The sequence below is a fragment of the Mytilus californianus genome, unplaced genomic scaffold (genome assembly GCF_021869535.1).
Source record: "Mytilus californianus isolate M0D057914Y unplaced genomic scaffold, xbMytCali1.0.p SCAF_32, whole genome shotgun sequence".
In the NCBI taxonomy this organism is placed as follows: Eukaryota; Metazoa; Mollusca; class Bivalvia; order Mytilida; family Mytilidae; genus Mytilus; species Mytilus californianus.
The window spans coordinates 867932-940020 of NW_026262682.1; the positions used below are offsets into that span (position 1 = coordinate 867932).

The window sequence follows — 72089 nt, forward strand, 5'->3', positions numbered from 1 at the left end:
AGGCGTCCTTCAGCTGGCCATAAACAACATTATATACTAGTTCAGTGATAATGAACGCCATACTAAACTCCAAATTGTACACAAGAAACTAAAATAAAAATAATACAAGACTAACAAAGGCTAGAGGCTCCTGACTTTGGACAGGCGCAAAAATGTATATTTTGACATTTGCTATAATTAACGGTGTTTAAGATAATTTCTTTTCCAAAAGGAAAGCACTTATTTGTTTTATTTATAAAATTTCGTAATAAATTAAAAAATACGAAAAGTACTAAAATGTTTGTCAAAAGTATAGTATAGTACGATATGACAAGATTGATTGATTGTTGGTTGCTTAACGTCCAGTGGCAAATATTTCATGCATATTCAGGACGAGAACAAGTTCACAATAAATACAATAGGTAGGTTCTGTAATAGATTGAGGGATTAAGGTCGGAGAAATTTAGACTGCCACGGAAAATGAGGATATATTGGATAGGGACAGAAATTTAGCCTTGCAACGGGTCACCTACGGACCCCTCAAAGAGTTGTTGCAAGGGTTCTTAACGTGCAAAGAGCGTGGCACTCTCTTTACACGAGGCATCGGATTTAACGTCCCCATTCTGACCGGACGTGGCTGCAAATTTGTACATCCCGCACAGCCAAACGGACGCCCCACTTTAGCACGGGTTTTACTGCCGGTCGGAGGAAGACCAATGGTGACCATACTTCTATTCCCCAGTCACCCTTGGGGGATGATATGACAAGAGCTAGACGATCTCATCCAATAGATATTGGGAAAGACGCGCTGTATCACCAATTTAAAAATGTACAGTGACTGCTGACAAAAGAGGAATTGGCGAGAGCAAAGACATTTGACATTATTATCCGTCCAGGGATGACGCAAGGCAGGATGTTCCAATGATATATTTTGGTTCAAGGTATAGTAAACAGCTTGCCGAAACATTGAGGGAGCAACCACAACACTAGAAACTTCAGAAACGTTTACTTTCTGTAAGTTAATATTCCATTTTGTCAGAACTTAAACCATTTTTGTGGTTAATGATAATTTTGATTTTTTAATTAGAAAAAGGATTCAGTCATATTTGTAGTGATTTTTTTGTCCGATTTAATTTAACCGGACAAATATTTCAACGTTTTATATAGTGTACACAGAGATGAGAAGCATAGCCTTGAAATTAAAAGACGCATTTCAACAGCAATTTTGTTTCGATGTAAGACTTAAAAAAATTACAGAACGGAAGCTTTTTGACCTGTCGTTCAGTTGTGCAACTTTTAAATTCTGATTTTTTTCAAGGCAGATTAAGTGAAAGATAGGATCAGAGCACAACAATTGACTACTATATTGTCGTCTGATGTAATAACAATACTTAAATTTTGAACATTTGTACGGCATTAACTCAAATTTAAATATAAATGTTATAACAGATATACTACAAGCGTGTGACTATTATGCCTTCAATGATGTAAAATTTAAATGCATTACATATATTGATGACAACATTAGTCGGGAAACCGTGATTAACAATTTAGCTTTAAGTGAAGAATTTTCTTTGCCCAATATTTCATTAAAGTGTCCGAATTTCATCGACACTGAAGTTGAAAATTTACTTCTGAATTATTCAGAGGGATTTAATACTATACCGATGAAAATTGTACTTTAAATTATTACTTGTGACAATCTACAAATACCGTTACAGTTCCTGTTGAACTGCTTTATTATATACGAAGAAAATACAACACAGTCTCGAATAACCAAGAGATCCTTATTGATTGATTGATTGATTGTTGGTTGCTTAACGTCCAGTGGCAAATATTTCATGCATATTCAGGACGAGAACAAATTAACAATAAATACAATATGTAGGTTCTGTAATAGGGGCGTCCGGGATTAAGGTCGGAGAAATTTAGACTGCCACGAGAAATGAGGGTATATTGGATAGGGACAGAAATTTAGCCTTGCAACAGGTCACCTACGGACCCCTCAAAGAGTTGTTGCAAGGGTTCTCAACGTGTAAAGAGCGTGGCACTCTCTTTACACGAGGCATCGGATTTAACGTCCTCATTCTGACCGGACGTGGCTGCAAATTTGTACATCCCGCACAGCCAATCGGACGCCCCACTTTAGCAAGGGTTTTACTGCCGGTCGGAGGAAGACCAATGGTGACCATACTTCTATTCCCCAGTCACCCTTGGGGGTAAGAGATCCTGATAAAAACAAGGTAATCTTGACATACGTTACACAAATTTTGCGTTAGAGTTTATATCTGAGATACAACACGTGGAGAAATTTGTTTTGTCAGCGCTGTAAATTCGTCTGTAATAGTCAGAATCGAGGGTCCTAAAATATATGTCATCTTGACATAAAATTCATGGATGAGCACATGAGATTAAGTCCATATCTGAGATGAGGAATATAAATATTTTGTCAGTAGATGCAGCTTTAATAGTCACGAGTTTCAAAATCAAGTCTTGAAAATGAATTAGATGATATTCTATTATTTCATCAACTGCACTTAAAAGATATTCGATTTCATCAACTGCAATTAAGTTATATTCTATAGCATTATCATAACTAATTGGATCGGACCAGTTCTGGCAATTGAGGATTAAAGACATCTCAATATACAGATTGTTTATATAATACTTTGCACTTTTTTACACCAAAAACCTCCATATTTCCAGCCCAAAAATATTGTGCAGGCACCAATGAACTCTCTTGTTCTATATATTTATTAAGATTCTTTAACTCAGAGTTTATTAGTCAGTTATAATCTATGATCACATGCTATGTTATTAGTATTATAATCTTGACATTGTATATATTATTATGAGCACCTGCAAATTTATTTAAACAGTATTTCTTCTGAATTAATTATTAACATATTCTGCAGCTACCCTTGGGTTATCTTTGAATAGTTTACTAGATGTAAGATTCGTCTAATGAATTACTGAAGTTTCTATTAAACCCTGATAATTTTAAGTTGGATGTGATGTAATTGAACACTGCAGATACATTACGGTAAACGGACAGAAAGTAACAGGACATAAAGTCACAAATTTGATAGGACAAAAAGTCACAAGACAAAAAGTCACAAATAATTTGTTGACAATTGTTTGAATATATAAGAGAAAGATCTTGAAATATTTTCTTTTTATTACATATATTCATTTCTAAGTTTAGGAAATTGTTCATAAGCCTTGATAAATGAAAATTTATTAAATTTTAATCATGCAAAGGATATATTTCTTGGCACAATGAAGCCTTTTAAGTACCAAGCCACTTTGACATTTTGTTTTTATAACAATTATTTAATCATTATTGATATTTATTGAATAAATTTTAATTACTTCATATATAATAGTTCAAGAAAAAACAAAAATTTAATTTTTTAAATTAGTGTTTTCTTGTTTAAAGAAAAATAATCTCAAAACTGAATTGTGACTTTTTGTCCTGTGACTTTTTGTCTGTGACTTTCTGTCCTACATTCTACATTACACGTCCCACAGGAAATAATAAAATATTTATGCCGTTGTATGTCTTTAAAACAACACATTTAGGATAATTATATTTACTCGCTTAAACTTTCATTAGTTTAGAAGATAATAACACCACGAACACGAGATTAATATTATTCACGAAAGTTATGATATGCTTGTCCTCTTCTCGTAGATGGTATTTCTGTTTTCCTCTTTCCATAGTAATACTGTGTGTCGCACAATTAAACTGAGTACAGTTTCAATCGTTGTTGTAAATAATTTTGTCGTTGTATCTCAAGTTGTTAATAACTTATTATATATACCACGCTATGTACGAGTTAACATATTTAAACGACGAATCCGCAGGATGAGTTCGTGTAAATATGTTAATGAGTAAGGCGTGGTGTATATGCTTTATAACATCATTTAACGTGGCCTGGTGTTTTTTATCCAATAAAAAAACAGTGGGAGTGTCGTTCTAGCCAGCTGCTTAGGCGCGCACGAGAAAATCGATCCAGGCAATTTTTATACCCCACGCAACGAAGTTGCGGAGGGTATAATGTTTTTAACCCGTCCGTCCGTCAGTCCTATTTCTTGTCATCGCATCTCCTCTCAAACCACACAACAGAATTTCACGTAACCTTTTTAGATAATAAGGACATAATATGTAGATGTGCATATCGACAGGAAATCACGATTCAATATTTTTTCTAGGAGTTACGCACCTTTTAACTTATTTGCTTTAATGTACTACTGAAACAGTTTGCTATCCCAACTCCTCTGAAACCACACAACAGAATTTCACGAAACCTTTTTTGATAATAAGGACATAATATGTAGATGTGCATATCGACAGGAAATTACGATTCAATATTTTTTCTAGGAGTTACGCCCCTTTGAACTTATTTGCTTTAATGTACTTCTGCAACAGTTTGTCATCGCAACTCCTATGAAACCACACAACAGAATTGCATGAAACTTTGTAGATAATAAGGACATACTATGTCGATGTGCATATTGACAGGAAATTATGATTCAATTTTTTTTCTTATACAATTTTTTTTCTTACACTTATTTCATTTCTCCAATGACAATGTGGGGACGTGGGGTATGTGAGCGCACTCACTTAGGTTCTTTAATTCGAAAATCAGCCGGTTCATTCAGTGCTTACATGTCGTTTAGAATGGCCGTGAAATTTGAAGACGTAGAATTTATGGATATTGTCGGAACCGAGCAAGACCTCACTGATGCCGCCGAGGAGATTGCTTTATCTCAAATTGCTCTAGTAGTTGAAGAAGAAATCCACTTAACCCAAGCCGCTGCTGATACCGAAAACAATTTTTCAAATGTACAAATAATTCCTTGATGGCGGAAGCAAAGATCTAAAAAGCAGAGAGATACACTTAAAAAAGCGGGTGCGAGTGCTGCCTATCATCGTTTCGGTACAATGTTACAAAGTGGGGAAACATTGTTAAACTCATGTTTTAATTACATAAACTAAGCTTACACCTAGGACATTTATCCCTACCGTATTCGTGATTTGCTGATTGTTTACAATACCGGCCCGCCGTAATTGGCAAATATGAGGCGCCGTTTTACTATTTATTCACTATTTTCTGATATCAAAAATTATAATTTATGATATCAATAATTAATTTTTGATATCAAAAAATATTTTCTGATATCAGAAATTGAGAAATTTTTATATCAAGAAATCTATTTTTTGATAGAAAATAATATGAATTCTTGATATCAGAAAATCATTTACATTTTTTGATATCAAGAATTTTATTTATTATCAGAAAATCATTTATTGATATCAAGAAATGCATTTTCTGATATCAAATAATCGATTTTCTGATATCATAAAATGCTTACGATTTTCTGATATCAAATAATACATTTTCTGATATCAAATATTTATGGGATCAGAGCACAACAATTGACTGTACTATATTGTCGTCTGATGTAATAACAATACTTAAATTTTGAACATTTGTACGGCATTAACTCAAATTTAAATATAAATGTTATAACAGATATACTACAAGCGTGTCACTATTATGCCTTCAATGATATAAAATTTAAATGCATTACATATATTGATGACAACATTAGTCGGGAAACCTTGATTAACAATTTAGCTTTAAGTGAAGAATTTTCTTTGCCCAATATTTCTTCAAAATGTCCGAATTTCATCGACTCTGTGAAGTTGAAAATTTACATTCTGAATTATTCACATTTTTTGATATCAAGAATTCTATTTATTATCAGAAAATCATTTATTGATGTCAATAAATGCATTTTCTGATATCAAATAATCGATTTTCTCATATCAAATGATCGATTTTCTCATATCAAATAATGCTTACGACTTTTTGATATCAAATAATGCTTACGATTTTTTGATATCAAATAATACATTTTCTGATATCAAATATTTATTTTTTGATATCAGAAATTCGAATTCTTGATATCAGAAAATCATTTTTTATATCAGAAAATCGAATTATCATGTCACAAATAGATTTTAAAAAATAATGATTACCTAATCATATCCGCAGTAAATGTTTGTTATTCCCGCCATTTTCTAAATTAAAGTGATGCTTGATGCCAATAATGGAAAACAACAATGCCCAAGGAGACATATTAGAGAAAATCAGTCAGAGTATTATCGCCGGTCACCGCTGTTTTACAAATGATGATGTGGATTGTAACTCCATACATATTGATTTACGTCAAGCTCAGAGATCCCTGGGCGTTTAAGGTTTACCAGACGACAGCAAGAGGAATATAGATGCCACAGTCATGGCTTTCGTGGACCAAATTGAGATGAAAATACAAAGAGACCGTGTACCATCTCGCACTAAAGCTTACTCAGCTAGTCGCCACAGACATGCAGGTAAATTAACTGAATTATAGCTGATCGATTCCGGGCTTGAAAAGAGCAGGGTATTTTTTTCTCTCAGAATCAGAGGGCATTCTTTGCGCGATTTGCTACACGTGATCATGAAGGTTCATCAATACTGAGCATCAATACACTTTGACAAAAACGGCTGTGTAACAGTGTATCACTATGAAATTTCTCTATAAAGTGCAGAGTGGCAACTGTATATCTAAACTAAAAATATATATGTTTCTGTGTTCGATTTTGATTTTGGGCGTTAGAAATTTCAGAACATCACAAGGGTGATTTTCACCCACCCACCTACCCACTTGGTGGTTTGGAAAAGGGGAGGGGGGTGAGTTGGTCAAAGTTGTTCCTTACTTTGACCTGTAGATCAATTAGACAATCTTCTGATATGTCTGTTTCCACTGAGTGGCACGGTTTCTCTTCCACCACCATAATAATAGACTTCCCAAAGTCCTAGCACTCCCTTGTCTTGGGGATGGGAATTGTCTTTGTAATTATTTAAATTCTCATAAATACACATTAGTCAGTGACTCATCTCAATTAGCTGCAGAACTATAGCTCACAGGTCCTCATGTTATTTTATGACTATTTGCGGACCAAAGAGCTATGGTCCGCAATAGTTAAGAAATAACTTAAGGATCTATGAGCTACGGTTCATCTCAATCAGAGGTAATTTAGATGTGGGCCTAGGCCCCTTTTCTGGGAAATTATAGGTTGATTATATAGGGAATCACTGAAGCATGACCAGAGAAAGGCCCCCACATAAAAAGTTCTTGATCAGACACTTCATTTATCTCGATAGTGATAACACTGTACCCTCAATGCTCTCCAGTGTTTCCTCTGATAACGGAGGAATTTACCAGTACAAACAAACATACGTAAATTGTCAGTGTATCATATTTAAGGGGGGTAGGTAGGAGGGGTCCTGATCCCGAAATCCCGGGCTTAAAAAAACACGAAATCCCGAGGTCCTGAATTTAAATAAATTTAAATCCCGTTACCCGAAATTCAGAAAAAGAATTCCCCGATCCCGAAAGGGTCAATCCCTTAATCTGAGCTAAAAAACAGCTTAAATACACCCGATCATGGGGTCCCGGTAAAGGTCCTATCCCCCCTCATATTGATCACTGATTGAAATGGACAATAAAAATCAACTCAACTAAGGTGATTTAAATAGTGTAAATGAGTGGACTGTATAAAATAAAAGTAGGGTTTTTCGAGTTGTTGCCTACACAGTACTTCAGTAATTTCAAAATTAAAATATTAAAAATAAATTTGAGGGTTTTTCAATTCCTTTTGGTGAACCTCAAGGACAAGTTCTATGCATGAAGGACTACACTAAACTTTTAGTGCACCCTTAAATAACATCGATATATTTATATGCTCAGTTTTTATCAGAATAGACCATATTATTGTTTAAGAAATAATTGATGCAAGCTATACTTTATTGTAGTTTTAACATGGGTAGGCATTATAATCGTGATTATTTTTGCCCTAGCGATAGTGATAGTAATTTATCAAATTTTACTTCAATAAATAGTAAAACCACCATGAAAATTTCAATTGACCAGTATTTGCCAGTATTGACCACTTGAAGAGAATTGTCCGGGGCGGTAAATACCGATAAACACTTGGCAAGACTGACAAGCCCTCACGTCAATTATTTTGTTTTTATAGTCTGCCCCACCCCCCCCCCCCCATAAAAAAAAAATCTTACTGAGATTGATGAGAGGGAGAAACAAAAATAAATAGATTGATTTTAAACACTTTTCAGCTCACGTGGCCCAAAGGGCCAAGTGAACTTTTCTCATCACTTGGCGTCCGTCGTCCGTCATCGTTAACTTTTACAAAAATCTTTCCTCTGAAACTACTAGGCCAAATTTAACCAAACTTCGCCACAATCATCATTGGGGTATCTAGTTTTAAAAATGTGTCCGGTGACCAGGCCAACCAACCAAGATGGCCGCCATGGCTAAAAATAGAACATAAAATGTGTATTTTGGCTTATAACTCTGAAACCAAAGCATTTAGAGCAAATCTGACATGAGGTAAAATTGTTTATCAAGTCAAAATATATCTGCCCTGAAAATTTCAGATGAATCGGACAACCGGTTGTTGGGTTGCTGCCCCTGAATTGGTAATTTTAAGAAAATTTTGCCTTTTTCGGTTATTATCTTGAATATTATTATAGATAGAGATAAACTGTAAACAGCAATAATGGTCAGCAAAGTAAGATCTTCAAATAAGTCAACATGATCAAAATGGTCAGTTGACCCCTCAAGGAGTTATTGCCCTTTATAGTCTTAGCCACAATCATTATTAGGGTATCTAGTTTTAAAAATGTGTGCAGTGACCCAGCCAACCAACCAAGATGGCCGCCATGGCTAAAAATGGAACATAGGGGTAAAATGTAGATTTTGGCTTATAACTCTGAAACCAAAGCATTTAGAGCAAATCTTACAAGGGTAAAATTGTTTAACAAGTCGATATCTATCTGCCCTGAACTTTTCAGATGAATTGGACAACTGGTTGTTGGGTTGCTGTCCCCCAATTGGTAATTTTTAAGGAAATTTTGACGTTTTTGGTTATTATCTTGAATACTATTATAGATAGAGATAAACTGTAAACAGCAATAATGTTCAGCAAAGTAAGATCTACAAATAAGTCAAACATGACCAAAATTGTCAGTTGACCCCTTAAGGAGTTATTGCTCTTAATAGACAATTTTTAACAATTTTCATTAATTTGGTAAATTTTGGTAAGTTTTTAAAAAATATTTTTCTCTGTACCTAAAGGGCCAAGTTCATTACAGATAGAGAAAATTGTAAGTAGCAAGAATGTTGAGCAAAGTAAGATCTACAAACACATCACCATCACCGAAACACAATTTTGTCATGAATCCATCTGTTTCCTTTGTTTAATATGCACATAGACCAAGGTGAGCGACACAGGCTCCTAAGAGCCTCTAGATTACACATTTCCCTTCTGTTTCTCATGAAATTATCGTATCTTGAGCTCTCCCTTACACTAGTTACGTTTCTTTTACAATCCAGAAAAATCAGTTTTTCAAAATATTCTATATATATCCAACCTATATAGTAATGACGTCATTATTGGAATGCCACACTACGTAGATACAGGGATATCCTTTACTGTTTATTAAAATCATTCTCAGAAATCGTGTACTAATTTAAAATCGGTATTTGTTTAAGGTAAACATAATTATGTTTGCTGTAGATGATTCAAACATCAACATGATGCAATGCTTTAATTTCTATAGTAACTTAATGGGGATACATGAGATTGGGGAGAGAAACGGCACTTTTCATTCTTTCTGTATTAGTCTGTTTTGAGAATCTTCCTCCAATACAGGAGCACCTCAATTGATGAGTTATTATGCACTAAAATAAAAGTTAATGTATCTGGTCACTTAAAATGTGAAATTTAGTATATGATAAGTGGTCTTCCATTTAATCAAAATTTTGTGTACCTACATAATCATTATAATGGTAAAAAAAAATAAGAAATTAAAAATGTTTTATTTTGTAGTTTAAACCTATTTATTCATGAAATTTACAAATATACCAAAATGTAGGATCTGGAAACACTCTGAGTGGAAACAAACTGCACACAGCTTATATCAATCATATTGGTTTTTATAAGTTCAAGTATCCCTGTGATGACAGTTGTAACTGGAAATTTAAAACTGAATAGATTTTCAGTCCTCACTTTCAAAATTAAAATCTTAGAGTACTGTCACACAAAATGGAGAATGACCCTAGCCTGTAGTTCAGTGGTACACAATTAAAATTTCAAAACATATTGTAGTAGTTGTTAAATGATAGAATTCAGTTGATTTTTAAATAATTAACTTTCATCTTTAATCATATGTTTTGATTGAGAAGGTGCAGATCTCTGTTATTTGTCCAAATTGACTCCATGATGAATTCTTAACTAAGGAAATGAAATTACATTAAACAACAAATGATTCAAATATTGTCAACCTTTCTACATAGTCTAGCTGTTCTGTTGTTCATTCTTTGTATGTAGACTATCAAAAGATCCCCCCCCCCCCCACCGAAAAAAAATTATACAAACAATGGCTGTCTTTCCCCCTCAGAGCTCTTCAGCTCTCTGATTTTCTCTCCACATTTGTTGCTCATGTGCATGTGAAGCCCTTTCAATGTGGGCATATGATTCTCAAGTGAACAGTGAACAAATATAAATATATGTTTTAAAGATAATTTTGTGTTTTTGTAGATGGTACTGGAAGGCCGAAAGTAGTTATTCCTCTGAACCAATTGCAAATGCTTCACGATTTAAATTTCACAGCATCCCAAATTGCAGAGCAAATTCAGTGTTCGGTACAGTTGATTTATAAAAGTCTGTATGATGCAGGTCTCAAGCAAAGAACACGTTACAGCAATCTTGATGATACAGCTTTGGATGAAAAGATTCATGAGCTCCAAGATCAATATCCAAATGCTGGTTCAGTGGTTTGTCCTTAAGACAACATTCGGCAAATGTAAATTTGAAACCTTGGGTTCTGGCTTGAAAGCAATCGTATCTCAAAAACTATGTGAATTAAGTTTTTTATCCTTCATTGAACTTTTGATGTCGTCCCTTACAAACACTACCAGGGGATAATCCATTATGATTTCTTATTGAGTTATATGTTTCAGCACATGTATAATTAACCCCAACTTTAGTTTGGTAAACTTGTTGTCTTCTTGTGAGATATAAAACATATTAAAAAAGTTTTCATGCTAAAGTCTTTTATTGATATAAAGTTAAAACCTTCTTGCTTCTCATTAGACACTACTCCTGTCCTGTCAGGTTCAATTCTTATATATGTGGATGAAAAATAAAAGTCCCCAAAACATTAACATCGCAGCAATTGGAGGAATAAATAAAGCGTCACATTTTGCAAACCCATTTTCCTTGGTTTTGGTCATCAACAACAGCTTGCTGGACCTGTATAGAGCAGTCAGCTCAACAGAGCACAGTAACCTGTCAGCATACTATGTGTCATTACCACAAAGAAGAAAATCAAACGTTTAATAACACTAATCTTCATAAATGGTATCGACTTATAAATGGATCCTTATTTTTGCTTGTTTGTTGGTTGGAATTGGATACTTTAGAAGATATGTATAATTTTGTTATATCCAGGAAATTAACCAATGGAGTTACTTGTACCTTTACAGATTAAGAAATAAGATGTATTACTAGTACCTTTTATTCTGAAAATTATAGTCCAACACCATATTCTACATTTAGAATCAGTCTACCAAATCATGTACTATATCTTATCCATCATCAAATTATAACTAGATTATTGAATCGTGTGAAAACAGAAGAGAGATTACTTCAATTTAAAACTTCTAATAAATTAATGACGTCAGATGGATTAAATGTCACTGTCAAAATACCAGAAGAAATCCCGAGATTTGAATTTATTGATACTCATTTTCATCTGGATCTGTTGTTGTTGCAGCGCCTTAACACTCCAACTGGATATGCTTTGGATTTTGGACACCTGTCTTCAACTATATTTTCCAATATTTCCAACAACTGTTTTTTTTGTATTGCTAACTATGTATTTCTATATAACTGGAAATGTTGGCCAGGCCAGAGTAATCAGCACCCGTCCGTCCGTGTAACTTTTGGCATACATCCTCATATTGCTGGCAATGGAATCTCGGGTCGTTTAAAATCATAATTGAAGAAATTAATTCGTAATCCAGAATGTGTTGGTATTCGCGAGACTGGTTTAGATTACACTACCAAACGCAAATGTTCAGATGATTGTTCATCAGAGTGTGGAGAGAATACGAGCAAACCAGGAAGATAGTTTCTTGTTCCACTTACAGTTAGCTGCTCGCAGTGATTTGCCAGTTGTTCTTCACTGCAGAGACCATAGAGATGGACAAGCTTCCAAAAGAACTCTGGAGATAATCCATCAACATAACTATTCAAATTTACGTTTTCACAGACATTGCTTTTTTGGAGATGGGGAAGAATTTAAAGAATGGCAAAGATTACCTCGTATCATTTTTGAAATATCTGGCAAAATTTGTAAAATAGACAATGAAATGCTGAAAGCAGTTACATCAAGAATACCTGTTCATCAACTTGTTTTAGAAACTTACTCACCATTTCTCGTTCCTATTGCTGGGGCTAAAATTAACCATCCTTGGAATTTATTAACAATAGCTCAAACTGTTTTCAGAATCCACAACGTTCCACTGATGTTTCTGGTGGATATTGTTAATAACAATGCAAGATATTTTTATCAACTTTAATTTGATATCTTCACTGTAAATCTTGGATTGGGTTTGACATTGGTATTTTTAATATTGTTTTCTTGTGGTATTTACATTTATCTGTATTGACTTGATTGCCTTGCAAATTGTTTTTATAAGTTTTTATGGTATTTTTGTATATGATGATGGATTTTATCTTATTGGTTATAATAGTTGGATAGTATTGCAGTTTCAGGATTTGGCTGTTTGGTATATGTGTACATATTACATTTTTTATATGTGGTTATACTGTAGTGGTATATTTGGATTTGATGGTTGTATTTCAGGAAGTCATTAATATATATCAATTAAGGCTGCACGCCTAGCTGGATATGTATTATGTGAGTGTGAAGATTTATGGTTTTTGTCGAACCTTCGACTTTAGTCGAAAAAGCGAGACACAGCGATCCGATATTCCGTCGGCGTCGGTGTCGTCCACAAATATTCACTCTGTGGTTAAAGGTTTTGAAATTTTATTAACTTTCTTAAACTATACTGGATTTCTACCAAACTTACACAGAAGCTTGTTTATGATCACAAGATAGTACCCAGAAGTAAATTTTGTAAAAATAAATTCCACTTTTTCCGTATTTTACTTATAAATGGACTTAGTTTTTCTGCCAGGAAACATTACACTCACTCTGTTGTTAAAAGTATTTAATTTTAATAACTTTCTTAAACTATACTGGATTTCTACCAAACTTACACAGAAGCTTGTTTATGATCACAAGATAGTACCCAGAAGTAAATTTTGTAAAAATAAATTCCACTTTTTCCGTATTTTACTTATAAATGGACTTAGTTTTTCTGCCAGGAAACATTACACTCACTCTGTTGTTAAAAGTATTTAATTTTAATAACTTTCTTAAACTATACTGGATTTCTACCAAACTTACACAGAAGCTTGTTTATGATCATAAGATAGTATCCAGAAGTAAATTTTGTAAAAATAAAATTCCACTTTGTCCGTATTTTACTTTTAAATGGACTTAGATTTTCTGCCAGGAAACAACATATTCACTCTGTGGTTAAAGTTTTTAAAATTTAATAACTTTCTTATACTATTTTGGATTTGAACCAAACTTCGACTGAAGCTTGTTGATGATCAAAAGGTAGTATCTAGAATGAAATTTTGTTAAAATTTTGTACCTGTGTATCTGTATTGTACTTATAAATGGACTTTGTTTTTTGTCGAGCCTGCGACTCTTGTCGTAATAAGCTCGACATAGGGATAGTGATCCGGCGGCAACGGCGCCGTTAGCTTACTTCTTAAAAGCTTTATATTTTAGAAGGTGGAAGGCCTGGATGCTTCATAATTTGTATATGGATGCCTCATGTTACGAAGTTTCCGTCAGCCACATGTCCCATGTCCTTGACCTCATTTTCATGGTTCAGTGAATACTTGAACAAAAAGGTTAAGATTTTTTGTAATGTTAAATGCTCTCTTATTATAAGTAATAGGATAACTTTATTTGGTATGTGCGTACCTTGCAAGGTCCTCATGCCCGTCGGACAGTTTTCACTTGACCTCGACCTCATTTCAGGGATCAGTGAACAAGGTTAAGTTTTGGTGGTCAAGTCCATATCTCAGATACTATAAGCAATAGGTCTGGTATATTTGGTGTATGAAAGGATTTTAAGGTGTACATGTCCAACTGGCAGGTGTCATCTGACCTTGACCTCATTTTCATGGTTCAGTGGTTATAGTTAAGTTTTTGTGTTTTGGTCTGTTTTTCTTATACTGTATGCATTATGTCTACTATATTTGGTGTATGGAATGATTGTAAGATGGACATGTCTAGCTGGCAGGTGTCATCTGACCTTGACCTCATTTTCATGGTTCAGTGGTCAAAGTTAAGTTTTTGAGTTTTGGTCTTTTTTTTCTAATACTATTTGCAATAGGTCAACTATATATGATGTATGTTCATATTTTATGATTTCTATGTTAGTCGCGCAGGTTTTATTTGACCTTGACGACATATTCGCGGTTCATTGCTCAGTGATAAGTTTTTGTGTTTTGGTCTATGTTTCTTAAACTATAAGCAATAGGTCAACTATATTTGTTGTATGGAAGAATTGTTAGCTGAACATGCCTGCCTTGCATGGTTCATCTGATCTTGACCTCATTTTCATGGTTTATTGGTCAATGTTTAGTTTTCTTGATTAATGTTAAGTTTATGTGACAGTTGTAATAAAGCTTTATATTTAGGACTATCAACATAATATCAATAATTAGTAAAGAAGGCGCGACATTTCAGCGTTTGCACTCTTGTCTTCCAGTTAACATTACATACAGTCTGCAGTTAAAGTTTTTAAAACATTTATTAGATTCATAAACTATCCTGGATTTTTACCAAACTTGGACAGAAGCTTCTTACAATCAAAAGATAGTAGTCAAAAGATAGAATCAAGAAGAATATTTTTATTGATTGTTTTCCTCATTTTTGTTAAGCCTGCGATTAACAGCAAAGGTAAGCGAGACACTGGGTTCCGTGGAACCCTTACGAATTTTTTATCTTGTACTACGATTTTGATTCTAGTGTGTGTTTTAATACACTTTATGTTTGTGCATATTTGATAAGAGTTGTGGAACTTGGACCAGGATTGTGATTTATGGATTAAGATGATTGGGTTAAGTTCCATGCACTGTATCTTGTGGACGCTACAAGTTTTAACGGCCATAGTGAAGAAAAGGATGTCTACACATCATCAGGAAGTTTTGTAAATATTGGACAAGTTTTATTGCAGTAGTACTAAATTCATGAGACTCTTTGTTTAAGGCTTCAATCCTTTATATTGTTTAATTAGATGCATGCATGCATCTGATTGTGCCAGGAACTGATTGATAGTCAGGAAAATACTGAAAGAAGTTGGATTGAGTTATTGACTTGTATGATAGTTCAAGGCATAGATGTTTGACTGATTGTATAAATATTATTATAATTGTGGTTATTCATTTGCTATTAGGAGGGTCATTGATAAATTGGATTTGTCATATATGGTTTATGTTTTGTATTGCATTTTTATGTGGGAACTTTAGATTGTATTTTTGCAGGTCATTAGAAAATGATTTGTTAGGGATTTTTGAAAGGTATTTTCATATTAAGTTGTCTTACTGTTGCTTATCCATAGTTATTTGGAATCATCACTTATATTGCTGCAAGGATAATTATCTATACATGTGGAGGAAAAGCTTCAACAACAATTTATTTAACCATGTTTGAAGATTTATGAATTATTCGTGAAGAACACAACATATATTTACTCCAAATATATTTCAACAATCTACATTTGCTCAAAACCTATATTAACTCAAAATATGGTTCAGCAATCTACATTTGCTTAAAAGAAAAACCAAAGTTTCTTTCTGATGCCAATACCGGATTAACTCAATTAACAACATTAGGGCATCACTACTACCTCCCACTCAAGACTTCAACACCATGGATAGCTTTTTCAGGAAAGGGTTGAATGTCGTAGCCAGATAACCATCCAGTTCAATGCACTGTATCTTGTCGACGCTACAAGTTTTAACGGCCATAGTGAAGAAAAGGATGTCTACACATAATCAGGAAGTTTTAATAAATAATGGTCAAGTTTTATTGCAGTAGTGCTAAATTCATGAGACTCTTTGTTTAAGGCTTCAATCCTTTATATTGTTTAATTATATGCATGCATGCATCTGATTGTGCCAGGAACTGATTGATAGTCAGGAAAATACTGAAAGAAGTTGGATTGAGTTATTGACTTGTATGATAGTTCAAGGCATAGATGTTTGACTGATTGTATAAATATTATTATAATTGTGGTTATTCATTTGCTATTAGGAGGGTCATTGATAAATTGGATTTGTCATATATGGTTTATGTTTGGTATTGCATTTTTATGTGGGAACTTTAGATTGTATTTTTGCAGGTCATTAGAAAATGATTTGTTAGGGATTTTTGAAAGGTATTTTCATATTAAGTTGTCTTACTGTTGCTTATCCATAGTTATTTGGAATCATCACTTATATTGCTGCAAGGATAACTATCTATACATGTGGAGGAAAAGCTTCAACAACAATTTATTTAACCATGTTTGAAGATTTATGAGTTATTCGTGAAGAACGCAACATATATTTACTCCAAATATATTTCAACATTCTACATTTGCTCAAAACCTATATTAACTCAAAATATGGTTCAACAATCTACGTTTGCTTAAAAGAAAAAACCAAAGTTTCTTTCTGATGCCAATACCGGATTAACTCAATTAACTACATCAGGGCATCACTACTACCTCCTACTTAAGACTTCAACACCATGGATAGCTTTTTCAGGAAAGGGTTGAATGTCGTAGCCAGATAAACATTCCAGTTCAATCAATGTATCTTGTCGACGCTACAAGTTTTAACGGCCATAGTGAAGAAAAGGATGTCTACACATAATCAGGAAGTTTTAATAAATAATGGTAAAGTTTTATAGCAGTAGTGCTAAATTCATGAGACTCTTTGTTTAAGGCCTCAATCCTTTATATTGTTTCATTAGATGCATGCATGCATCTGATTGTGCCAGGAACTGATTGATAGTCAGGAAAATACTGAAAGAAGTTGGATTGAGTTATTGACTTGTATGATAGTTCAAGGCATAGATGTTTGACTGATTGTATAAATATTATTATAATTGTGGTTATTCATTTGCTATTAGGAGGGTCATTGATAAATTGGATTTGTCATATATGGTTTATGTTTGGTATTGCATTTTTATGTGTGAACCTTAGATTGTATTTTTGCAGATCATTAGAAAATGATTTGTTAGGGATTTTTAGAAAGGTATTTTCATATTAAGTTGTCTTACTGTTGCTTATCCATAGTTATTTGGAATCATCACTTATATTGCTGCAAGGATAATTATCTATACATGTGGAGGAAAAGCTTCAACAACAATTTATTTAACCATGTTTGAAGATTTATGAACTATTCGTGAAGAACACAACATATATTTACTCCACATATATTTCAACAATCTACATTTGCTCAAAACATATATTAACTCAAAATATGGTTCAACAATCTACATTTGCTTAAAAGAAAAACCAAAGTTTCTTTCTGATGCCAATACCGGATTAACTCAATTAACTACATCAGGGCATCACTACTACCTCCCACTCAAGACTTCAACACCATGGATAGCTTTTTCAGGAAAGGGTTGAATGTCGTAGCCAGATAAACATTCCAGTTCAATGCACTGTATCTTGTCGACGCTACAAGTTTTAACGGCCATAGTGAAGAAAAGGATGTCTACACATAATCAGGAAGTTTTAATAAATAATGGTCAAGTTTTATTGCAGTAGTGCTAAATTCATGAGACTCTTTGTTTAAGGCCTCAATCCTTTATATTGTTTCATTAGATGCATGCATGCATCTGATTTTGCCAGGAACTGATTGATAGTCAGGAAAATACTGAAAGAAGTTGGATTGAGTTATTGACTTGTAATACTAAGTTGTATGATAGTTCAAGGCATAGATGTTTGACTGATTCTATAAATATTATTATTATTGTGGTTATTCATTTGCTATTAGGAGGGTCAATGATAAATTGGATTTGTCATATATGGTTTATGATTGGTATTGCATTTTTATATGGGAACTTTAGATTGTATTTTTGCAGGTCATTAGAAAATGATTTGTAAGGGATTTGTGAAGTATTTATCGTATGGTTTATGATTGGCATTGCATTTTGATGTGTGAACTTTAGATTGTATTTTTGCAGGTCATTAGAAAATGATTTGTTAGGGATTTTTAGAAAGGTATTTTCATATTAAGTTGTCTTACTGTTGCTTATCCATAGTTATTTGGAATCATCACTTATATTGCTGCAAGGATAATTATCTATACATGTGGAGGAAAAGCTTCAACAACAATTTATTTAACCATGTTTGAAGATTTATGAGTTATTCGTGAAGAACGCAACATATATTTACTCCAAATATATTTCAACAATCTACATTTGCTCAAAACCTATATTAACTCAAAATATAGTTTAACAATCTACATTTGCTTAAAAGAAAAACCACTGTTTATTTCTGATGCCAATTCAGGATTAACTCAATTAACTACATCAGGGCACCCCTTCTACCTCCCACTCAAGACTTCAACACCATGGATAGCTTTTTCAGGAAAGGGTTGAATGTCGTAGCCAGATAAACATTCCAGTTCCTTCTCCCCTTCACTGTACCTCATATATATACTACGGAAACAGCCGATAGTATTCCGGAATGAGTTCGGGACCCCCAGCAAAGCAGCTCAGGTGAAGAAGAGCATTATTATCTACACTCTTGACTGAACAACACGTACATTGATATCCTACCAGAACTTGGTTCCTGTGGGCAGCTTGGCTCCACGGTATCATATTTATGTAAGCTAAATGCATACATGTTGAGTCTTACCTTCGCTACCACAATACTATAAACGACAAATTTATTTTCCATTACCTATGGAAAGCCACAGTGAACCCCCCGATTATTATTATTTTTCTTTTAAAAAAACATGGATACAAATAAATCTTCGGCTTTTAAAATCCCGCCGATTATTATCAATTCTAAAATCTTCGGCTTTTCAAAATCTTCGGCTTTTCAAAATCTTCGGCTTTCCAAAATCTTCGGCTTTTCAAAATCTACGGCTTTCAAAATCTTCGGCTTTTCAAAATCTTCGGCTTTTCAAAATTCACCGCCGATTATTATATTATAAAATCTTCGGCTTTTAAAAGTCTGAAAATCTTCGGCTTTTCAAAATCTTCGGCTTTCAAAATCTTCGGCTTTTCAAAATCTTCGGCTTTCCAAAATCTTCGGCTTTCCAAAATCTTCGGCTTTTCATAATCTTCGGCTTTTCAAAATCTTCGGCTTTCAAAATCTTCGGCTTTTCAAAATCTTCGGCTTTCCAAAATCTTCGGCTTTCCAAAATCTTCGGCTTTTCATAATCTTCGGCTTTTCAAAATCTTCGGCTTTTTAAAATACACCGCCGATCATTATATTATAAAATCTTCGGCTTTTAAAAGTCTGACCCCCGCCGATTATTATCAATTGTAAAATCTTCGGCTTTTAATCAAGAGCCCGCAGATTATTTTCAATAATAAAATCTTCGGCTTTATAAACCAAACCAAAAATAATCTCCGGGACCCGAATATTATGATTGTAAAATCTGCGGGGAAATATAAAAATGCAAAGACTTACATCAAATGCAGACGCGGAACCGAGAAATACATTCGAAACTCTCTAGATTTGCATATTCTGGTTCATTACACCAAGAAACAAATCCCAAGAAAGGTTGAGATAGATAGATAGGTGTTATTGTTGAAAAGACAACTGAAAACCTCAAACACGCAAGCACATGCAGACTATATAGTATGTATGTATATATTTAAGTGTGTGCGTAAGCGTCTGTATGATTTTTAAGCCCCCGTGACAAAATAGGGGTGGGGGTATAAATTTACCCCTGTCCGTCCGTCTGTTCGTCCGTAAGATGCATTGTTTGTCCGGCTATCTCCTACAGTTTTGGAGGTACAACTTTAATATTTCGTAGGATGTTCATACACATAAAAAAGGCGTTCATGGCCAAAGGATTTTGATTTCTTCCAAATGTTGTGACAATTATAGCTGATCACAGGAATCCATGACAATTCGCCCTACTGGCAAATCACCCAACACCTAATCGCCCCACTTTTTCACCAACTCGCCCCACTTCCTAAAAAATCGCCCCACACTTGTTTACCAACTCGCACCACTTATGAAAAGGGTAAAATCCCATTGAAAATAGGTTGGATAACTTGCCCCACTTATGAAAAGGGTTAAAATCCCACTGAAACAAGGTCTGCCAACTCGCCCCACTCATGACAAATAGATAAACCACGATGAATTTAGTAATGCCAATTAACTCGCCCCACTTATGGAAAAATCGCCCCACTCTTGTTTACCAACTCGCCCCACTTATGAAAAGGGTAAAATCCCATTGAAAATAGGTTGGATAACTTGCCCCACTTATGAAAAGGGTTAAAATCCCGCTGGAATAAGGTCTGCCAACTCGCCCCACTCATGACAAATAGATAAACCACGATGAATTTAGTAATGCCAACTCGCCCCACTTATGGAAAAAGATGCTATCCCTTTGTATATGTTCCTGACACTTATAAATAAAATCAATACCTATGAAAACCTTAGATAAACATCTTTTGTAATTCTTTTCTTTTTGTTTTTCCTTTCTTTTTGTTTAAATAAAGCAGTAAGAAGTGAGTATCAGTATTTCGGTGACGTGAATGTCAACTTGCCCCACTTGTGAAAAATAGAAAAATCCTGATGAATTGAGTTATGCCAACTCGCCCCACTTATGAAAAATAGGAAAATCCTAATATTGATTGAGTCATGCCAACAAACGAGTGTAGGCCTTCCAATTCGCCCCCCTTATTAAAACGTTAGAAATGCATCTGTTTTTGTTCTTTCCTTTGGTTGAAATAAAACAGAAAGAAGGTAGCATCAGCATTTATGTGACGTTTTTTTCCTGGTAAATATATTCAATGTTTTATAAGATAAGTCAAGAATCATGTGTGTTTACATAATTTTATTCTCAGATGATAGGTTTGCACATCTACATAAGTATGCATAACAATAACATTTAAAACAAACATACATTAAATCAATTATGACAAGCACTGGCATGATAACATAAAAAGAAGTACTAGATGAAATGTCAGCACTAGAAACAAGAACATGAATACATAGATTAGTTTTCATTAAGCATGTTAAGTGGGGCGAGTTGGCAGACATGAAAATTATATATTCATCTAAATATTACCGTTTTTCATTAAGTGGGGCGAGTTGGCAGGCATGAAAATTATATATTCATCTAGATACATGTTACCGTTTTTCATTAAGTGGGGCGAGTTGGCAGGAGTAATATTAACGAGATTTAACCCTTTTCACAAGTGGGGCGATTTTTTAAAAAGTGGGGCGAGTTGGTAAACCAGTTTGGGGCGATACAAATTGTTTCGTCTCTAAGAAAAAAGTTAGATTTCCACTACTACTTTTACTAAATAGGCACAATTTGTGGACACTCGGTGCAATTTGGGTACTGTGACTTTATATATATATATATATATATATGAGTGTGTGTGCAATAGATTGGGCGTCTGTATCGACAAAATAGGCTGGGGATATTTATTTACCCCAGTCCGTCTGTAAGATACATACTCAATCGTAAAGTTCATCTGCCTATCTCTTACAGTTTGGGAGGTATAACTTTATCATTTTGTTGGATGCTCATACACATAATGCAGGTGGGCATGGCCACAGGATTTTTTACCTACCTTGCATTAGATGTCCTTTTTCAGCTTGGTAATACTATGTTAACACTAAGAGTTATAGTTCAATTGATGATCAGCTTCATAAACATCTACAAAAACATGCAAATAAAACATTTTAATCACCAATTGATATCTTATGGCATGTATGGCAAAGAAACATTGTCCTTACATCACTTTTTCTGTGTCATGTACCATGCAGGATTATGAAAAAGGATTTTTGAAGGAAAGTGCCAGTGGTACTCATAAATTTTTGCCATCAAAAGTCCAACAGTCATGACAGTGAGAAGGAGAAATTTTTTCAATTTTGAATTCTTAATTAGGTTTTCATGACAAAGGAGGGATAGAAAAGAACATCACATCAAAAGTAATTTAATTTTTTTGTCATAAAATGATGATTTGTTAATTTTGATCTTTTGTTGTAATGTAATACACATAGCATTTTCATGCTGAAATTAGCAATTTTTCCAACTTCAAAAATTTAATTTAACCATAACATTGCCATACAAATGTATATATTTCATTTATGTTTCAGTTGCAATGTACTGCCAACACTGTGGGGAAAATCTTCCCAATACTGCACACTTTTGCACAGAATGTGGCAAGTCAGTCACATCATCATCAGGTAAGAGATATTTACACATGTGTTTAATTAGTGCATGTGCACTTCACAAAGTGATAATTTAACATTTATAATTCCCTTAAAATCACATTATGAAATTGTTTTTTTAATTGGAACAGACAGAATATATACATGAATAAAACATTTAGGGTTTCTTAAATCTTTCATTACACGACAAAACTAGATGTTCTTAAGAGCCTGAATTGCTCACCTGGCTTTAATTGGTTTATTTGAACATATAAAAAGACATTTGTATGTATTTTCCATGAATGGAAATGTGGAATGTGTCAAAGAGACAACAACCCGACCATAAAGCAGACAACAGCCGAAGGCCACCAATGGGTCTATTATCTTATGTTTAAAAAAAAAAATTATAATCGCTCGCCTTTACTTTTCAAGCTTCGCCTCAAAAATTTGCAAATTAAATATTTTTTTATAAAAATTTTCAAATTGCTCACTCGCCCCAATTTTTGGAGTCCAAAAATCCGTAGAACAAGAAATTAAATTGGTGTGGCCTAACTGTATTGTTTGGTATTATTCAACCTGTTATTGTATAAATAAATTTGTATTATTTAGATGTTATTTATAAGTTAACTAAATATTTATTCAAATGTATTTCTTGCAGAATCTGAAAGCTTAAAAATGTCAACAGAATTATCCTCAGGTTTGTAGACTTATGATGAAGTGTGCTAGAATTTCTTATTAAGCATGTGCAAAATGTGAAATGAATTATCTTTGAAATAATATAGGCATATACAGACATTTTGTTCAAGTCTTCCAAAAATGAGTATATTTCATACATGTTTGTAAGTTTGTTATAGACTTTCGAAAGGAACTGATTGAACTTAAAAAAATAAACAAACTCTGGGCGAAAAAAAAAATGCTGGATGAGCCTTGCAAAGAAATAATAGGCAAGATTGAATTGATATTCCCAACAGACTTTTTCTATGTGACATTTAATCTGAATTGATGAAAGTTACAGACACTTGTTTAAATATTAAGGAGGTTTGCTGCTATAAAATTCTTAAAATAACTTATATCAGTTTTGTTTTCAAAATTTATTATTTTACAAAGATATAAAAAGATGTGGTATGAGTGCCAATGAGACAACTCTCCATCCAAGTCATGATTTGTAAAAGACAACAATTTCAGGTCAAAGTAGGGTACATGTACACATATTTTGTACCTAAATGTAAGTATGATTTGTAATGATTTATTACAAATCACTCAGACACACATATAAATGTGTAACATGAGGTCAAAAATATAATACAATATATGCAAATAACATGACAGAAGAATATTTAAACATATTAAAGTCAATACATAGCTCTTAAGAATCCAACAGTGTGAATGATTATGAAAAAAGATATACAACATATATATATATATAGATGGATATGACATAAATCAAAGATATATATTAACTTTTCTGATGAACAAGGGTAGCTTTTTATATAGTTCAGTATTACAATAAGACAGTAAACCTTCAAACTTGATGATGCTTGGATGAGCTGTGTAGCACATAGGTATGTACTTGTTTCTTAATGACACAATATTTTCATTTTTACATATCAGCAAAATATGGAATTCATCTTCATTACCATTTTGATAGGAGGCATTTGTATAGCAGCTCTTTATTTATCATTTGTACACAAGTTACATTTTCTTTCCTCCCTTGGGATATTGTACTTGTAGATTCATAATATGACATAAAATTAGGGGTCATTCATTTAATTGCATGAAAAGCAATCATGAATAGTGATTTTAACTGCTTTTCTGTGGTAATTCAAGGCAAATTTGGTTTTTAGATCTTTGTTTTTGAACTTAGATTTGTCAAATTACATTAAGTTTCGATCTACTGTATACGAACAGATTAGAAATATTATAAATCATAAATGATTTTGAAAATTTAACCCAGCGAAACTACTTCAGAGGGAACTTTTTGGTCTTTCTTTATAAACCAAACAAAAAATCAGAAATCATTTGGACAGGATATAGATTTATTTTCTTTTTGTAGATGGTAGAAGAAGTCTTGACGCTTTAAGGAAAAGATTTCTCAATAGCAAGTCTGAAGCTTCTCCACCCAAAAAAAGCTGTGTGAAGCCAGCTTTAAAAAAGAAAGAGACAACAGAGGTAAAATATTTTTGTGGTTTAGTATTTGATCACTTATTATGCATCACCTATGACAGTAGAGGTGCATTATGTTTTCTGGTCTGTGTGTCCCTCTTTGTATCCTTTTGTCAGTTTTTTCTGTCTGGTATCAGGTTAAAGTCCTTTTTTATGAAGTTCTAGTAACAGCTTCTTGAAACTTAGTATACCAGCTCTATAATTAGTCAAACCACAAGATCTGATCATATTCACCTAGCCTGTTTCAACCTATTCAATTATTATAAAATGTCTAATAGCAATATATCAAACATCTCCTTAATAACTTCATAACAGGAAATGCCAGTTTGGCTTAAGATCAATTGAAGGTTTCTGCATGCCTGATATAATTTAGAAAAATAAACTTTTTCCAATAAGCTCAGCAACACATTTTTCTGACAAGTTGAACAACACAATCACAAAAACAAATATACTTAGATAAATTCATAATCCACTTCAGTATCTTTCAAACCTGGGCCAGCACCTTTTTATCTTATTTTTTTATTATAATTAGTATTTTTCTACTGGATTTTGACAATGATATCAATAATACCTAATGCAAATCTATTTTTATACGACCGCAAAATTTTCGGTCGTATATTGGTATGATGTTTCGTCGTCATCATCGTCCTAAGACACATTGGTTTTTTACACAATATCTTTAGTTTAAGTGAATGAATCTTTATGAAATTTTACCATAAGGTTCAATACAACAAAAGGAAGGTTGGGATTGATTTTGGGGGTTATGGTACCAACAGTTAAGGAATTAGGGGCCAAAAAAAAGCATTTTTGTAACTTCCAGACAATAACTAGTGTGTTAGTGTATGGATCTCTCTGATATTGTACCACCAGATTCCATATCACAAAAGGAATGTTGGGATTGATTTTGGGGGTAATTGCCTCAAAATTTTAGGAAATGGGGGACAAAAAAAGGGACAAAAAACAAGCATTTTTCTAGTTTCTTGACAATAACTTGCGTGTAAGTGTATGGATCTTTATGAAATTGTACTACAAGGTTCCATATCACAAAGGGAAAGCTGGAATTGAGTTTGGGGGTAATTGCCCAAAACGTTTAGGAAAAAGGGGCCAAAAATAAGCATTTTTCTAGTTTCCAGACAATAACTTGTGGTCAAGTGTATGGATCTCTCTGAAATTGTATTGCAAGGTACCATAACACAAAGGGAAGGCTGGGATTGAGTTTGGGGGTGCTGAATCATAAGGGGGTTCAAAAAATTTTGGGGTGGGGGATGGATTTTTTTTGGTCCAAAATTAAACTTAGTTTGATTTTAACAAAAATTGAATTCTTGGGGTTCTTTGATATGCCAAATCTAACTGTGTATTTATATTTTTAATATTGGGTCCTGTTTTTTAAATTGGTCTACATTAAGGTCCAAAGGGTCCAAAATTTAACTTAGTTTGATTTTAACAAAAATTGAATTCATGGGGTTCTTTGATATGCTGTGCTGAATCTAAACATGTGTTTAGATTTTAGATTATGGGCCCAGTTTTCAAGTGTGTCCAAATTGGGGTCAAAAATTAAACTTTGTTTGATTTAAAAAAAAAATAAATATATGGGGTCCTTTGATATGCTGAATCTAACCATGTATTTAGATTTTTGATTTTTGGGCCCCGTTATTAAATTGGTACACATTGAGAACAAAAGGGTCCAAAATTAAAGTTTGTTTGATTTTATCAAAAATTGAATTCTTTGGATTCTTTGATATGCTGAATCTAACCATGTATTTAGATTTTGGATATTGGTCCATAATCGGTAAATTAAATTTTTTTAAGTTCTTAGACCACATTCATTCTGTGTCAGAAACCTATGCTGTGTCAAATATTTAATCACAATCCAAATTCAGAGCTGTATCAAGCTTGAATGTTGTGTCCATACTTGCCCCAACTGTTCAGGGTTCAACCTCTGCTGTCATATCAAGCTGCGCCCAGCGGAGCATTTTATTCATTATTAGATATATATCAGCAGGGTCATTTTTATACAGTCATCTATTATGTTATGAAGTAAAGTCCTAAACATTATCGTAATTTAACATAAATGAAATGATTTGTATCTGATATAAAATCCTTATTGCATTTCCAAATCTTACAAATGTTCTCCTAGGGAATACTCCTAAAACAAACTTTGCATGAAAGCATCTTTCATTTTTTTCTTACTTAATTTTATAGGATATACAAGTGCATTTACAAGTTCAAATTTTGGACAGGCATGACATAGCAGTTAAGAGGGTTTTCCCTACTTCAGAAGATATCTTATCAGGCAAGATATCTATTACAGTGCCGATCAAGTCAACTGGTGTCTACTGGATAAACAAAGTTCAGGAATATTTTCATGGAAATTATAATTTACAGCTTATGAGAGTTTGTTCTTTTGGTTATAGTGTGGTTGAAAACCCAGAAGATTACAATATTGCTAATTTGAAGTGTGAGATGAAAAAGTTAAAGAAGAAGGCCAGTGATTTGCAAGCATATGTTAAATGTGTAGACAAAGGTAAATGATGTTATAATTCTGCTCGATTTTTTGAAAACTAAAAAGAAAGAATTTAAATGAATAACCCATCAAATATCAGCAATGTCAAAATATTTGCACGACCCCCTTTGGTAGTTATTGCCCTCACTTGGGATTAAAAACCAGAAATTGTCAGCTGGATAACATTACAAAATTTTAATTAACTGTACTGTTAAATACGGATATGTCTTGTTATTGTCAATAATGATTAATTTTATCAATTTGTTTCAATTTTTGTACACCTGTCTTAAATGAAATGATTAAAATTTTTATATACTTGTGTGTCAAAGTGTTGCTTACAAGGATTTGAAAACTTTGCATAATGATATCTGTTCAAAAGACTTTCATGGATCCTCATGTTTTTGTTACATTGATCATGTTGATACACACCTTCAAATTTTGAAGGCTTAAGTTTCTTTTGCAAATGTAATAATAACTGGATCAGAAAGTAGAATGGAGTGTAGTCAGAGCCTAGTAAGCAAAGCGTAGACACAGGATTTGAATTTAACTCACATTGTGTCCTTCATTAATAAAATTTGATGAACCAATTCAAAGGAACATGTAATTCTTTAAATTTATAATATATAATTGACCTCAGAAAGGTCCCTTTGTTTGATAACTTCAAATTTTGACATTCTCGAGGTACAGTTCACTATTAGTTGAGAATTATCATAAATGTGTGTACCATAACCATCATCAATCAATTTGAATTGATCTTTTATGAAATTGTAACACACATGTCAGATTGATTAAAGAAAGCTTCCTTTTCATTTTGATGATTTTATGTCAATTGCCATGCTTAAATCATTAAAATTTCATCATTTTGTTTAATGTAGAACCATAGTTTTAATTTGCTTTTATTAATTTTATTGAAATTTAGTTGCAACACTCAGATTAATAGCAAAAAGCTACATTTCAATTCAGATGAATTTCAATAGTGTCATTTACAAATTGATGTCGAGTTGTGGGACTTTATTTAAGCAAAATATAATTTGCTATTTGCACAGCTCTGTATTGCTTTGTGTCATTATCTTGGATACTACGACAGATGGAGAGAGATTGCTACATTCTTTAATTTTTAGCATGGTTATTTATACATTTAAATTCAAAAGTCAAAAATTAACGTTTAGTCATATGAACATGTTGAAGCATTATGTACTAATGAAGTCTTTGTGTTTTTCACCATTTTCATGGTTGGCAAAACAATTATAAAAGATACAATATAACAAGTAACTGAGTGTTCACTGTCACTTGTGTAAGAATATGAGCAATTCCAGATTTGATTAAAAAAATTAAAAAGTTTATGACCATGATGACCTGTTGCAGGAATCAGAAGTTCAGTCCATATATGGAACATAAAATTTATATTTTAGAAACCTTTAATTCAACTTTTTGTATTATTTTGCTTTTTTTTAAATCAGTTGTTGTAACTTGAAGTTATTACTTGAAGCATATTACTTTACATCACTTTATATGTTCTTGTGATTAGTGGGATTTTAGAATTCATTTGATTTTATTTTTCTCTCCCAGAACGCTCACAACTTAAGAAGATAGTTACATGTAATCAGTCACAGGCAGGACAGGTGCTTTTCTCTTACTAAGAATAAATTTGTTTTGTTTTTGTTTTTGTTTTGTTTTGTTTCTTTTAATTAAAGGATATTCAGATATTCCAGTTATCAATTTTAATGGTTAATAATATATTTAATTATAGCCTTTATGTGCCAAAATAATTTACATCTGTTCTTTTTTTTACTATTCACTGGAATTTCCTTAACTTCCTTCAAAAAAATATTTTCTTCTGTTTGGTAAATGCATTTGTTTGTTAACTTAACATTTTCAGGGCAAAGAGACAAATTAGAATTGACTGTTTGTTTTACCAAACTATAACATAAAACCTCTCTTAACAAATCATAGAAGATATTATACTTAAATACACTTTTGTTTTTTTTAAATTCCATATGTAATATTATATTTATTAACATTTCCTTTAATGGTCATTACCATTTTTCAGTGAGTTTAAAAAAGAGATGATAGGTAATTTGTGAAAATGATAGGGATAGAACAATCAACATTGTGTACTATTTTTATATATAATTTATATTAAACTAGACTGTTACCTACTTGATAAAGAAATGTAAAAATAAAAAGGCTAACAATGTATATGTGTAAGAATTCACTAAGCGAGGATTTTATCATTTTTTTGTGTCAACAGTCTGCTTGTAGCTTTAAAATCATTGTTCTTCTGTTGAAATTTATCGAATCAATTTTATTTTGTAAAAGTAAACATTAAAAACTGTCTTCAATTATGTTTCAAATGTTCATACCAGCTGATTTTTTGGAACAAAAAGCATAACCTTGCATACACCTGCTTACTTTGCCTGTTGTGTTCTTGGTTATCTATATAACCAAGTCAATTTTTTCTGTGTCAAAATGTTGATTAAATTTTGTGTTTTTTTTATCATCAGATTCACATGACTGTAACTTAATTCACTTATCATAATTTTAGGAAAGATCATGTGTCAAAAAAGATAAAGATCATGTTACCAGGGTAACAGAATCAAGGACAACTTCAACTACTGCTGTCCAGGTACTACATGTATATGGTGGTATTTTTTTCCTAGTTTTCCAATCAAAGGTCGTGGTTTTCTACAGGCACTCAAGCTCGTGTATATTAACCAGAGGATGTCTCATAATATATGTACAACTTCCTCAAAGTCAAAAACTTTCACAGCGTAGCCCACAGAGATTGTTCCCATCTAAATGATATCTAGTTCTATTTGCTTTGAATGTAATTGTGAAGAAATTCTCAACATTTGAAATATACTGTTGGATATGCCCTGAAGCACAAATCATATCAAAAGTTTGGTTTATAGACAGATTATATAGTTATTGAAATACTGATTAATTGTATGATTAAAATATAGAGAAATATTTGATGCTCAGTAGTTAGGCTTCTTGATTTATTGGCAAACGGCATTTAAAGTTATTTCTGTGTAATTTCTAACAAACCTTATGATTGATGAGCATGATGAGTTCACTGTTATTATTGTAGGATAAATCTATTGAGATGAAAATAAGAAAAGAAGACGGAGCCATCAAAACAGTTGCATTTCAGGTAAATAAGTGTCTCTTTGGAGATTCTACCTATATTTTCCCATTATACCATATGGATTATTTTACTTTCTTATTTCACACAAGAACTTTTTAAATAATTTTTACATGTAGTAATAGCTGTGTTTTTCTCAATTAAACATTGGCTTTACTTTTATTTATTTTTTCACACTTTCAAACTGTTACCATTTTTTGGGGATTTCCCCCTTGAAAGCTCAAAATTAAATTTTAGAAAGAGCAATTTTGTCCAACATTAAAAACAAAACATTCAGTTAACAACAGCTATATAGGTTTGAAAAAGTATAAAAAGCCAACTTACAACATTAGAATGAATTGTATGCCCCCTTTATGGTTTTGTGGAGAACGCAACTTTTGTCGCAGAAAGCTTGACATATGGATAGTGATCCTGCTTCAGCATTAGCTAACTTCTTAAGGTGTAAATGCCCAACTGACAAATTTCACCTGACCTTGACCTCATTTTCATTGTTCAATGGTTTTTATACTACTGCAAAAAATGTTTGCGGTCGTATATTGGTATGACGTTGGCGTCGTCGTTGTTGTTGTTGTCGTCCAAAGACACATCGGTTTTCGCACAATAACTTTAGTTTAAGTAAATGGATCTCTATGAAATTTTACCATAAGGTTCAATACCACAAAAGGAAGGTTTGAATTGATTTTGGGGGTTATGGTACCAACAGTTAAGGAATTAGGGGTCAAAAATAAGTATTTTTGTAACTTCCAGACAATAACTTGTGTTTAAGTGTAGGAATCTCTCTGAAATTGTACCACAAGTTTCCATACCACAAAGGGATGGTTAGGATTGGCTTTTGGGGGTTATGGTTCAAACTGTTTAGGAATTAGGGGCCAAAAAAGGGGGGAAAACAAGGGTTTTCCTGGTTAATGGACAATTTAAAGCAGTGTAAGGGAGGTAATCCAAAAACAAAATTGTACAATGTTGTACAATGTTGGATTTCCTCCCTTACACTGCTTTTAAATTATCTATTTCAGACTTTTATGATGTATTTAAATGGGTAATTATGGTTGCAAACTCCATTGGTAATTTGAATTGAGATTATGACCATATCTTGAGGGAAAGAATTTTTTTTTTTTAAAGGGGGGGGGGGGGGGGGGGTTAAAAAAGAAATTGTGGGGTGGCAATTTTTTCTCATTTCAGATTTCAGAAATTAAACAAAATTTCTTCTTTTATTTACTTTCACATATAAAAAAGGAGGGATTTTTTGGAGTGGGGGAAGGGGGTTCAATACACAACAGCATAGTGTATTGCACAAAAGCAAAAAAAAAATGGGTTAATTTTTATTAATTTTTTTTTTTTGGGGGGGGGGAGGGGGTCAATTCACACTTAGAATTGGTTATATGATTTGAATTTATATTCAGTTTTTTGCTTTTGTGCCTACAGTGTATTGCACAAAAGCAAAAAATTGAATATAAATTCAAATCATATAACCAATTCTAAGTTCTTTGACTACAGTTATTCTGTGTTAGAAACCTATTATGTGTCAAATATTTAATTACAATCCAAATTAAGACCTGTATCAAGCCTGAATATTGTGTCCATTTTTGACCCAACTGTTCAGGGTTGGACCTCTGCAGCCGTATCCAGCTGCACTGGCGAAGCAATTTATTAGTTAAGTTGTTCGTGTTTTTGTTTATTTTTCAAATACTGTTTGCAATAGGTCTACTATATTTGGTGTATGAAAATATTTTATGATATACATGTCAGTCAGGCATATTTTATTTGACCTTGACCTGATTTTTACAGTTCATTCATTGCTCGGTGTTAAGTTTTTATTTTTATGCCCCACCTACAATAGTAGAGGGGCATTATGTTTTCTGGTCTGCGCGTCCATTCGTCTGTTCATTCGTCGGTCTGTCCCGCTTCAGGTTAAAGTTTTTGGTCAAGACAGTTTTTGATGAAATTGAAGTCCAATCAACTTAAAACTTAGTACACATGTTCACTATGATATGATCTTTCTAATTTTAATGCCAAATAATAGTTTTTTCCCCATTTCCACAGTCCACTGAACATTGAAAATGATAATGCAAGTGGGGCATCCGTGTACTATGGACACATTTTTGTTTCATATACTTTTAGCAATAGGTCAACTATATTTGGAATGATTGTAAGGTATACATGTCTGCCTGGCAGGATTCATCTGACCTTGACCTCATTTTCATGGTTCATTGATTAATGTTAAGTTTTCATTGTTAAGTTTAATCTTAGATATGCAAAAGGACAACTATATGTAATTTAAAGAATATTTGGTGTAAGGAATGATTGTAAGGTGTACATGTTTTCCAGTTTTATCTGACCTTTGACCTCATTTTATTTGATTAGGTTAAGTTTATGTGATAGTTGTAGTACAGTTTATATTTAGAACTATTAACATAATATCAATGGTTAGTTGAGAAAGCAGGACATTTCAGCGTGTGCACTCTTATTGTAGGATTATAAGAGACATGCATATTGCTCATATAACCACTACTGTAAATTCAGAAATTATTGCGTGCATTTATTATTGCGATTTTTGTAGAATGGACAAAAATGCGAGATTAATTATTGCGAGTTGTACAAAAACTGCACACATTTATATCTGTCAGATATCAGAATGCGAGTTCTTATTTTCTTAGCATTTTCGGGAGGAAACAATTAAATATTTGGTCTTGATTTAGCAAAGGTTGAAATAAAAGTACTTGTATTTTTTATACGACCGCAAACAAATTTTTGTGGTCGAATATTGGTATTACGTTGGCGTTGTCGTCCTCGTCCGAAGACACATTAGTTTTCGCACTCTAACTTTAGTTTAAGTGAATGGATCTCAATGAAATTTTACCATAAGGTTCAATACCACAAAAGGAAGGTGCGGATTGATTTTGGGGGTTATTGTACCAACAGTTAAGGAATTAGGGGCCAAAAAGGGGCCAAAAATAAGCATTTTTGTAACTTCCAGACAATAACTTGTGTGTAAGTGTATGGATCCCTCTGACATTGTACCACAAGGTTCTATATCACAAAGGGAATGCTGGGATTGATTTTGGGGGTAATTGCCTCCAAATTTTAGGAATTAGGGGCCAAAAAGGGGCAAAAAACAAGCATTTTTCTAGTTTCATGACAATAACTTGTGTGTAAGTGTATGAATCTCTCTAACATTGTATCACAAGGTTCCATATCACAAAGGGAATGCTGGGATTGATTTTGGGGGTAATTGCCACAAAATTTTAGGAATTGGGGGCCAAAAAAAGGGACAAAAAACAAGCATTTTTCTAGTTTCTTGACAATAACTTGCGTGTAAGTGTATGGATCTTTATGAAATTGTACTACAAGGTTCCATATCACAAAGGGAAAGCTGGAATTGAGTTTGGGGGTATTTGCCCTAAACGTTTAGGAATTTGGGGCCAAAAAGGGGCAAAAAATAAGCATTTTTCTAGTTTCCAGACAATAACTTGTGTTCAAGTGTATGGATCTCTCTGAAATTGTACTGCAAGGTACCATACCACAAAGGAAAGGCTGGGATTGATTTTGGGGGTAATTCCTTCAAAATTTTTGTAATTAGGGGCCATAAAAGGGCAAAAAAACAAGCATTTTTTCTAGTTTCAGGACAATAACTTGTGTGTAAGTGTATGGATCTTTATGAAATTGTACTGTAAGGTTCCATATCACAAAGGGAAAGCTTGGTTTAAGTTTTGGGGTAATTGCCCTAAACGCTTAGGAATTTGGGGCTAGAAAGGGGCCAAAAAACAAGCATTTTTCTAGTTTCCAGACAATAACTTGTGTTCAAGTGAATGGATCTCTCTGAAATTGTACTGCAAGGTACCATACCACAAAGGGAAAGCTGGGATTGAGTTTGGGGGTGATGAATCATAAGAGGGTTCAAAAAATTGGGGGGGGGGGAGATTTTTTTTTCATTTTTTTTCTTTAAAATTTTCCATTTTAAATTGGTTATTTCTGATTTATATATAAAAGCAAATAATAATGATATGGTTTGAATAGGTAAATAAAAAAATTTTAAGTTCTTAGACCACTTTCATTCTGTGTCAGAAACCTATGCTGTGTCAAATATTTAATTACAATCCAAATTCAGTGCTGTATCAAGCTTGAATGTTGTGTCCATACTTGCCCCAACTGTTCAGGGTTTCGACCTCTGCGGTCATATCAAGCTGCGCCCCAGCGGAGCATTTTATTAAATTTAAACTTCTTGTTTTCTGATAGGTTGACTAAAATTTTACACCAGAATATTACTCAATCTTTGAAAGGGAACAAAATACATAATGCCCCTAGGTGAGTCCAGGGACTATACTACCGTACTAGGGGCATTACTTTTTTGGTCTGTGGGTCTATCCATTCATCTGTATGTCCTGCTTCAGGTTAAAGTTTTTGGTCAAGGTAGTTTTTGATGAAGTTTAAGTCCAATCATCTTGAAACTTTGCACACATTTTAATGCAAAATTAGAGTTTTGAACCAATTTTCACGGTCGACTGAACATAGAAAATGATGATGCAAGAGGGGCATCGTACTATGGACCCATTCTTGTTATATCTCTTATAAATTACCAGGCTGAATATGAAGGTTTATCATCAGATGAAGATACTACACTCCAACTTACTAGTCAGGCAGGTGGAGGCAAAGAAGATAAAGTTTTAATTTTGGTTGAAAGATTGTCAATGTATGAGGCAGGAGTTCAGAGTGCTAAGTCAGCAGGTGATACCTCTAAACAGAAAAGATATGGTAGAGCCCTTAAGGTACATTATGTATTTTTAGATGAAATGACTGACAAGACCTTCTTTTTATCTTCATGAATTGTCTTATGAAATATATTGACATTTACTGAACTGGTATTGCTTCTTATTTTGGGTTATTTTTGTAGAAAAAACTAAATATAAAGAAAAAACCATTACACAGGTATTGAAATACTGTTATACCCTTATCTATCTGTCCGCTGCATTTTTGTTCATCAGTCAGTGTGTCTTATTAAATGTCATCACATTTTTCGCAGGAACTAACTATCAAGGCTTTCTCCAATCTGGGAATCAAGGTTCATATGAGCGAGTTAATCTGTGTGCTACAGGTTCAAATTCATCACTTAACAACTTCTGGTTTAAAGTCATATGAAACGAGTGACCGGTAAAAAAAATCCAATTCTTGAACCAATGCATACATATATCATGAACTTGTCTTCTGTGCATGATTTTATCATTTTTTTCACATACATTTCGTAAAATCGTCAAAAATATTTCAATGTATAAGTGTTGTTGTAAAAATATGGCAGCTAATTAATGGTCGTGTTTTGAAGCCGAAGTTTAACGATTGACACCTATTTGTAAACAATCAACAAAGAAGCACGGATATTCAGGTAAGCACGTGTATAACAGGTACAATAAGATATGGTTTATCTTGATGACGGAGCGATGTTTACGTTTCATTTTCCATTCACACTTGTGTATTGCGATCACAGGATTTTTTACATAAAGTCCTGCTGAGGTAACTGCATACGCAAAACATGTCTTAGAATAGTTTGCTGGAAGCAAGCAATTAAACAAAGTAAACCTTCTAAATTTTGACAAATTAGAGAATTTTCTTGAGAAAAAGGTATATGTACATAAGTTTTATAATAATTGCTAGCCATTTAGTAATAAAAAACACTAGAACACACCCGCAAAATCGCGGGCATTTATATTTTAGAGCATATGTAAATTTTTGCAGGATAATTTTTTATAAAATAATTTATAACTGGTCAATTTCAGGAAAGGTATCAAAAGTCATAGGTACTTGGGGACAGGACAATTTTTTTTTTGCCCTCCCCCTTTTTTCCAAAGATCGATTTTTTTTGGGGGGTTTTCTGTTTTTTCTGTATACTATGAACATACATATACTATAAATACTATCATGAAACGGTCAGTGATATATTTTATCATATACATATATAATAGCTTATCTATGATTATATAGAGACTCTCTATATAATATATCAGTGACCGCCATAGATAGTAAACTATTGGAATTGATAATATATAGCAAATGCACTTTATTTGTAGTACATGTATATGTATGATCATAGTATACAGAAAAACGTGAAAAATTATTCATCTGTCCCCAAGTACTTGTAAAAAAAATTATGTAATTTTAAAATAGTCCTAAAAGGAAGTCCTTTTCTCAAACATGTCAAAGGTCAGTCTGATGAAGGAAACAATATCCGGACGCCTTTTTTTTCCATTTTCCTCCCAAAATAACCAAAACTGAATAATCATAAGCAAGGATGATACATGCGACTATGCATTCTACCTAAAGGACACAGAGGCATGATGATTAATTTATTGTGGAAGAAAGAGAAGCGACACACAAAATGAGGTCTTCTCATTTAATAGTATAGATAATGCATATTTTTTTTTAATTTGAAGTTTCATATGATTTGACAAACACTTTTACATTGTACTCATATAGCCAAGTGGCAAATTGATTTTGATATGGTTTTGGCAGTTAACTACATACAGGCAAGTAATATTCCTTTACATTTCATGTTTATTTTGGTTTTTTACAATATGTTTTTCCCTGATATTTACAGACAATACAAGATTTACTACAGCAGACGCATCAAGGAAAGCTAGTTGATGAAAGTGATATACCACCTAGAATACCTGTTGATGAGCCAAAGAAACAAAGACCAGGTATAACCACACTAGATCAATGTTACGTTTAATGAAACCGTAATAAGAATTTTGTTACAGTCCTACAATATTTTATAAAGTTTTCTAACAGTCTCACAGGACATGGATTCACAAGTTATCAATGTTGGAATGTCCCCAAACATCATACCAAAAGAAAGAAAGAAGTTCAATCAGATTTTTTATACACACATCACAATTTCATTTCAACTGAACATTTTTAATATTGATTATTCTGATGATCTAATTGTTAAAAAGTGTTAGGCCAGTCATTCCAGATGTATTTCCCTTTGTTGATGGTTATCTTTGTTAAAACTTTTACAAATAAACAAATTTTACATAAAGGGATAAATTCTGGACAGTCTTGCAAACAAAAAAATTATAATTTTTATATGAGAAGCCTGCTTTTCATATGTTTTGTAAATTTTTTTTGTTTAAACCAGATAAAAAGGAAGAGTTCTTGAGATAAATCTTGGAATAAAGATTGCAGTAGGTTTATTTACTAACATTGATGACATGTATATTTCAATTGTTTATTTAACAGAAGGGGCAACAAAGCAAAGTGAAATACAACCAACTGTCAAGCCTACTACAAAATCACACAGTGAACAACCAAGTACATCACCTTCTTCACAACAAACCCTAGAATTGAACAATGAACCAACATCACCATCACATGGTATTTATTCTAGATCTCGTAAATGGGTCAATGGTTTCAAAACACAGTTGACATACATTCTCATTATTAGGGCCCCGCCGATTGCCGCCCTATAGTGATCAGTCTGTCCGTCTGTCTGTCCGTCCATCCATCCGTCTGTAACAATTCGTGTCCACTCTATATCTAGAGAACTGTTATGATTTCAAAGTTTATACTTGATATGTATATAAACAAACACCAGAGGGTGTGTCATAATTTATGTACAACTTCCTAGGTCAAAGGTCAAGGTCAAAAACTTTGGTTTCATTTGACAACCCCATGTCCAATGATAAAGATACAAATTTTTTACCACACATTATTCACAGCGGGGCCCACAGAGATGGCTCCCATCTCAATGATATCTAGTTTTTTCAGGGTTTGTCTATATTCATCTGAATATTGTTGAAGTCATATTAAAATTTTTTTATAACATTCCTAATTTCGGTGTTTATAAGATTAATAAGATAAAACATACAGTTCCATGCATCAGAAATCACTTTAAATGGTAAAACTTTATTCATATTACGAGTTAATCCTTAGTCAAAATGATTTTGTATAACCTGTTTTTTTCAAAAACTATTCTAAAAAACCTTCAAAATTTAGTGACTGCAATAATTCTTGCAAATTAGGAGACTTACAATTATGGTGTCTGTATTTTAGAAATAGAAACAGAGCAGATGATAGAAACAAAAAGAGATCAGTACAAAACAACAACTCTGCAGCCAAAGCAGTCTGGGGATATTAACACAGCTATAAGTAATGTACAGACAGCCAAGGTATAAAATAATTTGATATCAGTATATGACTTTTAGCAAAAGAAAACAAATGTAATTCCTAATTGATAGTATGTTTATGTCTTAAAATGAGCATTTCTTGCTAATAACTTGAATTAATAAACAGTATCTGAGATGTTCTTCCCATGACCCAAAAGTGTGCTTTCCTCATCACTCATTTTCTGTTCAGTTTTACAAAAATCTTCTCATCTGAAAGTATTGAGCTAAAAAATTCAATCCAACTTTGCATTGACCATTCCTTGGGTACATATATGGCCACTGTAGCTTAAAAAAGAACATATGGGCATAATGCAGACAGGAGGGCGGACTATAGAGTGGGATAAGCAAGAAAAAGAGGGGGGGGGGGTAAAAGGTGGTTTGTTCACTTTCTGCCATGTTTGGTATTGATATTGTAGTGGGCACTATTTTTATGAAACTACTGGGCCAAATTTAACCAAACTTGGCCACAATCATCATTGTGAAATTTAGTTCAATAAATGTATCCAATGACCTGGCCAACCAACTAATTATAAGATTGCCACAATGGCTAAAAATAGAAAATATAGGTAAAATGTAGATTTCGGCTTATATCTCTGAAACCAAGGCGTTATTAAAGGACAAATCTGACATGGTTTAATATTGTTCAACAGGTCATGATCTATATGCCCTGAAATATTCAGACAAATCAGACAACCCCTTGTTGGGTTGCTGCCCCTGAATTGGTAATTTTAAGTAAATGTTGCAGTTTTTGGTTATTATCTTGAATATTATTATAGATATAGATAAACTATAAACAGCCTGACCATGCCTGCAAACCAACATGGCTAAAATTATAACATATGGGAAAATGCAGTTTTTGACTTTAATCTCTTAAACATCAATTGTAAATAAAATTATCATGTGAGTGACACAGGCTCCTTGGAGCCTCTAGTTTACTTTCAAAGTTGTATTCTAGTGGTATCTATTTAGTATATATTTTCCGTACACTATTACTGTATTTATTTTTTCATACGTGGTTATTCAAACTTCCAGTTTGCTCATTAACATATACAAGTTTCTAAATTGTCTTTTGGATTTTAATTTATTTTAACACCAGTGAAGTGAAGTGAAGTGTTCTAGAATTATTTCAAGCAGTTTTAACTTCTACATGAAGATAGAAAACAGGTTTTTCCATGAAAATACCGCAAACAACCACACAGGATTTGAAATTACTGGAGTTTCATTAGACATTTCCTAATAATAATAAAAAGGTTTTTTTTCCTGATATTTCATGATGAGAAAGGATACAATTGAGGACAATGTACCTGTGCGAACTATACAAATTTAATATCAATGTTTATATACAGGTGTGACTAGCAGTAATAGAAATAAAGGATAATTTTAATCTTTACAGATTCCATCACAAATGAGTGGTCATGGTTCTCCTCAGGACAGGAAACCAGTTCCTAAAATAGCTGATCAAGTAGGCTTTGGAGGGGAGAAAATGAGTACTGGTAAAAGGCCTGACAGAAAATTTGAGGATTCTCCATATATTCAGGTATGTTTAGGTGCATATTGTTAAACATCATGTAAATGGCATGACACAAAAAAAATATTCTTTTTTTTTCTGCCAGCCTCTTATAAGCTCAGTGTTCTGAATGAAATGTGAGCTTTAGCCATCACTGGGTGTCCGATGTCGTCTTCAATTTGGTGTAAACTATTTCAATCAACTTCTTCTCTGAAACTACAGCTATACCAATTCCAACCAAAGTTCCGCTGAATGATCCTTATGGAATCTAGAATATAGTATGTGTTTTATTTTCTGTTTCGTAAAAAAACATGGCCGACATGGCTAACAATAGAACATCGGGGGTAAAATGCCGTTATTGGCTTATATCTCAAAAACTAAAGCATGAAGAGCAAATCTGAAATCGGGTAAACATGTTCAGGAGGTTAAGTTCTATCAGCCCTGGAATTTTTAGATGAATCTAACAACCCATTGTTGGGTTGCTGCCAGTAAATTGGTAATTTTAAGGAAATTTAAGTTTTGGGTTATTAACTTGAATATTATTACAGATAAGCAAACAACAAAAATTTTCATCAAAGTAAGATTGATTAATAATGTTACGTGGACAAAATTGTCAATTGACCCCTAAAGGAGTTATTGCCCTTTAAATACAATTTTACACAATTTGTTTATCATGTTTTCTAACTTTAAAAAATATGGAAGAATTAAAAGTTTCGAACTGTTTGACAAATTCCATTTCCATTTATGTTATCTCTATCCTTTATTTCATAAGGGGTACAGTAATATATATTAAACTATATCTGAAATTTTGAATACCAAAAACAATTTTACATTTTATTATGACAGATTGTTATTCTTGTAATAGATTTTAATGCATTCATTTCAGCAATTTTGTCATGTAGTAAATAAATAATAACAAAATATAAAACCTTATCATTTTTAAATTGTCAAGTGCATAGTTTTTTATAGTTCAAGAGGGATTATCTCTTTCAGGAGGATTCCTTGAGAATAGATATAAGTGACAGCGAAGGGGACACTAGTGAAGCTTCGGTAAGATATCAGTAATATAAGTAATATGCATGCTATTTTATAGATTCATCACAAGCCTATAATATGTAGAACAATTAGAAGGCCTCTGATTTGCTTTTTTATTGACATTTTAAATCCGTGGATTTTCTTTAGTGTAATAAAATCATAAATCTTTTACCTATGCATGTTTGTATTCATATGTTTAATAAGATATTCATTGTCATTAATTCTGAGATTAATTGTCTGAAATCACTTACGTATAAGTGAATAGATGTATATGAAATTTAACTATAAGGGTTATGGTCCCAACTGTTTCGAATTAACGTTTTTCTTGTTTCCCGCCAGTAACTTGTGTGTAAGTGTCTGGATCTCTGTCAAATTGTACCACAAAGTTCCAAACCACAAAGTGAACATTTGGGGTTATGGCCCTAAAGTTCAGGATTTAGGGGCAAAATGGGGAAAAACAAGTTTTTTTTTCTGGTTTCTGGACAATTAAGTATTAGTCGATGGATCTCTCTGAAATCATATCAAAAGGTTCTGTACCACACACAGTAGGTTGGGGTAGATTGTGGGGGTTATGATTTCAACCATTTAGAAACTAAATGCCAAATAGGGGCCAAAAACCTTTCTTATTATGGCTAAGCTGGTTTAACATAGATTATTTCTGATATATAGTGTAACGGTATGTCTCTTCCCTGAAATGGAACTTGTTTCCTCTAAAATTGTGTGTTTAAATTGTCCTGATAATTGACCTTTCTTATTATATATTTCTTGTATAACTATGTTAAATCATTGTTTACTCTAAAACTTTTTATTATTCTGTCCTATGTTTTTACATTTGGAACAATTCTGAAATGTTTATTCCATGACGTACAATGACGTCAGTTCCGGTTTTAGTAATTAATTTTCCTAAATGGTAAATGGTAAATGGTAAACCAAATCCGTAAATTGGATTACCTAAGTATAAATACGGCGGAGAATACAGATAAGTCTTAAGCAAGACTTTACCCTGGTCAAGTAACACTCGCTAATACCAAGCGATTTTGATATACGTACAGATACCATGTGGGTTTGTTAGTTCCTTTACAAAAAGCATTTTGGGAATACTTCCTGAGAGAAACTTTATCTTTTGACATTGAATTTGATTTACCATTTGCCACTTACCAAACTACAATAAGTTAACTTTCTTGGTATATTTTTCCTCTATCCATTTTCTTTTATTCACGATAATCTAAGGTTTATAAAGTATTTATCTGTTACACTAGAATACTGTTAAAATATTTAATATTTATATGTATTGTTGATATTTAATGCATCTTAAAGTTAATACAAGATTATTTTTATTTAACGAGTCTGTTATTCTTACAAACATTGAGAATTACCATACAAAAACCTTTACTCCAATCTACCGTTTTATATCCGAGTCATTACCTTACCAGAAGAACCAACCTTAACTGTGTGTATAAAGAATACCAGAGTACCACATAGAAACACATTACCAGAGTACCACTCTACCAAAAAAGGTTGACCAAATATAACTTATATTTTATTGAACAAGAGTGTTGTCATACACTACAATCATTCAGATGTCTGCACTTATTAAATGGCTCTTCAGACAGCAGTAAATTTATTTCCATTAAGTTGGGAAAAAGTTAATGTCTTGGGGAATGATAAACTTGCCATTGCCCTCGAACTCATAGCCAGTCAATAAGTGTATGTTATATAATTCTTCAAATTTCCTTCTTCAAATTTCATCAATGGATACAGTTAATTTTTGTTCATTATTTAATAATTTGATATTAAAACTGTGTGATATTTGCATTTTTATTGTTTTAATAGTTGCCAACAATGAACATTGTGAAAAAGATGAAAAGGGTTGAAACAGGTATAGTAAATGGCTGGTTGCACCAACATGAATTCAACTCCTACACAGTTTTCAACCCTGATCTCTAAAACTTTACAGACAAATTTTCCTTATTGTTGAAATTTTGCACTTGCTATTATAGAATAATATAAAATAAATTAATAAACTGTGTATTTTTATGCATGACTTCTGGGCATTGTGTGTATGGTCTGTCCGTTCATTTGTCTGTCTGTCCCACTTCAGGATAACGTTCTTGGTCAAGGCAGTTTTTGATGAAGTTGAAGCTCCATCAACTTGAAATTTATGATGCATGTTCCTTTTGATATGATCATTCAAATTGCAATGCCAAATTAGAGTTTTGACACAATTTCATAGTCCACTGAACATAGAAAATGATAGTGTGAGTGGGGCATCTGTGTACTACGGAGACATTATTGTTTTTTTAATGATTTCTTACAATTTTCAATTCAACACATAAACCGCCAAATTTGAACTTCACTGTTAAATTTCATATGTAATATTGTCCTGAAGAAGCCATGCTTGTTGGCGAAACATGTCGACCAGAATAAACTTTTACCATGTGGTAATTGATGTGTGTTGTTGTCTTTATTATCGTTTCATTTTACCTATCTTGTGAAAGACAACTGTGGATACCTTTTGGTATCCACCCACTTTTAACCAACCACACAATTACCACTTCAGGTGTTGGTTCACCTTGTTGAAGGATGTTTGCTTCTCAGTTTCAAAATATCAAGCTTTTCATAACACTAGTATATATTGATAGGGTATTAATAAAGGAACCAAAAGAGCCAAAAATAAATATAGGTCAATGTGCTTGTTCTGAAATAATAGCCATTGAAAATTTGGCGGGAAAATGTTCTCTCTTGATTTTTCATAGCTTTATCATTGACAAGTTTTAAGTTCTCAAAACCTATTAAAAAATATCAAAAGATTTTATAAGACTTTTATAGATGGCTTATAATTATACATGTAAAAGATTTATTTTAAAAGAAAATGGGGGTCAATGCTCAAAATTTTTTAAGGCATTCAAATGGATATAATCAGATGATTCCGAAAATTTGACAAAAATTCCTAAACATGACAAGCGAACATCCTTAAGTTCAATTTTCAATTAAATACAAAACTTTAATGGTTACCTGCTTGTCTTTCAAAAAAACAGTTTCAAAAATATTAAGTAAAATATCATATTCATACAATTAGTGACACAACAAAGTATGTTAACAATTTTTTTAGTGAAAGAAGATGTCATTATTTTATATTTAAATTTATAATTTTGGAAACAAATGGCATAAAAAAAAACACAATAGAAAAATACTTCTTTGAAGTCCGTTTAGTTGGTTAACACAACTATAATCTTTTACAGGTTGTAACCTGCTGACCTTGGAAGAGAAGAAGAAATTGAGACATGATGCAAGTATACTTAAATTTACATTTAGCTTATATTCTTTAATTACTGTCATAAGTTCATGACTGAATAAATACATTAGATTATGTTTCACAAAAATCCAGTAGTTTGATTGGTTAACAGCAATTGTATGTCATTCTTAAATTAACCTTCTTTTCAAAATGAAATGTAACATTTATGATGACATGTGCTTCCTCAAAAAGTGCCTACCCACACTTTAAAAAAGTGGGAGTATACTGCTTTACCTCTGTCAGTCCATCTATCCACCCATGAATATTTTTTGTCAAAGTGGGGTTATACTTCATTACTTCTCTCTGTCTCACTGTCAGTCCATCCATCCGTCAGTCCGTCTGTAGTACCATGAATATTTTTTGTCGCATCTTTCTCAGGAACTATATTACAAGGATTTCTGAAATTTGGTTTCAGAGTTGATATGTTTCTGCTATGATGTGTGATGCGTTTTCAGATCCTATATATAAGTCAGTTATGCCATGTGATGCTTTCCAGATTCATCACTAAACCATTTCCTGTTTACTGAACACTTACATAACTTTACACATTTGTAGCCAAGTTGAAAAATTTCTTGATATTTTTCACAAGTACTACATCACAAGGATTTCTGGAATTTGGTTTCAAGTTTTATGTATAAAGTCAGTTGTACCATGTGATGCATTTGCACATCCATCACTCAACAACTTCCTGTTTAGCGAAGTGGGTGAGGGTATTATCAGTGAGCAGTTCCCTCTAAGTTTTACTTCTGTCTATATGTATATTCCAAAAATTGGTTTTCTTTGTCTAACTCTACTTTGCCTAAACTATGTGTATAATTTTCATCTTAGTTGTAGATCCATTTGTGGACTTGGATTGTTGTCCACAACTTGTTGGGGTTGCTCTCTCTATGACACATGTTTGTGGGTTTCCTTCTTCTTTAATATTACAAACAAAAAATGTGGTTTCATTCTATACCCAGCATTATTTTATTTATGCTTAAAGCCTTTTAATTAATTTTTATTTCCAGATGGCAAAGGATTTTGTCCCAGGGAAACCTGGATTGATTTCAAAAGAATTTATGGTCCTGAATAAGGATTCAATTTATTCAAGATATTTTGACAGTTCCACCACAATTAAGGCAAGTATTTTAGGTTAATCAGAATAAACTGACTTTCCAATAGAATAACTTTCATAAATTTGAATTATAAAATAACTTCATTTTCTGTCTAACATATGTATGGTTAATAAGTTAAGTTTACAGTAGTTAAGCTCAAAGTTATGCAGTGTATATTGTTTTCCAATGTACTCCAAACTGTGACAGAGAGAATGATAATGCCTTTAGACACCTAGTATTACTTAATAGTACTGTCATGATACATTGATATCTAATGATACCTGCCTAATGAATTGCGAAGAGAAAGATTTTTATACTTGGTCACTACCTTGACAATGATGAGTTGTGATGTGTATACACTATTCAAATTTGTTGAGCACCAACAACCTTTTTTGTGTATACTTTGAAGTATGGGTGTTAAGTATGCTGATTTGCACTCAAACCACTTCTTCTTTATATTAAATTAGCATTTCTTACTGTTCATTCTTGTTATGTTTTAACAAATGATAATGTTGATTATATATTTATATATTACAGGGTCTTTACAATTGGATAGTGGCAACAATTCCTTATGAAATGTTGCCAGCTAAGTTCATCCTAAAATGTTTACAATCATGCAAGGAGGTGGACTGTTGCCACGCTTTTCCAATATCAACAGTGATGGACAGAGATGTATTTTTACGCTCCGTCCCAACAAAGTTAATGATCTCTCCAATTGTAAGTTTACGATAAGCAAACATGAAAACTTGATACATTATTTTCTGTACAACCAAAACAGACAGAATATGTTCCATTACTGTCGCATTTATTCAATTTCTAGCACATACAAATAGGAATAAAAAGTTTCCTTTGTCAAAACCTTGCCGGTTGGAAGCTAACTGCCATAATAAATAAAAAAATGCAAATGGGAAAATCAGCATTGTGATAGAGGTACAAAAATAATACAAAATTGATTTTTATTGACAATCACAGTCACTGATTTATAAATTCTGACTCAAGGCAACATCAACTGAAACTGAAAAAGATTTTCTTTTTTTCTTTCTAAAATCTATCTTATCTTATTTTATCTTATAGACATCTACATATCAGGTTAAAAATTACAGCCAATTTCACTGAGTGTGTAGCTAAAGGTAATATCTTCGGTTAGCTTGCTTGCTAGCTGAACTGTGAAGTCATTATAAGGTAAGGTATACTACCCTCCTTTCTGAGTAGCTTTTTCCTACAGACAGATAGATTGGTTATCTGTTGGACTAGTCTATTCTTAAAGGAGGGCAGTTTACCTTACCTAATAATGACTTCCTGGTTCAGCTAGCTTGTGGTGGAAATGTGATTGTCTGACCATAACCAAAGATATTAACTTTAGCTACACATTCAGTGAAATTGGCTGTAATTTTTAACCTGATATGTAGATGTCTATAAGATGAAATAAGATAAGATAGATTTTATTTCCAATAGAGGACCCATTATAGGCATAGTCAGTACATTGATTTTGTTTATATCACACAATTGCAATAGACAATACAATGTCTATATTAAATATGTAGTCACTAATTGCATCCAGTATAAAAGAAAATGTACACTTCATTTGTGTAAAAGGCAAACTTCAATGACAGATAAGCATCTTGAAATAATATTTTATGATTTCTTTTTTGGCTTTTAAGTTCATGTATTTACTTTTGCAGTGTGACAATCCTGAAACTACCTTTACCTGTTATGATGAGGTGTATTTCAGTTATGGAGACCTTTAAGGAACAGGACCAGTAAATGAAAGCAGACTAATGTGTATTTAAATTAAAGAAAACATTGTAAAATATTGCAAGAATAATTTTTTTATTGATTTATACATGTACTTGGAAGTGGAAAAGTTTTGATGTAATAATGTTCATAATTGTCAGATCTTTTTTGAAAAAAAACATCTATAATGGTTTCATTCCATATAAAAACTGACATGGTTGTCAATAAGTAAGGTTGTTTCTATTACAAAAAAACCCTGATAGTTACAAATTGTTGAACACTTTTTTGCATATGTAATTTTCATTGATATTTTGGTTTTATCAAACTGATGGTTTTGGTTTTATCAAACTGATGGTTTTGGTATTTTAACGCTATAAAATGAGGTCACAATTACCTAAAAGCTTTTGCCATTACTTTGCTTCCATCTTCCTCAACCAACAAGAACCAAACTTAAGTTAAATGATCCTTGAGTATCTAGAATATAGTTTGTGTTTTATTTTCTGTTTCATCAAAAAACATGGAAGCCATGGCTAAAAATAGATCACTGGGTAAAATGCTGTTCAAAATTTATCTGTTCATGAAATTTAAAGACCAATTTGACAACCCGTTGTTGGGTTTATATAATAAATTTCTTAGTTTTCAATTGTCTGAGTATTTTTTTAGATTAAGAGAAACTGTAAACAGTGAAAATTCATAAGGGTTCAGTGGAACCAAGTGTCTCACCTACTTTTGATGTTTGTGGCAGGCTCAAAAAATTTGGAAAAATGTAGGATCACTAGGTCTCGCTGCAGGCTTGATAAAGATGTAATCCTCAAATAAGTGAATGACAAAAATATATCTTTTATAAGAGTTAGGCCAAATACAAATATATGTGTGGTTACAGTTACCCTACCTTCCGTACTTTTTAGTCTGAACAATAAAGCCTACCCAAAAGAAAATTTTTTGTCATTAGTTCAGCACAGATATAGTCAGAATGTTGCTCCTATACACATAATGTAAAAAAAAAACAACTTAAAATTGAAATAAAATTACTAACTACCTACCCTTAATTTTTTTTTACTGAAACCACACATACTTTTCTATTGCTTTTTATGTATGATTTGTACATTTTTAGCTCACCTGGCCCAATGGGCCAAGTGAGCTTTTCTCATCACTTGGCGTTTGTCGTTGTCCGGCGTCCATCATCCGTTAACCTTTACAAAAATCTTTTCCTCTAAAATTATTGGGCCAAGTTTAACCAAATTTGGCCACAATCATCATTGGGGTATCTAGTTTAAAAAACGTGTCCGATGACCCGGCCAACCAACCAAGTTGGCAGCCATGACTAAAAATAGAACATAGGGGTAAAATGTAGATTTTGGCTTATATCTCTGAAACCAAAGCTAATATGACCTAAACAAAAAGCAAAGATAATCATTGATGACTAGGTGTGCAATTCAGGCTCTTTGAACAAAGAGTTATCAATAGATTTATGGCCAAGTTTATGTGATGATCAGCCAAAAAATAACATTATTTTTGTCTTATACACAAATCTTATCCATAATAAATATCTTGTGTTCTTATGTTTTTTTTTTAATACTGTATCATGTTGTCATGGAAATAGACAGAAATATGTGAAACAAAAGACTGTGTGCTTGTATAAGCAGCTCATAAAACACTGATAATTTGTACACTTTGTGAAAATGATAATGTTTACAACATTACAAATTGTATACAATAAATATACACAATGATGTACAGTTCTGCTTTTAAATTTTATAAATGGACAAAATAAAACTTCAAATGATTTAATGTGTTTTACAATAAATCACACTTTGTATTTGAACAACTTTATATCTGAAAGTAGCTTCACAGGGTTAATTCCCTTTTTTCAATTTAACACTTGTACACTTTATCTTTAAATTACCCAGAAATACCACACTAACAGTAATAAAACATGAATGATTTTCTTGCATTTGTTATATCATATGCTTGATAAGGATACCTGCTTCTTGTGCAACTTCTGCAACTATTAGATAATCAGTATAAGTGTGTGTTCAGACTCCAAAAGTTTGTCTGCACAATATAGCTTGTTATTATCTCTGTTTGGGATTTGGTATGGAATATGTTTAAAAGATTTGAAAAACATTAATTTTTCTGAAAATCTGTCTTGTCATTACGTTTGGATATCTGTCAATACCTTAATTTTTTGTATCCATCCGTATAATTTTGCAGGGGCATGGTAAATATAATTGTAGACAAGCCCCGTCCATCTTTGCAGCCATTATTGTTTCTTGGTGCAAAATCAATTACTTAAGTAACAATGGAAATATATTTGAAATTTAGTATCAACTGGAATATATACTAGAACTATATCAACCAATGGAAAGTATGTAAATCAGCTGCCATGTTACAAGTAATTACTGAAGAAAATGGTTTGTTAAAATTTGGTGAGCTACCCAAAATAGACACAAGTGACAATAATTGAGATCCAGCAGCCAAAACTCTCTAAGCTGTTCCAAATTCAGTTGTTGATTCTGTCATTTTGTTTTTTGTAGATTGTTTTGTTATAATTTAGGCAGTTAGATTCTTTGTTAGAATTTTTTCACATTTTTGTCCAGCCTAGGCGGTACAGGGATAGTGATTTGGTGGTGGCTTAACTAACTTCTTAAAACCTTTCTATTTTAAAAGGTGGAAGACTTGCATGCTTCATTCTGTGTATATAAATACCTTATGTTACAAAGTTTCCATCTGTCACATGTCAAATGTCCTTGACCTCATTTTCATGGTCCAGAATATTTGATGTTTGCATACTTTGCAAGGTCATCATGCTCGTCTGACAGTTTTCACTTGACCTCGACCTCATTATATGGATCAGTGAACAAGGTTAAGTTTTGGTGGTGAAATCCATATCTCAGATACTATAAGCAATATGTCTAGTATATTTGATGTATGGAAGGATTGTTAGGTGTACATGTCCAACTGTCAGGTGTCATCTGATCTTGACCTCATTTTCATGGGTCAGTTGTCAAAGTTAAGTTTTTGAGTTTTGGTCTTTTTTCTTCTAATACTAAATTTAATAGGTCAACTATATTTGGTGTATGGAAATATTTCATGATGTACATGTCAAGTCTCCCAGGTTATATTTGACCTTGACCTCATTTTCATGATTCAGTGGTAATAGTAAAGTTTTTGTGTTTTGGTCTGTTACACTATTAGCAATTGGTCAACTATATTAGTTGAATGCAAGGATTGTAAGATGTACATGTCTGCCTGGCATTGTTCATCTGACCTTGACCTCATTTTCAGGTTAAGTCTGTTTCTTTGAAGCTAAGCAATATGTAATCTATATTTAGTGTATTGAATGATTGTAAGGTGTACATGTATTTCTAGTTTGATTTCTATTACCTTGACCTCATTTTCTTGGATCATGTTAAGTTTATGTGATAATTGTAGTAAAGCTTTATATTAAGGACTATCAAAGGTGAGTAAAGAAGCAAGAGATTTCAGCATATGCTCTCTTATTCATGTTGAGTCCTTTTACAGCTGACTTACTTTATAGCATGGGGACTATACAAGCTTACATCCACTCATTTGAGCTGTAATGGATACCGGTAGGTGTCTAGTTGGCAATGATACCACATCCTCCTTATTTGTATTAACATATAAATCTGGCAAAGAGACTGGGAGAAACTGGGTTTTTATAGCTTATACAAAATACTGTATAACTCAACATAAAGACATGCATACTTTCCTGGTAAGGAAAACGTACAATTTAAGACAACTATAAATACAAGAGCTTGCTGTGCGGTGTGAGCCTAGTGTGCTACGTGTTGAAGACCGTACTTTGACCTATAATGGTTTACTTTTATAAATTGTGACTTGGATGGAGAGTTGTCTCATTAGCACTCATACCACATCTTCTTATATCTAAACAAGAGTATTCCAATTGAAAACATAAATATGGAAACCATATCAAGAATGTCAAAAAGAAAAAAAACAACAACATGTGAATCGAAAGCATTTTCATTGGTATGATTGTTATCAAGCTATTACTTACATAATAACTGACCATTATGTATAGGTGTATCAACAAAAAATGACATATACAAAGCTACTATCACTGCAGAAATGTTAAATAGTATCATATACAACCTGAAAAACGATTGTGTTACAATTAGAGAAATTCACATTTTAAGTTTAAAACCACTAATTCATAGCCCAATTTCTTAATGTTTAATTCTGTAATTTCAAGCATATATGGCTACTTTGTCTAAAGGTCAAATAAAGTGGCAGTTATTTCAGGTCAAAACTATACCTTTATATCCTGACTTGTGCTGAAAAATTCAACATACCTTTAATTGCATGATAGAGTGTACTGTTTCCCTGAAGTTTGATAGTACAAAAACAAATTCTTCTGATCTGAAGAACAGGGCAATTGTGCCCTCCTATTAAAATTTCATATGCTTCTTTATTATTTAAAAGAAACCCTCAACAAGGATTTTACTATAATCCAAAGTCCCCTAGATTTAATTTGACAGCAAAACTTCCCAAATATTTCACCTATTGAAAAAGATACAGCTATATGTAGGAACTATTTTGTTTGAAATATGTACCAGTACTACTTTCTTGTATTTTCTTTCCAACTGGACCTGAACTAGTGGTTCTATAGTCTATACCTATAACATATACTAAACTAGCTAGGAAAACCAACACTTTTTCATGTATGCCTTATTTGAAGTTATTTCTTTTGTTTTCTTATTATAACTTTTTAACACAAAGCTTTTTTACAGGAACACTAGTAGTCTACATCTTTAAATTGACATCAGAGTTTTGCATATGAAGTCTTCTTTTTCTTGTATTGCATGGATATCATTCAAATTATGGAGACGCTTCACACAATTTTAAGACTAATTTAAACTAATAAATTTAAAATCTAAGTGTACACCTTAATTTTATACAGTATCAATATGGGGAATAAAATTTTCAAATTTATATGAATGTATAAATTTAAAATCTAGGAAGATACTATAATATTATACAGTAAAAGTTAAATGGGAATCAGAGCTTAAAATCTAAAAGGGTACTTGATACTCTGCAACAGAGACATATAATACAATATGTTTAATACTGCAAGTCTAGCGAGAATTAAAGCTTAAAATCTGAAAGCAAATTTTATACAATGCAAGTTAAGCTTAAAATATAACAGGTTACTTTATACAATATGAGTAATGCGGGAAAAAACCCTGTCTCTTCCAGTTTATCAGTCTATATACATACATACTCAAAAATATTGTTATTGGCAGAGCACTGTTCAGTAGCTACTTTATATACAAAGTAATTTTATAAACAACATCTCCTTGTATGCATATCCGAGAAGTATTTGTTTCTTTTTTTAATGGCCATTTAATGCAGCTGTTAATGGTTAAACAACTGTGAACTTTTCATATTTTTTTTTAAATGTGCTTAAGGTAAATGAGATGTCTTTCGTCTTATTGTATTTTAATATAGAAAATAATAATAGATCTACAGTTTAAATAACCTATTCAAATTTTGGAAATGGAATGGATTTCATTAGTAATACATTTCATCAAAAAGATGAACATTTTGGGTTGGGTCTCATTATAATTATTATTTTTTTTTAAATACATCATTTTTTTATTAGATTTCTTCTAACTTGCAAAAAAAAAGCAACAAAAATTTACTTTACAAGGGGAGACAACTCCAACAACTCTTATAAAGTATAGTGTGGTAAAATTAACTATTTCGGTGTGTAGCAAGAGAACGATTCCCTTGAAAGCAAATATTAAGAGCCAACGTCTCATAATTTAACTTAAAATCAAATTGTTATGTTGTTTTCCATAACTAAAATAAAAAAATCATGTGAGACAAAAGGAACTATTTTTTTTGCTTTTGAATAGTTCTTTGATCAACTAGTATGCTGTTTACCATATTTTTAGAAAGCATGGTATAGACTATATTTTAGAAAATTATTACAAATCATAACAATTGACATAGAGACCCGCTATTCTACCTTAAACTGATAACACAACCATTTTTTGAAAATTAAAACATTCACTTTTCAAAAACTGTAGAGAAAACAGGAAAAATATTCTGACGATTTTTATCATTAATTATGATAGAAATTGCAAATGGACTTTGTTAATACCAAAGAAGTTGACAATGGGTTTCTATATGAATTTACCGGTACCCTAAAAATCAAAGAATACTATAAACACATATCATTTTTCAAATTATTTGTTCTACCATAATATAGCTACGGAAAACTGTTTTATTAAAGATTTATGGCAAGTAGCTATATCATGGGAAAACAAATAAAAAAACCCTTCTTTTTTCACTATAAAGGATATGTTTCATGGTTATTCCAGTGTAATTTTGGACTTTTTGTGTGCTTTGAGGTTAATCCGTATGGACCAGTCGATGGTGTTTATGAATTTTGTTTAATTGAATTTTGAAAATCTAAGGCTTAGACAATACAAGTATAGGAAACTGACCACCATTCACAGTTGTATTACCACTAACAGGTTCCTTGAATGTAATTTGATTCTGATCCCCATCCACATTACTACATTGTCTAATTTCTGCTCCAACACTACCTTGTACACATTCTCCACCTTCCAAAAATAGTTGCAATGTATAGCATGTTCCAGCTAACAACAATAGCGGAGCTCTAAACATTAAAACAACAACATTGCTCTGGCACTCAATACGACGATCTATTTTACCAATTATTTCATTCGAAGTGGTTTTAAAGAGCTTAAGTCTGGCAGAGAAGGATATATGTGCCTTGCCGTAAACACCTACAGACCGCAAATTACATGTTGTGTCTACTGTAAAGGATAGTCGTTCTCCATCTATATTATTGCACGGCAATAGTGTATTGGTATTACATACCATAAATCTGTTGACCACGATATCATTGTTGGCTTTGTATAATCTAGGTGAACAAATCTTTTTGTATTTATCATCTTCAGTGAAAGAAATGTCCTCAGTGCTACTGATGTACTGAAATATTTTATTACACATATATGTTGGAAGAATGTGGTCGAACACACATCTACTGGCAAAAAAAGAAATGCTCATTAAGCAGAATCTGATATGGGGTGCAAATAAATCCCAAATGTCAGGTGCATCATTGTTACTACAGAACACCGATATCAAATCAAAAAGAAATTCCTCGCTTACAATCAAAGAGTCTCTGCTGACAACCTTGATCATAAGTTGTATAGGAAGTGCATAAAAGTCCTCTACAAAGTTGGCACCAAGGTTAACAAATTTAGCATCTATATAGTTAAAACACATGTCCTTAACAGTATTTAAATTAAACTGATCTGAAATCATCAGAAAATTAAAAACATTGGCATCACAAACTGACTTTTCCAAAAATGACTGGCAAGCTGCTAATAAGTCGTCAATCAAGAAGAATGTTGATGCATGAAGAATATCAGTTACATTGGTGTAGGTTATATCTATAGGAATGTCATATAGAAAATCAATGACCTTTTTCATGGTACCTATCTGAAAATTGTTGCAGTTGACTACTATCTGATCATGATTAATATTGGAAGCACTCCATTTCTCCGACAATTTTTCCTCAAAATAATTACTTGATGTCTGCAAAATAACAGAATGGCAACTTATGGCATTGTCATCTTCACAGACCAATTTAACATTACAAAACTTTCCTGCACGGTATGCCTCTTGTAGTCTATCTTTAATAGTCATGGTATGGCTGTAAAAGAACGTAATCATAAAGCTGTATTAATTCTAAGCTTTTCATTGCATTATATTCAACCACTTTTTTAGAGGGTTGCAAAAAAGTATTTAAAAAAATAATAGGATATGTCACTTTTTGATTTTCATGTATTCAACTTTAAGCATTCCTGATGAAGGTAGAGCTACAAAAATAAATGTGGAATGTGTCCACAGATGATGCCTCCGCTAATAAGCATTGTGTATAAGTTTTGTAACATGTGGTTGAGGCAAACTAAAATTAGAGAAGGGAAACGAAAAATGTAGCAATTTTTCCATTTGTAAAGGGGCATAACTCTAGAATGGTGAAAGTGACGCCACCAAAATTCAAACTTGATCTGTATTTAGTGGTAATAAGCATTGTGTATAAGTTTCATAACATTTGGTTGAGGCAAAATAAAGTTAGAGAACGGAAACCAACTTTGGGATGTACGTACGTACAGACGGGCAAGGGTTAAACTTAATACCCCTCTGTTACGGCGGGGCATAAAAAAGCACTTATTGTAGAGAAATAAAAGTATAAAGTAATATTTTTATTGTCACCATGCAATATGAATACAAATTTATGAATAGAACATTTAGAGAAAATGTATTTATTTTCATGTAAATAAAAAAGAAACATCAACATCTATTCCTTTACATTCATATCTAATGATATATAACTCTTAGTACAATGTTTTCACTAGTTGGTATGTTTACATATGTATATATACAATATGAGGTCAATGTCAGAAAAATATAAACTTTTTTGTATGAGGCTCAGAAACTGGGTAAGGGCGAGGTTTAACCAAGCCCTTTCCCAGTTTTGTGCCGAATACAAAAAAGTTTATATTTTTTTTAAATTGACATAATAATGTTTTTATACTGCAACTTAAATAAATACATTGATAGCTATTTAAATGTAACACAAATTTCAAACTTATTTGGATCCCTTATTGAACCCCTGATTGTGGAAAAAGTGTTCCATGATGAAATTGACATTGCACAAAATATGACTGTGTTACTATATTTAGGAAATAAACACAACTAGGTGCAGTATAAATGAATATATACTAATATATGCACAATATTATTTTCATTCACATAAAATTTTCTATAATGATAAAGTTACACAAATAAAAACATTTTTTTACTCCTCTCACAGAAGGATATATTAAAGGATAAAATAAATGGGGAATGTGTCCATAGGACACAGATGATGCCGCCACTTGCATATCATATTAAGTTATAAAGGGACACAACTGAAGAATGGTGAAAGTTTATGAAAATTTATATGTAATCTAAGTTTTGTGGTAATAAGTATTGTGTATTTCTGAAAATTTTGTTGTGGAAAACTAATGTTAGAGAACAGACACGATAAATTCAGTAATTTTTCCATTTGTAAAGGGGCATAACTCTAGAAAAATAAACGTGACACCCCCAAAAATCAAACTTTCATAACATTTGGTTTAAGCTAACTTAAGTAAGAAAATGGAAATGAAAAATTCAGCATTTTTTTCTTTTGTAATGGGGCGTAACTTTAGAACAGTTAAAGTGACACCACCAAAATCATAACTTAATCAATGTTTTGAGGTAATTAGCATTTTGTACAAGTTTTAATAACATTTTGTTGAGGAAACATAAGTAAGAGAAAGGAAATGAAAAATTCAGCAGTTTTTCCATTAGTAAAGGCACATAACTTTAGATTGGTAAAAGTAACACCATCCAAATCAACCTTGATCTGTATTTTGTGGTAATGAGCATTACATATAAGTTTCTTTACATTTGGTTGAGACAAACTAAAGTAAGAAAATGGAAATGAAAAATTCAGCAATTTTTTCATTTGAAAAGGGGCATAACTCTAGAACGGTTAAGGGGATGCTACATGTACCAAAATTCAAACTTGATCTGTGCTTTGCAGAATCAGCATTGTGTTTAAGTTTCATTACATTTGGTTTCGATAAACTAAAGTTAGAGAATGGAAACCAACTTTGGGATGTACAGACGGACAAGGGTAAAACTAAATGCTCCCTCCCCTATAGCAGGGGACATAAAAATTTTAAACAAGAAGAGTAGGGTTCACAACTCCCTCAGAAGACAAGACAGAAAATTTGCTTATAAAAAATTATTATCTTGTTATTATAAGCTGAATTTTCCCAATACTTTTCTTTCCTTTATGCATTGAAAATCAGTATGGGTTTAGATGTGGGTTTTAAACAAGGTTGTTTTTCCTGTTCTATTAGTGCTAATGCTGTATGAAATCTAATTAAAGGTAATAAAATGCCACTAAGAATAGGAACCTGAAAATTCATTTTTTTTTCAAATCAAACAAAGTTTAGTTTTGAACCATAAGAACATCAAAGTGGACCAATCTAGAAATAAGGTTTTAAAATCCAATTACAAAATGACATGTTATGAAAGAAGTACACTAAGTCCCTTTGATCAAGAAGACTAAAAATGAGGTCATCATGCTATCGTATGAGTAAGAGAATTTTGTCCTAGTTTGTCTGGGCGGAATAAAATTACTAGTTTAAAAAGTCCATGGTTACTACTAGTATATCTAATCCAATGTCAGTAATATGTCTCTTATAAAATGCTTTCAGAATATAAAAAGACAAAACGTGGTCATCATACATTTTTTTTACAATAACATAAAATAAAATAGAAAACTTTCCAGAAGATTACTTTCTAAATTATACATTTTCTGAGTTACCTCCCCTTATAACATGCAAATTTATAGAAAATTGAAATCAAGCAAAACTTTTTAAAAATAATGTAATCAAGGCCAAATATATTCTTTCCTTCAAATGAAAATCATTGTTTCTAAGTTGCATTCCTGCATCAGAATTTGCTGACTTAATTAAAGTATAGTCCCATTTTAAGATGGAAGAAGACACCCATACCATCTTAAAAGCAGTTGAACTATTTGCAACTATAGATCATTTTATATATTTCATTAACCTTTATTGTGTCAGGTTCTCCGACAGAAATAGACTAAAATTTAATTTGATCCAAAACATAAATCAAAGATTCAAGTTGCCCAGTTGCACAGAATAGAAAACAGTCTATATTGAAATGTTTGCCAAAATTGAATGTAATTTGTTGACGGTAATCCTCATATTGTTAATCTCAGATGAGACAATTATCTACTGGCCAATCAACCAAGTGACAGGTAAATTGATATATTACAAATGAAATATAATTTCACACAATTAACAGCTATGTATCAACATGGTAAAACAATATATATCATTAATAATTGTGATTTAATTCATGCTTATACATTTACATTCATAGCATCTCAACATCTAAACACACACAAAAATCAGTTTCAATGTTTGTAGTTATCACAAATTCTCATACAAGTTTATGTTGATTCTGAAAAGTTTAGTCTTCAAAGATTTTGTCACCTGACACATCATTAAGATACCAGTAACAAATATTGTCTCTTCTAGTTAGAGTGGATAATGATGACTTTATGATTTGACTGACACAAATAAGTCTTTAAAATCTGAAAAAATAATGATAAAAATTAGTGACATATTTTTAATACATCTAACTTCTGTTAATGTGCATTCATTTATTTTCATTATTACCAATTTTAAACTGATTGAAATTGTCCTTTCTTTTTTTTCTGTATTTGATGGTTTTTGCCAATAGTTGAACGTTTAAAGGGGCACTAGCTGTCAAATTCATGTTCACCGATTTGACTCAAATTCTCATATTTGATTTATAACAATGTAAAACAATTATTCAAACTATTAAAAGTCTAAAATAAACAATTTACAGGACATGGGCTCGATAATATGTAGCTAAGTTTCGTGTGTATTGTAGTCTAGACGCCATCTAATTAACTATCGAGTTGACCTCCAAAGTCGTCCGATGACCATATAAGCGATGTCAACATAAATATAGATATAAATAGATTAAGCGAACTTGTGCAATGGGATTTTTCTATGTCTTTTTAATTTCGTATTTTGATTAAAAATATATGTTTATCATCGTTTTTACCTGTATAAGAATGATTTTTGTGGATTGAATCAGTCAATCAAATGATTTACTTTTGTTTCACTTTCAATGTTGACATTCTTTTCCTTTAAATAACTATACACGAACAATTCATGCGTTATCCATCTCTAGCTAAGTGGTTAAATTGAAGTTCACATGAATACGGATTCAATGAGGTCGAATGATTCACTTGCATCAATGTTTCTTAGCTTATTTTGACAAAATTAAACCATACTGGCTGCTAAAAGCGAATAATTATTTCACTATTTCACTTTCATTAATGATTGAACAAAAAAAATCCCATTTTCGATTTTTATTATATCTCGTAGCTAGTGCCCCTTTAAATTTGTGATTTACCTATAACCATGGAATCAGTGGAAATTGGTGGTATCCGATGGATTATAATGAATCAACAGGAACTATTTAACCTTCATTAAATTGATTGAAAATATCATTATTTCCATTCTCACATACATATGAAACCTAAAAGTTTGTTGTTAGATGTGTAATTATGATTTTGATGAGTATAGCAAATACTCTTATTTCAAGGGAAATCTGCAAATTGCTACTTGTATACAAAATCAACATAAGTTATTGTGTATGACTAATTCTATTGTGTATATCACCAAATTTGCCATAATAGTACCTCTAGGATAGCAAGTTCTCCATTCTGTCCTTAAGATATATAAATAAATGCCGAGCATTTTGTACAGAATCAACTGCAGCTTGGATGTTTATATTGTCCCTAAGTTCAGTTAAAACTGCCTCAAAGTCTTCATCAATTTTATGAAATAGACTTGCTTCTTGGTGACACTGCTCATTGAAAAAATTTAATGTCAGCTCATCTGCAGGAATACAGAAATCTGAAGTACCTAAAACAGATTTTAAACTGATATAAATATTACAGAAAATGAAAACATAAAGAAGTTCATATCCTTATCATCATAAATTTTCATCTTTAGACAGTATTCTGTATTGTTCCAAGAGTGCTATGATGTTGTGGTGTAATTTTGTTTTCATGTAGTCAATCTATTCTCAATTTGAGTTTATCATCTTGTAATTTATGAAACAATTTTCATGAATTGTAAACTTATATCTTTAATTTTATATGTGTTGTTGCTCTGCCAAACACAATGTAGCATACAATGAAAAGTTGGAATAACAGTTGTGGAAAGTAACTCAGTCACCTAGCATGCAAATAATATATATGTCATGAATATATTAATGTTTTTCACTTAATGTTTACCAGGTATCAATTATTTTAATAATCAGTTAATTCAAGTAAATCTTCTTAAAACTTTTGAGAAAACAAGCATGCACATGTGTCATGATAATAACACTTTCACACACTATCAAAAGATTTGAAAACAGTAGTTAGATGTCTGGTAGATCAATAAGCTGTTGCACTTTAAAAATCTAACTGTGGAGCTCTTGGTCGAAATTAAAGTCATTCTGTTAAGTATCAGGAAAGTTTGTGTGTGTTTTTTTAAATTCATTCAACATATTGACTAAAATAAGTAGGGAGTTTCTGACAGATAAAAAAATCCTCACACTTAAAAACTCATTGCTATTACAAGTGCAAGCTGTTGAATAAATGTGAAAGCATTCTTTAAGAATTTTTTGAGAAAAGTGTGACACATATATTTGTTGGGCAAACAAGGTGAATGCAATGTAGGCCCAACTCGAGTTGTGGTAGAAAAGTAATTGATTAATAAATCAAGAATCTGGAAGCCAATTCATTAAATCATAGGTATGAAAAAAAAACTAATACAATTACTTGTACATGTATAACCAGGTGGTTAATATTATGAGAGGGGAAAAAATTCAAAAAATATGCATTGTATTCTTACCATAAACTTCAGGATAATGATATAGAACATCAGGTATGCCTGACAATATATCTCCCTGATTTTGTTTTCTTATATTATGGCTGTTCCAAAGAACTATAAGGTCTGCTAAATCTTGTTGAATTATCGGCAAATATACAAACTGCAGGCATATTCTGAAATGTTAATGGAGTATATTTCAATAAGATCCTAATATGATCCCTATTTAGAGCAATATGAATATCACAATGAATCATACATAAAATCATATTGTTGTAAAAAGATGTGGGTCTTTTTGTTGAAAAATTATGTACATGTAATAGCATTCTTTTAATGACATGAAGAACATATCTTGACTTTAATATTTATATTGACGAATTTCAATCGATTTAATTTACTACACGCAACTTTTCTTCACATACAGATGATTTTGTCAACTTTCATCAAAACTCTATTTTTGGCATAATTTGAGTGTAAATTTCAAAGTTTTTTTTACAAGAAATAGTTCTGTTTCACATTTTATGTGCATGAATATTAAACAATATTACATATGGTGTAGCATTCTTTTGTTTGCATTGGATATTAGGATCACATGTTTCAAAGGTTATTTTATGTATCCAAAGCCCTGGTTCTATTTTTATGTATATTGATGTTATGTTTCTATTTATATGTTTATTGACTCTAAATATAAAAAAAATCTTGCTAAATTTAGATTCATGACGTCATAACATGACACCGAACATACATGAAGGATTGAGCACTAGTAGACAAATAGAAAAGAAAATTTGCAAGTATATCAGAAAGAGATATCAATAATTTTATGTTAAATGCAGTTGCTGAGAATACAAGGAAGCTTACAACACAACAAGCTATGAAATAGTTCAAAGAATATTGATATTTTCAATAACATGTTAAAATTCTTGCAAAATACATTTTAAACAAGAATGTGCCCCTCTCGCACTATCATTTTCAATGTTCAGTGGACTATGAAATTGGGGTCAAACATATGTAATATCTAAATCAAGGACTTTCACTCAGTCAATTCGTTATATAACTATAATAAATTTGAAGAAAACACAAACAATTGAATAAAATTGTCATCAACCACCAATGACTAGAATAAGGAGTTTTCAGACGTTTTCCTCCAAATTGTCTTAATAGTAGATCTTTTCTTGATGATTTTGGTTTCCTATTATCTATTCTAATTTTTTTAATATAAGGCAAAAAATGTAATGAGTCAACGGATGATTTTGATCGTATTGTCCTATTTGTAGAACTTGTCTTGTTAATCATTTTTGTTATTTAAAGTTTGTCTCTATCTTGCATGGTTTTTTATTTTATTGTTTTGACACAGTGTCTTACAAGCCTACAGATAATTTGTACCTCATGGGACATTGATATTTGTGGTTCACCTATACTCATAAAAGTCAGCGACAATTGATATCCCACAAATAATAATCAACAGTCAATTGGAATACTACAATGATGTGTCCCACTGTTGAAGCAACTTTGCTACAATTTTCCCACTATATAGTTTCATTTAGGATGCAACTCACTTGTGGATTTGACTGTTAACATTCAATAAGCCATCTGCTTGAAGGCACTGTAATGAAAAATATAACTGGCTTAAAATCTATATCACAAGATATCGAAAATGAGCTGACAGCATTTTAGAAATGATTTGTACTTTTACATGCAGATGATATTGTTTTATTAGCAGAAAACAGCACTGATCTACAATACATGTTAGACACCATTTACAAATATTGTGAAGAATGGAACATGAAAATAAATACAAAGCATTGCAAAGTTTTGATCTTTTCGAGCGGCAGAATGCCAGCAAATCTAAAGTTCACAGTAAATTGTAAAAGAAAACAAATATTTAGGAATTTTACTTTCTAGATTCTAGAAGTGGATCCTTTTTATCAAATTAAAAATACTGTGGTATGTCGGAATCCAATATATAGAATGCACAGTTTGCTCATAAATGGGTGTCAAAATGTACTAAGCAAAATCTCAAAGACCAGTTTCAACAAGAATTGCTAAAACTTCATGTTATGGTATTTTTAAAAATAATTTAAGAAAAAAATTTTGTTTTTCCTTACAAATTCATGTTTACATTATGCAAATATATATGTGGTAGTCACCACTTGCCAACTGAGTCTGGACAGTGGCAGGGTCTACTGAGAGGACATTGGTGACGAGGACCATTACAATATGAATTGTGGAACATTTAAGTCGGAAAGAAAGAAATTTCAACCTAAATACAAAAACAGGCTCTCAAGAGCCTGAATCGCTCACCTGTATTTCAGAGGAGAAGATTTTTAAATGTTAGCAAACTTGATGAACAAATTGTGTAAAATTGTCTTTAAAGGGCAATAACTCCTTAAGGGGTCAATTGACAATTTTGGTCATATTAACTTTTTTGTAGATCTTACTTTGCTGAACATTATTGCTGCTTACAGTTTATATATATCTATAATAATATTTAAAATAATAACAAAAAACTGCAAAATTTTGTTAAAACTACCAATTCGGTGGCAGCAACCCAACAATGGGTTGTTGGATTTGTCTGAAAATTTCAGAGCTGATAGATCTTGACCAATTGAACAAATTTACCCCCGTCAGATTTGCTCTAAAAGCTTTAGTTTTTGAGATATAAGCCAAAACTGCATTTGACCCCTATGTTCTATTTTTAGCCATGGCGGCCATGTTTTTTGATGGATCAAAACTTCGGATACAATTTATAAACTAAATACCCTAAGGAACATTTAGTTAAAGTTTGAAGGTATTTGGCCCAGTAGTTTCAGAGGAGAAGATTTTTGAAATAGTTTACGACGACAGACAACGACAGACGACGGACGCCAAGTGATGGCATAAGCTCACATGGGGCCCTTTGGGCCCTGGTGAGCTAAAATTCAGCCCCTAATATCTATCAATTTGATCAACTGTTCAACTCATCAAATATTGTAATATTAGAAAAACTATGTAAATTTATCAAAGTTATTATTGCGAACCCAATGAAAGTTTTCCACAGTGCCATCTCTATCTTGACAAGGTATTTAAACTTTTGTAAGTTCACCTGTCCTATTGAATGAATACAATAGCTATTTTTCTCTGTGTAGTTTATTCACTGGGACCTTTAAATATCTTCTAAGAGAAATCTATCACTCATTGATTAATTTACCTGAGTAAAAAAAATTTCTTATATATAGACAAAAATACTTTTTTTATACTCGTTAACTGCGTGTGATGATGTATTATTCAATATTAATAATATATTTTCATTCAGTTTAATATAAACATTGATTCAATCATAAAAAGTGGATTTCAATCAAAAGTTTTATCAATGTTCCTATTGAAATTTGATTTTTTTTTGTCTAGTTATAGAGAACATTTAAGAAGATCCTAATTTGAACATTATAATTTTTAAGTTTTTATTCATGTCAGACAAATTTTTTTTTAAAAGGAACAATGTTGAAAGTTTTGTCGGAAATCAACTTTTTATGATTGAATCAATGTTTATATTAAACTGAATGAAAATATATTATTAATATATTATTAATATAACATAAATCAACGCTAACATGTTTAACCCCGCCACATTCTGTATGTATGCGCCTGTCCCAAGTCAGGAGCCTGTAATTCAGTGGGTGTCGTTTGTTTATGTGTTACATATTTGTTTTTCGTTCATTTTTTGTACATAAATTAGGCCATTAGTTTTCTCGTTTGAATTGTTTTACATTGTCATTTCCGGGCCTTTTATAGCTGACTGTGCGGTATGGGCTTTGCTCATTGTTGAATGCCATACGGTCACCTATAGTTGTTAATTTCTGTGTCATTTTGTCCCTTGTGGAGAGTTGTCTCATTGGCAATCATACCAAATCTTATTTTTTATATTTTATTTATGTTTCAACTTTGCATCACTGTTTACATTCAACAGATTGAAAATATATTATCATTTTGAATAAATATAACATCACATGCAGTTTTGAGTATATATGTATTTTCCTCTATTTACAAATTTTTTTTTTTACTGAGGTAAATTAATCAATAAGTGATAGATTTCTCTTAGAAGAAATTTAAAGGTCCCAGTGAAAAAACTACATGGAGAACAATAGCTATTGTATTCATTCAATAGGACAGGTGAACTTACAAAATTTTAAATACCTGGTCAAGATAGAGATGGCACTGTGGAAAACTTTCATTGGGTTCGCAATAATGTAAAAGTCAGTCCTTCAAGTTAATTTCATCGTATTGTTCACACATGCATGTAATAATTATACCTTATAGTTATATTTATGTATGTTCTCTATATAATTGTACTTTATGAGAAATAAAGTATTCATATTCATATGAAAGAAACACTTCTTCTATCAGTTATATTACCCATGTATAAGTTTGGTATTGCTATCACATCCCTTTATGACTAACTTGACTTTTTTTTTTGTTTGACCTAAAACTCTACACCCTTATGCATCTTAACTTTTCTTTTAACTTCTTAACAGCGAAGATGCTACCATTATGAAGGTATACACAGAAATGGAACTTGAATGGGTCCTTTTTTGATTTGTCAAAGATAGCAATGGGTTTCAATTTCACCAATGTCGAATCACAAAAATTTTAAAAAGATGTAAGACCGATATATACCATTTTGCAAGGTTTTGACAAAATTTTCATGAATAATCCAATTGGCTCTTGAAAACATATTATTGATCAGAGCAATTCAAAAAGAAATCTACAGTTTCCTCTACAAATTGGTTACCTTATTTTCAATGAGGCTTCCCTGAATACCAATTGCATGTTTTAGTGGAACAGTCCTGAATGTGTTTTTATTCAACAGTGAAGTTGCTTTGAAACATGTCTTAGATGCTTTTTCAATGAATCATAAAAAGAACAAATCACCTTATATCAAAATTACAAACAATAAAATAAAAAATGCACATACTTTGAAATGATTGATCCAAAAGTCTGACTTGCTTTGCCTTAACCAACCCCATTGCCTTTCAATTCTCTGAAAAAGTTAAAATATTAATCACTGAAAATCTGATGAATTATAGCATTCTAACAGAAAATCCTGTAACAATGTTGTTAAGTACTACCTGGGTTCAATACATACAAAATTACCAAAAAATCAAAATAACTGACCAATAGCATATACTTTATTATTAACAGATATCCTAATGAAATATAGCAGAATTATAAATTTCTTCAATTAAAAAAATTGAGAAAAAATAGTCAGATAGCTTTTGTGAGTTTAAGAAATCAATCTGGATTTGCTTAGAATCAGTCAGTCAAAGACAAATTATGTAAACAGGTATATATACAAATTACACCTTAAATACCTGATTAAAAACTGAGGAGCCATAAATCACAGACTTCTCATTGGAAGTGTGAGTGACTTGAATAGCTGCTGCTAACCCATTTTCGGTACCAGGGTCACATCTGATCTTGGTTGGAAAAGCTGTAAAATACATTGTATCCTTTCAACTTCACGACAGTTTTTCTTTAAAATAATTATGCAAGGAATTGTTTGTATAAATTTCAGTTCTCACAAATTATAATGGAATGGCACATTTGCTGTGTTGTTCAGATCAGATGTACCGGTTTTTGTACTATCAAACTTCCTTGAACCAGTACGCTCTTATATGCAATTAAAGGTATGTTGAATTTTTCACCACAAGTCAGGGTAAGGTATAGTTATGACATGAAATGACTGCCACTTTATTTGAACTTACAAAGTAGCCATAAATGCTTAAAATTGCAGAATTTAACTGAGAGTAATAGTCTATAAATAAGTGGTCTTATACCTTAAACACAAGTTATTGTCTGTAAACTAATGAAATGCTTGGTTTTTTGGGACCTTTTTTTGACACTAATTCATCAACATTTGGGGCAATTACTCCAAAACTCCAGCCCACAATTCCCTTTGTATAAGAAAATCTTGTAATACAAGTTCAGAGAACCATACACTTACACACAAGTAATAGTCCTGAAACTACACAAATATAAAAAAGAAGATGTGGTATGATTGCCAATGAGACAACTCTCCACAAGAGACCAAATGACACAGAAATTAACAACTATAGGTCATCGCACGGCCTTCAACAATGAGCAAAGGCCCATACTGCATAGTCAGCTATAAAAAAACTGTTGGTACCATTACCCCTAAAATCAATCCCAAACCTTCCTTTTGTGGTATTGGACCTTCTAGCAAAATTCAGAGATCCATTCACTTAAACTAAAGTTATTGTCTGGAAACCAAATGTGTCTTCGGACGAGGAAGACGACATCATAGCATTATACAAACGCAAATTTTTTGTGGTTGTATAATTACATGTATAACATTATTAATTGAATTCGATGTACATAGGGACACTAATATCATTTTGTGTGTACTAAAAATATTAGAGCTCTTTCAAAAAATATTTTATATATTATGTTTAAACTTGCCAAAAATTCACTGTCAATAAGGGTTTCACTGCACAATTCAATTTTTTCTTATTGGCCTAATGCTAGAATATTCAAAGGATACTTACAGGATTCTTTCTAGATATTGACACTGACTTTTTTGGTCTGATAATTCAAAAAGAATAGCTAATACAAACTGTGATGTTAATAATCTTGTATTCATTGGTAAACATAAGTTCATACTGAAATGACCTTTTTAAAAGGTTCACTATTTGAGGACCAGATTAAAAAAAAAAAGTATAAATTGAAGTTATTGCCAACCTTTAATGTTATCAGCTGCTTTCAGGAAGAAATCAGCTACAACTTCTGGTCTTTTATTGGTAATACTGGCACACATCCATATAATTTTTCTTGAAAAACTGAATGGAAAATAGAATTAATACAAAGTATTTATTCTTGTATAGTTCATCATATGCAAAATCTGAATGTTGATTACTAAAAAAAGAGTCCTAAGTGTACACATTTGACAAGATTATGCTCTGTCGGTCATTGTTATTCTTGCACAGATTTCATAAGAATATTGTTTTAACAAAATTTAGGCACAAGAATATATACTGTTAATTACGTAAAAATATGTCAAGATCACAAAACTTTTATGATAGTTTTTTTTTTGTATTGTTATATTAATGGGAGTTATATCTGTTATTGTTTATAATTCTGCCAGAAACCATTTTCATTATGTGTACTTGAGTAAAAAGTAAATAAACAAAAACTGTGTCATGTTTATCATTACTATCATTTTGCGTCTATTACAAAAAATTAAATGTATAAGTGGAATAAATTGTTCTTCTTACCCATCTACACATCCATGTATACATATGCCAAAGGGCTTTAGTTTGTCATAACCATCTACAAAGTAATTTCATACTGTAAGTTATATAAAGAAGTGAAATAGTAGATGTATATCAAAGGTGCATGTAATTAGCTGTGAATGTTTGCTTCACATCAAACCCATCAGACAAAAAAAAGTTATTTTGAAATATTCATCTGCTTTCTAGTATAACTTTCTTATTTGAATCAATTTTATTCATCAAGGCTTTTTGCAACAATGGTAACAGATTCATTAATAGGAACCGCATTCTTTTATTTTTATTATTTCTGTATTTCATGACACTTTCAGAGAATTCCAGAAATTATTGCATGGTTTTTATTAGTGTGAAAAATGTGACAGAGTGTTAAACGCAATAATTTGAACTCGCATTTTGAACTTTTTTTAAATGAATTAAACAGGATTTTTCTGAAAATCGTAAAAATTAAAATTGCATAGAAGTCTAAAACGAAAAAAATCACAATAATAAATGCACATAAAATAAATGGTACAAAGTTGCTTAAAATTAAACCAAAAATGACCCCAAAATATTTTTTTGGAAACAATGTATAGTTCTATATACAATATTTAGCGAAAAATCTCAAGTTGATGAATACTTATGGCCACACTCTGTATGTATCATGAGAATTAAATAATGAAATATAAAATTATGCTGCTTACCTAAGTGCCAAATATAGTTAGGACCCTGAAAAGAAATATGAACAGAAGTAAGTTGATGTAATTTGCAACTGGAATATTTCCGTATATTTTTGTTCATTTCATGTGGACTTAAAGGTCAGAATTTAATTTTCAAAGAGGACATTATACATACTTATGAACCGGTATCAAAAGTATTGTAGCCTTGAGTGCATGAAACTTCATAACTGTATGTGTAAAAACATTGAGGAATGATGTAGGGTTGAATGCAATAGTTGAAAACTGTAATGATTTTGATGACATAATTGAAACTGTAGGAATTGATCAAGGTACTGACTTTTCTTAGTAACCTGAAGATTTCAATTACACTGTATAATTTAAGAATTTACAACTATCAAATGACCGTAAATCTTTTTTTTTTTACTATCATAAAGAATTTGAAAAGTTTGAAGGAATGTACATGTTACAATGATGTAGGTTACTTAGTTACCCTCTTGCAGAATATATATGTATCAATACAAAAAATAATACTTACTTAACATGTACAACTAGAAATTATGGATGATGAAAAAAAAAACATTCAATATGACCTTTTTAATTTTTCTATTAAAAATGCATCAAACTTGTAAATACTATTAGTGTGCTAGTGACCAAATACATCATATATGGGGTCAGAAAATTCCATATGGGTGAAAGCATAATTTTGACAACACAAAGTTACCAAAAAAACTTGTTAGCTTTAAATGTGTTTTATGAATTTATTTCAATCGTTCATTTTTCATTTTTTCGTCTGTTGAAACCATTCATATTTTCACTCAACACTGTGTTGTTTTTATAAAGGGACATAACATCACTACTAACCTTGTATCAAAATAAGCCCGCCTACTAACCTAATATGAAATATTTTAACCATTCATATTCCTAGAAATGTATAGGAGGCAAGATGAGATTAAATAATGTTACTACAAACATGTATGTAGATCAGCTACAAATAAGAACTGAATTAAGTCCTTTTCTTCTTTAAATAACATACCTTGGATATGTATTGTCTTCTTCTTAATCTTCTACCTTTACGCCTTTTAATACCATCTGCATCTAAGATTCTAACAAGTTCTCTGGAAAGAGACCTAGAGAAAAAGTATCTATATAAATAATGTGCCAAAATGGTTTAGGATGCACGTGCAGAACCTTTTGATATCAAGGAGCCACAATGACCCATTAAAAAGTTTTTGGATCAAGGTTTGAAAATTATTATTAAAACTCCTAAACATGTTTGTAGTTGATGCCAACTGTTTATAGATCAACATTTAGTTACAAGATTGAATTACCTTGTTATTTGCAACTGGTATTTTATTTTCAAAGAACGACGTAAATTTTCACATCCATTACAACCATTCCTGATTTCTTTCTAAAATAACAAAACAAAATAAACAATTTTAAGAAAGGTAATATTGCCATGATCATATGATTATATCTAAATAGTGAAATTACAAAAAAATCAACACCTCTATAAAAGTTAAATTTTTTTCCTGTAACTTCAAAGAATTAAAAAAAGAAAAGACCTAGGTCAGCATGTGGCAGGAGTGTCATCAACAATGTACAAAATGTAGTAGGATGTAATGAGTTCAGTTTAAGAGTAACCACTAGATGTACATTGTACGTTAATGATTTTTGTTTGCAGTTCAGTGGTTCATTTTATATCTGTGGAGATTGTTTGGAAATGTCCCTCTCAGGCATGGTTTATTTTAGAAATAATTCATGGCAGCCATAGATTTGTTCTCATTAAAACACAGGTTGGGTTTTTATATACAATTATTTTATGCCGAGCGATAGCCATGGTTAAAGAATTACATTCCATGTATGTTTCATTATGATACCTTATTTTGATTGGCTAACAGCAATCTCGCGTCCTTCTGAAATTGACATTCATTACACAATGAAATGTAACATTCATGACACGAGGTCCCACAAAAAAATGCACAGGTAAATTAAAGAAAAACTTGATAGAAATCGTGTTTTCATGATCCTAGCTACAAAATGGAATAAGAAGTATTGAATTCTTCTTTTTGTAATTTTATAGGGTTGTAAAAGAATTTGACCGTGTGCAGATTTTTAGAATGAAGCGCACAAGCGCTTCATACAAAATGTACTTCGGTTAAAGCTTTTACGCCACGATGAATATGCAAAAAGAAGCATTCAATTCTTAAATGAAAATAAATCTATTACTGTATGTGTGGTAAGGGATTTATTTGATATCCCATATAAATATTAAAAAAGAAGATGTTGTATGATTGCCAATGAGACAACTCTGGGACAGTGGTGTAACAGTACAAAATAAGAACGATCTATAGACATCAGTTGAAAAAGACTTAACTCATCACATGGATATAGTATTTGTGATAACAAACAAATATATAATCATAAAATACTATCTCCTGTACAGCAGAAGTGAAAAATATCAATATTGAACTTTACATTGTCATCAATTACATCTTAAAATTTGAAAGGCACTGATTGGACTGTTGAGTTACTATTTGAATGGTTGAATCTGAAATCAGTATCAAGACATTTCCCTTAATCACAGTTAAAATAAATTATTTTAGAAATTCATTTTTTTTTTAATTTCTTACAAAAAAAAACAAATACACCATTTTATGCTATCTTGAACTTGTCACATACCACTGCCAATGTAATTGCTGTATCAATGTTAATTCTGCAGTTTCTTCTCTTTAAACCTAACCTTGGGATGACTTTGTGCTGTAAATATTGGAAACTGGAAAAAATTGAAGTCAGGATAAAATATATAATCATATAAGGGATGAAAAAAACAGAACCTGCTTGTGTACTTCTGTTGGTATGTAGACAGGATGTTTTAAATTACATAAGTGAAATTCTGAATAACTTGAGTTATTTCATAAATTTATAGTGACTTTAAACAAACTCATTTTAAAAGAGTACCTCTCCCTGATAAACAGAGGAAAAAGCTCTCAGTGAGCTGAATTAATTTTTTCTGTTCTACCTAGAGCTTGGAAGCATCATGGTACCCTTGGTGCTGTCTATGATTATTTTATAAAAGAATGTATAGGGGCCATGGTGATATATTTTTTTTTTAAATAGTGCTATATTAGTTTCTATATTCCATGGTGCTATGTGAAAGTTAGAAGTGAGTTTTTGAAGCTTCTATGATTTATCTTGTTGATCTTTTTGTAAAAATATTTATTGCTATTGCAGGGATGGAAATTAACACTTTTTCATTCACTTAGTTAATTAAAATAAGTATTGTTTTTTTTAAGTTTTTTGTCCCCAGTAGACCTTTTAAAGTGGTGAACTTCATTATTT

At 31.9% G+C, this 72089-nt stretch overlaps 3 protein-coding genes across 5 annotated transcripts in view; 2 read left to right on the plus strand and 1 right to left on the minus strand.

The window, feature by feature from the left end:
• The first annotated feature begins 22385 nt into the window (after window positions 1-22385).
• Window positions 22386-30261, plus strand: LOC127736522 (uncharacterized). Its single transcript, XM_052247088.1, has 7 exons — window positions 22386-22656; window positions 23279-23317; window positions 24674-24789; window positions 26986-27307; window positions 29166-29191; window positions 29832-29912; window positions 30250-30261. Exons 1-7 carry the CDS (start codon window positions 22572-22574, stop codon window positions 30259-30261), a joined length of 681 nt encoding a protein of 226 aa, XP_052103048.1. The 5' UTR covers window positions 22386-22571.
• On the plus strand, window positions 29438-47368 carry LOC127736537 (uncharacterized). 3 transcript variants are annotated; one of them, XM_052247103.1, is made up of 13 exons: window positions 29440-29912; window positions 30378-30440; window positions 35009-35194; window positions 37015-37117; window positions 37659-37793; window positions 38472-38587; window positions 39978-40121; window positions 41085-41141; window positions 42960-43005; window positions 44369-44415; window positions 45429-45539; window positions 46053-46232; window positions 47198-47368. In XM_052247103.1, the coding sequence occupies exons 2-13, from the start codon at window positions 30393-30395 to the stop codon at window positions 47261-47263; spliced, it is 1239 nt and encodes a 412-aa protein (XP_052103063.1). In that variant the 5' UTR covers window positions 29440-29912; window positions 30378-30392; the 3' UTR covers window positions 47264-47368. The 3 variants fall into 3 exon arrangements, with proteins under 3 accessions (XP_052103064.1, XP_052103063.1, XP_052103065.1); XM_052247105.1 differs by having other exon boundaries at window positions 29442-29912; window positions 35034-35194; XM_052247104.1 differs by lacking the exon at window positions 37659-37793 and having other exon boundaries at window positions 29438-29912.
• A 10100-nt stretch (window positions 47369-57468) lies between these two features.
• LOC127736538 (uncharacterized) overlaps window positions 57469-72089 on the minus strand; it is a 17384-nt gene continuing 2763 nt past the window's right edge. Inside the window, exons 3-14 of the mRNA XM_052247107.1 lie at window positions 71430-71523; window positions 70079-70158; window positions 69784-69877; window positions 68775-68799; window positions 68080-68134; window positions 67547-67644; window positions 66160-66278; window positions 65763-65828; window positions 62371-62417; window positions 60839-60990; window positions 59635-59860; window positions 57469-58491 (exon numbers count right to left, since the gene is read on the minus strand). Coding sequence (XP_052103067.1) covers window positions 59637-59860; window positions 60839-60990; window positions 62371-62417; window positions 65763-65828; window positions 66160-66278; window positions 67547-67644; window positions 68080-68134; window positions 68775-68799; window positions 69784-69877; window positions 70079-70158; window positions 71430-71523 — 1054 coding nt within the window. The 3' untranslated portion in view covers window positions 57469-58491; window positions 59635-59636. The remainder of the gene's footprint in view (window positions 58492-59634; window positions 59861-60838; window positions 60991-62370; window positions 62418-65762; window positions 65829-66159; window positions 66279-67546; window positions 67645-68079; window positions 68135-68774; window positions 68800-69783; window positions 69878-70078; window positions 70159-71429; window positions 71524-72089) is intronic.

What these genes read in the sequence shown, in the direction of transcription:
- LOC127736537 (XM_052247103.1), top strand. Translation starts at nt 30,393, where the DNA reads ATGAAAATAAGAAAAGAAGACGGAGCCATCAAAACAGTTGCATTTCAG. An exon ending in GCCAAAGAAACAAAGACCAG is followed by an intron (nt 37,118 to 37,658) that starts GTATAACCACAC and finishes TTTATTTAACAG; the next exon opens with AAGGGGCAACAAAGCAAAGT. An exon ending in GGGACACTAGTGAAGCTTCG is followed by an intron (nt 41,142 to 42,959) that starts GTAAGATATCAG and finishes TTGTTTTAATAG; the next exon opens with TTGCCAACAATGAACATTGT.
- LOC127736522 (XM_052247088.1), top strand. Translation starts at nt 22,572, where the DNA reads ATGTACTGCCAACACTGTGGGGAAAATCTTCCCAATACTGCACACTTT. An exon ending in AAAAGAAAGAGACAACAGAG is followed by an intron (nt 24,790 to 26,985) that starts GTAAAATATTTT and finishes TTAATTTTATAG; the next exon opens with GATATACAAGTGCATTTACA. An exon ending in GAGACAAATTAGAATTGACT is followed by an intron (nt 29,192 to 29,831) that starts GTTTGTTTTACC and finishes TCATAATTTTAG; the next exon opens with GAAAGATCATGTGTCAAAAA.